General features: G+C 39.0%; 1 pseudogene; it reads left to right on the top strand.

Moving 5' to 3' along the window:
- The first annotated feature begins 19,562 nt into the window (after nt 1-19,562).
- Nucleotides 19,563-51,513, top strand: LOC102406562 (annotated as a pseudogene).
- The last annotated feature ends 20,576 nt before the right edge of the window (nt 51,514-72,089 follow it).

Raw genomic sequence — 72,089 nt, 5'->3', positions numbered from 1 at the left:
GGAAAAGAAGAAGTAAAGCTATCACTGTTTGCAGATGACATGATCCTCTACATAGAAAACCCTAAAGAATCCACCAGAAAATTACTAGAACTAATCAATGACTATAGTAAAGTTGCAGGATATAAAATGAACACCCAGAAATCCCTTGCATTCCTATACACTAATAATGAGAAAACAGAAAGAGAAATTAAGGAAACAATTCCATTCACCATTGCAATGGAAAGAATAAAATACTTAGCAATATATCTACCTAAAGAAATTAAAGACCTATATATAGAAAACTATAAAACACTGGTGAAAGAAATCAAAGAGGACACTAACAGATGGAGAAATATACCATGTTCATGGATTTGAAGAATCAATATAGTGAAAATGAGTATACTACCCAAAGCAATCTATAGATTCAATGCAATCCCTATCAAGCTACCAACAGCATTCTTCACAGAGCTAGAACAAATAATTTCACAATTTGTATGGAAATACAAAAAACCTCGAATAGCCAAAGCTATCTTGAGAAAGAAGAATGGAACTGGAGGAATCAACCTGCCTGACTTCAGGCTCTACTACAAAGCCACAGTTATCAAGGCAGTATGGTACTGGCACAAAGACAGAAATATAGATCAATGGAACAAAATAGAAAGCCCAGAGATAAATCCACGCACATATGGACACCTTATCTTTGACAAAGGAGGCAAGAATATACAATGGATTAAAGACAATCTCTTTAACAAGTGGTGCTGGGAAAACTGGTCATCCACTTGTAAAAGAATGAAACTAGAACACTTTCTAACACCATACACAAAAATAAACTCAAAATGGATTAAAGATCTAAACGTAAGACCAGAAACTATAAAACTCCTAGAGGAGAACATAGGCAAAACACTCTCTGACATACATCACAGCAGGATCCTCTATGACCCACCTCCCAGAATATTGGAAATAAAAGCAAAAATAAACAAATGGGACCTAATTAACCTTAAAAGCTTCTGCACATCAAAGGAAACTATTAGCAAGGTGAAAAGACAGCCTTCAGAATGGGAGAAGATAATAGCAAATGAAGCAACTGACAAACAACTAATCTCGAGAATATACAAGCAACTCCTACAGCTCAACTCCAGAAAAATAAATGACCCAATCAAAAATGGGCCAAAGAACTAAATAGACATTTCTCCAAAGAAGACATACAGATGGCTCACAAACACATGAAGAGATGCTCAACATCACTCATTATCAGAGAAATGCAAATCAAAACCACTATGAGGTACCATTTCACACCAGTCAGAATGGCTGCGATCCAAAAGTCTACAAGTCATAAATGCTGGAGAGGGTGTGGAGAAAAGGGAACCCTCTTACACTGTTGGTAGGAATGCAAACTAGTACAGCCACTATGGAGAACAGTGTGGAGATTCCTTCAAAAACTGGAAATAGACCTGCCTTATGATCCAGCAATCCCACTGCTGGGCATACACACTGAGGAAACCAGAAGGGAAAGAGACACATGTACCCCAATGTTCATCGCAGCACTGTTTATAATAGCCAGGACATGGAAGCAACCTAGATGTCCATCGGCAGATGAATGGATAAGAAAGCTGTGGTACATATACACAATGGAGTATTACTCAGCCATTAAAAAGTATACATTTGAATCAGTTCTAATGAGGTGGATGAAACTGGAGCCTATTATACAGAGTGAAGTAAGCCAGAAAGAAAAACACCAATACAGTATACTAACGCATATATATGGAATTTAGAAAGATGGTAACAATAACCCTGTGTACGAGACAGCAAAAGAGACACTGATGTATAGAACAGTCTTATGGACTCTGAGAGAGAGGTAGAGGGTGGGAAGATTTGGGAGAATGGCATTGAAACATGTAAAATATTATGTATGAAACGAGTTGCCAGTCCAGGTTTGATGCACGATACTGGATGCTTGGGGCTGGTGCACTGGGACGACCCAGAGGGATGGAATGGGAAGGGAGGAGGGAGGAGGGTTCAGGATGGGGAACACATGTATACCTGTGGTGGATTCATCTTGATATTTGGCAAAACTAATACAATTATGTAAAGTTTAAAAATAAAATAAAATTAAAAAAAAATAGTTCAAGGAGAAACTAAAAAAAAAAAAAAGAAAGAAAACATGTCCATAAGAAAAACACATTGATTAGCCCAAGGTCTGAGAAAAGTTTAGGCTGAACCAGGCTTCCTCAACACAGAACTAAAAGAAGCAAGCCTCTTTTAATTTTGTGTAGAAAAGGAACAACAAAATCTGACACTTGCAATTTATTTCCTCTTGCAACCTGGGGACCTCTGGCCTTCCTACCTGTTAACCCTCTCAACTGCAGCCACAAAATTAAAAGACACTTCCTCCTTGGAAGTAAAGCTATAACAAACCTAGACAGCATATTAAAAAGCAGAGACATCATTTTGCCCACAAAGTCCATACAGTCAAAGCTATGGTTTATCCAGTAGTTGTGCATGGATGTGAGAGTTGGCCCATAAAGAAGGCTGAGTAGAACAGAAATAATGCTTTTGAATTGTGGTGTTGCAGAAGACTCTTGTGAGTCCCTTGGACTTCCTAGAGATCACACCAGTCAATCCAAAAGGAAATCAACTCTGAGTATAAATTGGAATGACTGATGCTGAAGCTGAAGCTCTAATACTTTGTCTACCTAATGCCAAAAGCCAACTCACTGGAAAAGACCTTGATGCTGGGAAAGATTAAGGGAAAGAGAAGAGTGCAGCAGAGGATGGTATGGTTAGATTAGCATCACTGACTCAATGGACATGAGTTTGAGCAAACTCCTGGAGATAGTGAAGGACAGGGAAGCCTGGTGTGCTGCAGTACATGGTGTAGCAAAGAGTCAGACATGACTTAGTGACTGAATAACAGCAACACAGTCAGTCCTCAGTATTTGCAGTTTATAGTAAATTTCAGTTTTAAGGGAAAATTAAATCATTCTTTAGAAACAGCAATGAATATATGAATTATGTGGATTCATCTAAAATATTTGGCTTCTTAATCCAGCTTTTAACTATAGTGACTTTTTCTACAGAGACAGCGATTCTATTTGGGAGATGATTTGAGAAATGAGAAACTCATTTCATTTTCTTTCTTTATTTTCATCTATATCAGTGATTCAGATTCTCATCAGGGTTTGATTTTGCCTCTCCCCCACCTCAGGTGACATTTGACAATGTCTGAATACATTTTTATTTGTTGCAATTCAAGGGATGGAGAGGGGATTGCTTGTGTTCTCTAGTGCGTAAAGGCAGAGAATGCTGATAAACTTCCTGGAATACATGGGACATCCCCCACAAAGAAGTATGACCTAGCCCCAAATATCAATAGTGCTTAGGCTGAAAAACCCTATTCATAAAGGAAGCTATAATTTTCCCAGTCATCTAGCTAAATTTGATAATTCTTATTTTAAAACATAAAGTACAGAAAGAAAAACACCAATACAGTATACTAACACATATATATGGAATTTAGAAAGATGGTAATGACAACCCTGTATGAGAGACAGCAAAAGAGACACAGATGTATAGAACAGTCTTTTGGACTCTGTGGGAGAGGTGGGGGGGATGATTTGGGAGAACGGCATTGAAACATGTATAATATCATATAAATAACGAATCGCCAGTCCAGGTTTGATGCAGGATACAGGAAGCTTGGGGCTGGTGCACTGGGATGACCCAGAGGGATGGTATGGGGAGGAAAGTGGGAGGGGGATTCAGGATTGGGAACACGTGTACACCCGTGGCGGATTCATGTTGATGTATGGCAAAACCAATACAATATTGTAAAGTAATTAGCCTCTAATTAAAATAAACACATTTAAATTAAAAAAACATAAAATATATGATACATTGAAACTACCGAGATTTCATTCACATATACTTATTTTGTTAGCAATTCTAGGTACATCTGTTGTTGCAAAAAATACTCAATGTAACAAAGCCATTCCTCTTATTATCTATAAATGTAAGGTGTTAAAATCCTGAAGTTACTGAGAGATGAACAAGATTAAATTTATGGTTTAGCTTTGGTAAATAATCAAAAATAATTCTTATTTTCTGATAATAATATAATCAAACCAAAAATCAGCCCTTTAAACTATATAGTATATGTTTATTTTTCTAAAAAAAAAAAAAAAAAACCTATGTATTTTATTATACAGAGTGAAGTAAGCCAGAAAGAAAAACACCAATACAGTATACTAACCATATATATGGAATTTAGAAAGATGGTAACGACAACCCTGTATGCGAGACAGCAAAAGAGACACAGATATATAGAACAGTCTTTTGGATTCTGTGTGTGTGTGTGGGGGGGTGATTTGGGAGAATGGCACTAAAACATGTATAATATCATATAAGAAACGAATCGCCAGTCCAGGTTCGATGCAGGATACAGGAATCTTGGATCTGGTGCACTGCCCCAACCCAGAGGGATGGTATGGGGAGGGAGGTGGGAGGGGGGTTCATGATTGGGAACATGTGTACACCCGTGGTGGATGCATGTTGATGTATGGCAAAACCAATACAATATTGTAAAGTAAAAATAATAATAATAATAATAAAATTAAAATAAAAAAAACAAAAAAATTAAAAAATAATTTTATTTATTTTTGGCTTTTCTGAATCTTCATTGATACATAGGCTTTTCTCAAGTTATAGTGAGTGGAGTCTATTCTCTAGTTGCAGTGCATGGACTTCTCTTTGCAGTGACTTCTCTTAGTGTGTGGCACTGGCACTAGGGCATGAGGCTCTCAGTGGCTGTGCCTTTCAGGCTCTAGAGCACAGGCTCAATAGTCACACCTCACAAACTTAGTTGCTCCTTGGTATGTGGGATGTCTCTGGACCAGGAATTGTACCCATGTCTCCTGCACTGGCGGGTGGATTCTTTACCACTGAGACACTAAGGAAGCCCCCACTCTCCCACCCACTGCAAACACACACAAACACACCCTTTTTTAAAATATATATATATATATATATATATATATAAATTTAAAATCGAGGGTCTTTTTCTTACAGTATATTTTACCTTTTACTAAAGGGTAAAACACAAGAGATGGAGAAGGAAATGGCAACCTACTCCAGTGCTCTTGCCTGGAGAATCCCATGGACGGAGGAGGCTGGTGGGCTGCAGTGCATGGGGTCGCAAAGAGTCGGACACGACTGAACGACTTCCCTTTCACTTTTCACTTTAATGCATTGGAGAAGGAAATGGCAACCAACTCCAGTGTTCTTGCCTGGAGAATCCCAGGGACGGGGGAGCCTGGTGGGCTGCTGTCTCTGGGGTTGCACAGAGTCGGACACGACTGAAGCGACTTAGCAGCAGCAGCAGCAGAACACAAGAGAAAACTCTACACATGGACATCACCAGATGGTCAATACTGAAATCAGATTGATGATATTCTTTGCAGCTGAAAATGGAGAAGCTCTATACAATCAACAAAAACAAGACCTGGAGCTGATTGTGGCTAATATCATGAACTCCTTATTGCAAAATTCAGGCTTAAATTGAAGAAAGTAGAGAAAACCACTAGACCATTCAGATATGACCTAAATCAAATCCCTTACGATTATACAGTGGAAGTGACAAATACATTCAAGAGATTAGACCTGATAGACAGAGTGCCTGAAGAACTATGGGTGGAGGTTCATGACAGGAGGCAGTGATCAAAAGCATCCCCAAGAAAAATATATACAAAAAGGTAAAATGGTTGTCTGAGGAAGGTTTAGGTCTTTAGCTAAGAAAAGAAGAGAAGCTAAAGGCAAAGGAGAAAGGAAAAATATACCCACTTGAATGCAGAATTCCAAAGGACAGCAAGGAAAGATAAGAAAGCCTTCCCAAGTGAATAATGCAAAGAAATAGAGGAAAACAATAGAATGGGAAAGACTAGAGACCTCTTCAAGAAAATTAGAGATACCAAGGGAACATTCCATGCAAAGATGGGCATGATAAAGGACAGAAACAGTATGGACCTAACAGAAACAGAGGCTATTAAGAAGAGGTAGCAAGAATAAACACAAAAGAACTATACAAAAAAGATCTTAATGACCCAGATAACCATGATGGTGTGATCACTCACGTAGATCCAGACATCTTGGAGTGGGACGTCAAGTGGATCTTAGGAAGCATCACTACGAACAATGCTAGTGGAGGTGATGGAATTCCAGCTGAGCTATTTCAAATCCTAAAATATGATGGTATTAAAGAGTTGCACTCAATATGCCAGCAAATTTGAAAAAACTCAGCAGTGGTCACAGAACTGGAAAAGGTCACTTTTCATTCCAATCCCAAAGAAGGGCACTGCCAAAAAATATTCAAACTATTTCACAATTGCACTCATTTCACATGCTAGAAAAGTGATGCTCAAAATTCTCCAAGCCAGGCTTAAACACTAAGTGAACCCAGAACTTCCAGATGTTCAGGCTGGATTTAGAAAAGGCAGAGGAAGCAGAGATCAAACTGCCGAATCCGTTTTATCATAGAAAAAGCAAGGGAAATTCAGAAAAAAAACATCTATTGCTTCACTGAATACAATAAAGCCTTTGACTGTGTGAATCACAACGAAGTACGGAAAATTCTTAAAGAGATAGGAATACCAGACTACCTTACCTGCCCCATGAGGAACCTGTATGCAGGTCAAGAAGCAATAGTTAGAATTGAACATTGAACAACGGGCTGGCTCCAAATTGGGAAAGGAGTACATCAAGGCCATATATTGTCATACTGCTTATTTTTTAACTAATTAATTTATTTTAGTTGAAGGCTAATTACTTTACAATATTGTGGTAGTTTATTGCCGTACATTCAGAGAAGGCAATGGCGCCCAACTCTAGTACTCTTGCCTGGAAAATCCCCTGGACAAAGGAGCCTGATAGGCTGCGGTCCATGGGGTCTCTAGGAGTCGGACACGACTGAGTGACTTCACTTTCAATTTTCACTTTCATGCATCGGAGAAGGAAATGGCAACCCACTCCAGTGTTCTTGCCAGGAGAATCCCAGGGATGGGGAAGCCTGGTGGGCTGCCGTCTATGGGGTCGCACAGAGTCGGACACGACTGAAGCGACTTAGCAGCAGCAGCATTGCTGTATATTAACAAGAATCAGCCAAAGGTGCTTATTTAACTTGTATGCAGAGTACATAGTGTCAAATACCAGGGTGGATGAAGCATAAGCTGGAATCAAGATCACTTGGAGAAATATCAGTAACCTTAGACATGCAGATGATGACACCATAATTGCAGAAAGCATAGAGTAAAGAAAGAGCCTCTTGATGAAGATGAAAGAGGAGAGTGAAAAAGCTGGCTTAAAACTCAACATTCAGAAAACTAAGATCATGGCATCTGATCCTATCACTTCATGTCAAATAGATGCAGAAACAATGGAAACCATGACGGACTGTTTTCTTGGGCTCCAAAATCACTGCAGATGTTGACTGCAGCTATAAAAGTAAAAGACGTTTGCTCCTTGGAAGAAAAGCTAGGACAAACCTAGACAGCATATTAAAAAGCACTGCTATTCCAAGAAAGGTCTGTGTAAACTAAATTATGGTTTTCCAGTAGTCATGTATGGATATGAAAATTGCACTATCAATTCAGTTCGGTTCAATCGCTTAGTTATGCCTGACTCTTTGCCACCCCATGGACTGCAGCATTCCAGGCCTCCCTGTTCATCACCAACTCCTGTGTTTACTCAAACTCATTTCCATTGAGTCGCTGATGGCATCCAACCATCTCATCCTCTGTTGTCCCCTTCTTCTCCTGCCTTCATTCTTTCTCAGCATCAGGGTCTTTTCCAATGAGTCAGCTCTTCGCATCCAGTGGCTAAAGTATTGGAGTTTCAGCTTCAACATCAGTCCTTCCAGTGCATATTCAGGAGTGACTTCCTTTAGGATGGACTGGTTGGATCTCCTTGCAGTCCAAGGGACTCTCAAGAGTCTTCTCCAACACCACACTTCAAAAGCATCAGTTCTTTGCCACTCAGCTTTCTTTATAGTCCAGCTCTCACATCCATACGTGACTACAGGGAAAACCATGGCCTTGACTAGACTGACTTTTGTTGACAAAATAATGTCTCTGCTTTTTAACATGCTGTCTAGATTGGTCATAAAATTTCTTCCTAGGAGTAAGCGTCTTTTAATTCATGACTGCAGTCACCATGTGCATCGATTTTGGAGTGCAAAAAAATAAAGTCTGCCACTGTTTCCACTGTTTCTTGATCTATTTACCATGAAGTGCTGGGACCGGATGTCTTGATCTTTGTTTTCTGAATGTTGAGCTTTAAGCCAACTTTTTCGCTCTCTTCTTTCACTTTCATCAAGAGGCTCTTTAGTTCTTCAATTTCTGCCATAAGGGTGGTGTTATCTGCATATCTGAGGTTATTGATATTTCTCCTGGCAATCTTGATTCCAGCTTGTGTTTCATCCAGCACAGTGTTTCTCATGATGTACTCTGCATATAAGTTAAATAAGCAGGGTGACAATATACAGCCTTGAGGTACTCATTTTCCTATTTGGAACCAGTCTGTTGTTCCATATACAGTTCTAACTGTTGATTCCTGACCTGCTTACAGGTTTCTCAAGAGGCAGGTCAAGTGGTCTGATATTCCCATCTCTTTAAGAATGTTCCACAGTTTGCTGTTATCCACAGAGTCAAAACCTTTATCATAGTCAATAAAGCAGAAATAGATGTTTTGTTTTTGCTTTTCTGGAACTCTCTTGCTTTTTTGATGATTCACTGGATGTTGGCGATTTGATCTCCAGTTCCTCTGCTTTTTCTAAAATCAGCTTGAACTTCTGGAAGTTCACAGTTCACGTGCTGTTGAAGCCTGGCTTGGAGAAATTTGAGAATTACTTTACTATCATGTGAGATGAGTGCAATTGTGAGGTAGTTTGAACATTTTTGTCACTATCTTTCTTTGGGACTGGAATTAAAACCAACATTTTCCAGTCCCGTGACCACTACTGAGTTTTCCAAATTTGCTGGCATATTGAGTGCAGCACTTTCACAGCATCATCTTTTAAAATTTGAAATAGCTCAACTGGAATTCCATCACCTCCACTACTTTTGTTCATAGTGGTGCTTCCTAATTTCCACTTGACTTTGAATCCCAGGATGTCTGGCTCTAGGTGAGTGATCACACTATCATGATTATCTGGGTCATGAAAATCATTTTTGTACACTTTTTCTGTGTATTCTTGCCACCTGTTCTTAATGTCTTCTGCTTCTGTTAGGTCCCTACCATCTCTGCCCTTTATTGAACCCATCTTTGCATGAAATGTTCCCTTGGTATCTCTAATTTTCTTGAAGAGATCTCTAGTCTTTCCCATTCTATTGTTTTCCTCTATTTCTTTGCATTGATCACTGAGGAATGCTTTCTTATCTCTCCTTGCTATTCTTTGGAACTCTGCATTCAAATGGATATATCTTTCCTTTTTTCCTTTGCTTTTTCATTTCCCTTCTTTTCACAGCTATTTGTAAGGTCTCCCCAAACAGCCATTTTGCTTTTTTGCATTTGTTTTTCTTGGGGATGGTCCTGATCCCTGTCTCCTGTACAATGTCATAAACCTCCATCCATAGTTCATCAGGCACTCTGTCTATCAGATCTAGTCCCTTAAATCTGTTTCTCACTTCCACTGTATAATCATAAGGGATTTGATTTAGGTCATACCTGAATGGTCTAGTGGTTTTCCTACTTTCTTCAATTTCAGTCTGAATTTGGCAATAAGGAGTTCATGATCTGAGCCACAGTCAGCTCCTGGTCTTGTTTTTGTTGACTGTATAGAGCTTCTCCATCTTTGGCTGCAAAGAATATAATCAATCTGATTTCGGTTTTGACCATCTGGTGATGTCCATGTGTAGAGTCTTCTCTTGTGTCGTTGGAAAAGTGTGTTTGCTATGACCAGTGTGTTCTTTTGGCAGAACTCTATTAGTCTTTGTCCTGCTTCATTCCATATTTCAAGGCCAAATTTTGCTGTTACTCCAGGTGTTTCTTGACTTCCTACTTGCATTCAAGTCCCCTATAGTGAAAGGACATGTTTTTTGGGTGTTCATTCTAGAAGGTTTTCTAGGTCTTCATAGACTTGTTCAACTTCAGCTTCTTCAGCATTACTAGTTGGCATAGACTTGGATTACTGTGATATTGAATGGTCTGCCTTGGAAACGAACAGAGATCTTTTTGTCATTTTTAAGATTGCATCCAAATACTGTATTTCAGACTCCTTTGTTGAATATGATGGCTACTCCATTTCTTCTAAGGGATTCCTGTCCACAGTAGTAGATATAATGGTCATTTTAGTTAAATTCACCCATTCCAGTCCATTTTAGTTCACTGATTCCTAGAATGTCGTTGTTCACTCTTATCATCTCCTGTTTGACCACTTCCAATTTGTCTTGATTCATGGACCTAACATTCCAGGTTCCTATGCAATATTGCTCTTTACAGCACAAACCCTGCTTCCATCACCAATCCCATTCACAACTGGGTGTTGTTTTTGCGTTGTCTCCACCCCTTCATTCTTTCTGGCATTGTTTCTCCACTGATCTCCAGTAGCATATTGGGCACCTACAGACTTGGGGAGTTCATCTTTCAGTGTCCTATCACTGCCTTTTCATTATTCACTCTTAAAAAGTAAGAACATTCTGCAATTTGCAGCAACATGGATGGATCTTGAGCATCTTCTAGGTGAAATAAATCACACAGAGATAGGCAAATGACATGCAATCTAAATTATGTGAAATCTTAAAAAAAATCATGGAAAAAGAAGATAGATTTGTAGTTGCCAGAGGAAGAGGGTTGGGGTGTGAAATGGAGGAAGATGGCCGAAAGGAACAAACTTTCAGTTATGAAATGAGGCCTGGGGATATAATGCACAGAATTGTGACTATAGTTAATACTGTATTGCGTATTTGAAAGTGGCACTGCCCTGGTGGCTCAAACGGTAAAGCATTTGCCTACAATGTGGGAGACCTGGGTTCAATCCCTGGGTCAGGAAGATCTTCTGGAGAAGGAAATGGCAACCCACTCCAGTATTCTTGCCTGGAGAATCCCACTGATGGAGGAACCTGGTAGGCTACAGTCCATGGGGTTGCAAAGAGTCGAACAGGACTAAGGAACTTCACTTTCACTTTTAAGAGTTAGATCTTAAAAGTTCTCATCACAGGAAAAAAATTTGTAACTGTGTGGTTATGGATGTTATCTAGAAAAAACCTTGGAAAGTGAGCTTGAATGTACTAATATATTGATCACATTGCTGTTTATATTATTGAAGAACTGGAAACAAACTGCATACCCATCAATCAGGGATCTTAATTGATTCATGTTCTCTAATTTCAGTCACTTATGTACCCTTTGATTCTGGTATATTTAATATTTTTCTTTAAATTGATTTTTAACTTTACCTCTGGTCATAGCTATTTCAGTGTAGTAAGAAGCATATGTCTGTACTAGTTACATCCATTTCAATATAAAATTAAATAAATACATACTTAAAATGAATATGCTTATGTCTGTGTAATATCTATAATAATTTTATGTACTATACCATTAGTTTTACCACACAATAAAAGCCCTGGTTAATGGTATATCCTTATAAGACAGCTGCTAGAAATGATGATGTTGTCATATACTTATTGACTTAAAAAGTTTTTAATTAGGTGAGAAAACAGTATGCTCTTATGCATGTACTTTTGTAATTTATAGGTTTATGTACTTGGAATACTTTACACTAAAATATTAATAAGTGGTAGTGGCTGAGATATTATCAGAAAAATTAAAACATTTGAACTTTATCTTCTAATTTCTTAAAATGTTAACAAGCATATAACTTTTAATCATAAATAAAAATAAAGAACTATAAATTCTCCTATTTTAGGCAAAATTAAGTATATATATAGTCTTTTTAAAATTTAAATTTATTACTTTAATTGGAGGCTAATTACTTTACAATATTGTGGTGGTTTTTGCCATATATTAACATGAATCAGCCATGGATGCACATATGTTCCCCAATCCTGAACCCCCTTCTCACCTCTGTCCCCACCCCATCCCTCTGGGTTGTCCCAGAACACCAGCTTTGAATGCTCTGTTTCATGCATCAAACTTGCACTGGTCATCTATTTTACAAATGGTAATATACATGTTTCAATGTTATTCTCTCAAATCATCCCAACCTCACCTGCTCCCATATAGTCCAAAAATCTTTTTTTACATATGTGCCTCTTTTGCTGTCTTGGATATAGGATCACTGTTACCATTTTTCTAAATTCCATGTATATGTGTTAATATACTATATTGGTGTTTCTCTTTCTGATTTACTACACTGTATATAATAGGCTCCAATTTTATTCACCTTATTGGGCTTCCCTTGTGGCTCATCTGGTAAAGAATCCACCTGCAGTGCGGGAGACCTGGGTTCGATCCCTGGGTTGGGAAGATACCCTGGAGAAGGGAAAGGCTACCCACTCTAGTATTCTGGCCTAGAGAATACCATGGGCTGTATAGTCCATAGGGTCACAAAGAGTCAGACACGACTGAGCAACTTTCATTTCACTTCACTTCACTTCACTTCACTCACCTCATTAGAAATGACTAAATGAGTTATTTTCTATAGCTGAGTAATATTCCATTGTGTATATGTACCACAACTTCCTGATCCATTCGTCTGACAATGGACGTCTAAGTTGCTTCTGTGTCCTCACTACTGTAAACAGTGTTGAAATGAACATTGGGGTACATGTGTCTCTTTCAATTCTGGTTTCCTCGGTGTGTATGCCCAGCAGTGAGATTGATGGGTTGTATGGCAGTTCTATTTCCAGTTTTATAAGGAATCTCCACAAAGTTCTCCATAGTGGCTATACTAGTTTTAATGCCCACCAACAGTGTAAGAGGGTTCCCTTTTCTCCACATCCTCTCCAGCATTTACTTGTGGATTTTTTCAGTTCACTTCAGTTCAGTTGAGTTGCTCAGTGGTATCCAACTCTTTGTGACCCCATGGATTGCAGCACGCCAGGCCTTCCTGTCCATCACCAACTCCTGGAGTTTACTCAAACCATGTCCATTGAGTCGGTGATGCCATCTAACCATCTCATCCTCTGTTATCCCCTTCTGCTCCCACCTTCAATCTTTCCCAGCATCAGGGTCTTTTCAAATGAGTCATTTCGTCGCATCAGGTGGCCAAAATATGGGAGTTTCAGCTTCAGTGTCAGTCCTTCCAGTGAATACTCAGGACTGATTTCCTTTAGGATGGAATGGTTGGATCTCCTTGTAGTTCAAAGGACTCTCATAAGTCTTTTGCAACACCACAGTTCAAAGGCATCAATTCTTCGGTACTCAGCTTGATGGCAGCCATTCTGACTGCTGTGAGATGGTACCTCGTTGTGGTTTTGATTTGCATTTCTCTGATGTTAAGCATCTTTTTGTGTGTTTATTAGCCACCTGTATGTCTTCTTTGGGGAACTGTCTGTTTAGTTCTTCAGCCCACTTTTTGATCAGGCCGTTAGTTTTTCTGGTATTGAACTTCATGAGTTACTTTTATATTTTGTAGATTAATTCATTGTCAGTTGTTACATTTGCTACTATTTTCTCCCATTCTGAAGGCTGCCTTTTCACCTTGTTTAGCATTTCCTTCATTGTGCAGAAGCTTTTAAGTTTAATTAGGTCTCATGTGTTTATTTTTGTTTTTATTTCCATTACTCAGGGAGGTGGGTCAGAGAGGATCTTGCTGTGATTTATGTCAGAGAATGCTCTGCCTATGTTTTCCTCTAAGACGTTTATAGTTTCTGGTCTTACATTTAGATCTTTAATCCATTTTGGGTTTATTTTTGTGTATGGTGTTAGAAAGTGTTCTAGTGTCACTCTTTTACAGGTGGTTGATCAGTTTTCCCAGCACCACTTGTTAAAGAGATTGTCTTTTATCCATTGTATATTCTTGCCTCCTTTGTCAAAGATAAATTGTCCATAGGTGCGTGGATTTATCTCTGGGCTTTCTATTTGTTCCATTGATCTATATTTCTCTCTTCATACCAGTACTATGCTGTCTTGATGACTGTAGATTTGTAGTATATTCTGAAGTTAGGCAGGTTGATTTCTCCAGTTCCATTCTTCTTTCTGAAGATTGTTATGTCTATTTGAGGTTTTTTATGTTTCCATATGAATTGTGAAATTATTTGTTCTAGTTCTGTGAAAAATATGTTTGGTTTGTTCATGATTGAGTTGAATCTATAGATTGCTTTGGGTTGTATACTCATTTTCACTATGTTGATCCTTCCAATCCATAAACATGGTATATTCCTCCATCTATTTGTGTCATCTTTGATTTCTTTCATCAGTGTTTTATAGTTTTCTATATATAGGTCTTTTGTTTCTTTAGGTGAATTTATTCCTAACTACTGTATTCTTTGTGTTGCACTGATGAATGGGATTGTTTCCTTAATTTCTCTTTCTGTTTTTCATTGTTAGTATAGGAATACAAGGGATTTCTGTGCATTAATTTTGATATCCTTAAAGTTTGCTATGTTCATTGATTTGCTCTAGTAATTTTATGGTGGTATCTTTGGGGTTTTCTATGTAGAGGATAATGTTATCTACAAACAGTGAGAGTTTTACTGTTTCTTTTTTAATCTGAATTCCTTTTATTTCTTTTTATTCTCTGCTGTGGCTAGGACTTCCACAACTATGTTGAATATTAGTGGTAAGAGTGGGCATCATTGTCTTATTCCTGACTTTAGAGTAAATGCTTTCAATTTCTCACCACTGAGGATAATGTTTGCTGTGGGTTTGTCATATATGGCTTTTATTATGTTGAGCTATGTTCCTTCTATGCCTGCTTTCTGGAGAGTTTTGAAGATAATGAGTGTTGAATTTTGTTGAAGGCTTTCTTTTCATCTATTGAGATAATAATATGGTTTTTATCTTTCAGTTTGTTAATATGGTATATCATATTTATTGTTTTGTAAATATTGGAAGAATCCTTGCATCCCTGGGATAAAGCCCACTTGATCAGATGAATAATCCTTTAATATGTACTTGAATTGTTTTTGTTAGAATTTTGTTGAGGATTTTTGCATCTATGTTCATCAGTGATATTGGTCTGTAGTCTTTTTTTTTTTTTTTTTTTGTAGCAACTTTTTGTTTGGTGCTTGACTGATGGTGGACTCATAGAATGAGTTTGGGAGTTTACTTTCCTCTGCAGATTTCAGAAAGAATTTGAGTAGGATAGTTTTTAGCTCTTCTCTAAATTTGTGGTAGATTTCACCTGTGAAGCCAACTGGTCCTGGAATTTTGTTGGAAGGCATTTTATTAAAGTTTTGATTTCTGTTCTTGTGATGGATCTGTTAAGATTTTCTATTTCTTCCTGATTCAATTTTGGAAGGTTATAACACAACAGGCTGTTTCCAAATAGGAAAAGGAGTATGTCAAGGCTGTATATTGTCACCCTGCTTATTTAACTTCTATGCAGAGTACATCATGAGAAACGCTGGGCTGGAAGAAACACAAGCTGGAATCAATATTGCTGGGAGAAATATCAATAACCTCAGATATACAGATGACACCACCCTTATGGTAGAAAGTGAAGAGGAACTAAAAAGCCTCCTGATGAAAGTGAAAGAGGATAGTGAAAAAGTTGGCTTAAACCTCAACATTCAGAAAACTAAGATCACAGCCTCTGGTCCCATCACTTCATGGCAAATAGATGGGGAAACAGTGGCTGAATTTGTGGGGGGGGGGGGCTCCAAAATCACTGCAGATGGTGATTGCAGCCATGAAATTAAAAGACACTTACTCTTTGGAAGAAAAGTATGACCAACCTAAATAGCATATTCAAAAACAGAGACATTACGTTGCCAACAAAGGTCCGTCTAGTCAAGGCTATGGTTTTTCCTGTGGTCATGTATGGATGTGAGAGTTGGACTGTGAAGAGGGCTGAGCACCGAAGAATTGATGCTTTTGAACTGTGGTGTTGGAGAAGACTCTTGAGAGTCCCTTGGACTGCAAGGAGATCCAACCAGTCCATCCTAAAGGAGATCAGTCCTGGGATTTCTTTGGAAGGAATGATGCTAAAGCTGAAACTCCAATACTTTTGCCACCTCATGCGAAGAGTTGACTCCTTGGAGAAGACTCTGATGCTGGGAGGGATTGGGGGCAGGAGGAGAAGGGGATGACAGAGGATGAGATTGTTGGATGGCATCACCAACTCAATGTACGTGAGTTTGTGTGAACTCCGAGAGTTGGTGATGGACAGGGAGGCCTGGTGTGCTGCAATTCATGGGGTCGCAAAGAGTTGGACACGACTGAGCAACTGAAGTGAACTGAACTGAACTGATACGTTTCTAAGAATTTGTCCTTTTCTTCCTAGCTGTCCATTTTATTGGTATATAATTGCACATAGTAGTCTCATGATATTTTTTTTTATTTCTGTGTTGTCTGTTGTGATTTCTTCACTTTCATTTCTAATTTTTTATTGATTTGATTACTCTCCCTTTTTTTCTTCATGAGTCTGGCTAATGCTTTGTCTATTTTATCTTTTCAAACAATGAGCTTTTAGTTTTGTTGATATGTGCTATACTCTCCTTCATTTTTTCCAATTATTTCTGCTCTGATATTTATAATTTCTTTACTTCTACTAACTATGGGGTTAATCATTTCTGCTTTTTCTAGTTGCTTTAGGTGTGAAGTTAGGTTGTTTATTTGATGTTTCTCTTGTTTCTTGAGATAGACTTGTATTGCTATGAACTTCCCTTTTAGCACAGCTTTTACTGAGTTTCATAGGTTTTTGATTGTCATGTTTTCATTTTCAGTTGTTTCTATGTATATTTTGACTTACTTTTTGATTTTTGCCGTGATCTGTTGGTTATTCAGAAGAATGTATTTTAGCTTCTGTATGTTTGTGTTTTTAACAGTTTTTTTTTTTTTTTTCCTGTAGTTAACATCTAATTTTACTTCATTGTGATCGGAAAAGATGCTTAAAAGTATTTCAGTTTTTTTTTTTTTTTTTTAATTTACCATTGCTAGATTTATGGCCCAGAATGTGATCTATCCTGGAGAATGTTCCATGTGCACACGAGAAAAAGTTGAAATTCATTGTTTTGGATGAAATACCATGTAGATATTAGTTAGGTCTTACTGGGCCATTGTATCATTTAGAGTTTGTGTTTCCTTGCTAATTTTCTTTTGGTTAATCTATTCCTTAGGTGTAGGTGGGGTATTAAAGTCCCCCAGTATTATTGTGTTACTCTTAATTTCCCCTTTTATACTTGTTAGCTTTTACCTTATATATTGAGGTGTGCCTATATTGGACACATATATATTTATTATTTTTACATCTTCTTGGATTGATTCTTTGATCATTATGTAGTGTCCTTCATTTTCTCTTCTCACAACTTGATTTCAGTCTATTTTATCTGAGTATTGCTACTCTGCTTTCTTTTAGTCTCCATTTACATGAAATATTGTTTTCCAACCTCTCACTTTCAGTCTGCATGTGCCCTAGGTTTGTTGTGCGTCTATTGTAGACAGCTTATGTATGGGTCTTGTTTTGTATCCGTTCAGCCAGTCTTTGTCTTTTGGTCGGAGCATTTAACCCATTTATATTTAAGGTAATTATTGATAAGTATGTTTCCATTACCATTTACATTGTTGTTTTGAGCTCTATTTTTATAAACTTTTTCTGTGTTTCCTGTCTAGATAACATCCCTTAGCATTTATTGAAGAGCTGTTGTGGTGGTGTTGAATTCTCTCAGCTTTTGCTTGTCTGTAAAGCTTTTGGTTTCTCCTTCATATCTGAATGAGATACTTGCTCAGCAGAGTAATGTTGGTTGAGGTTTCTCTCTTTCATCACTTTAAGTATGTCCTGCCATTCCCTTCTGGTCTGAAGAGTTTCTATTAAAAGATCAGCTGTTATCCATATGGGGATCCCCTTGTCTATTATTTGTTGCTTTTCCCTTGCTGCTTTTAATATTTGCTCTTTGTGTTTAATTTTTGTTATTTTGATTAAAATGTGTCTTGCAGTGTTTTGCCTTGCATTTATCCTATTTGGGACTCTCTGGGTTTCTTGGACTTGGATGACTATTTCCTTCCCCATTTTAGGGACTTTATGATTATTATCTCCTCAAGTATTTTCTCATGCCCTTTATTTTTGTCTCCTTCTTATGGGACACCTATCACTCGAATGTTGGTGTGCTTAACATTGTCCCAGAGGTCTCTGAGGTTGTCCTCATTTCTTTTAATTCTTTTTTCCTCTCAGCTTCATTTATTTCCACAATTCTATCTTTCAACTCACTTATCCTCTCTTCTGCCTGAGTTGTTCCATGGTTGGTTCCCTCCAGAGTGCTTTTAATCTCAGTTATTGCATTGTTCATTATTGATTGACCCTCCTTTATTTCTTCTGTGTGTTAGTCGCACAGTCGTGTCTGACTCTTCGTGACCCCATGGACTGTATCCCACCAGGTTCCTCTGTCCATGGGACTCTCCAGGCAAAAATACTGGAGTGGGTTTCCCATTTATTCTAGGTCCTTGTTAAACATTTCTTGCATCTTCTCAATCCTTGTCTCTAGTCTATGTATCTGTAACTCCATTTTGTTTTCAAGTTTTGGATCATCTTTACTATCATTATTCTGAATTTTTTTTCAGGTAGACTCCCTATCTCTTCCTCTTTGTTTTGGTTTGGTGGGTTTTTATCATGTTCCTTCACCTGCTGAATATTTCTATGCCTTGTCAGTTTTTTTTTTTTTTTTTAAGGTTTCTGTGTTTGGGGTGCCCTTTCTGCAGGCTGGAAGATCATGGTTCCTCTTAATTGTAGAGTGTGCTCTATGTGGGTGCAGTTGGACTAGTGCCTTGTCAAGGATTCCTGTTTGGGGAAGCTTTCATCTGTGTTCTGGTGGGTAGAACTGGATCTATTCTTTCTGGAGTGCAATGTAGTGACTTTTGAGGTGTCCATGGGTTTGGCATGGCTTTGGGCAGCCTGTCTTTTAATGTTCAGTGTTGTGCTCCAGTTTTTCTGGAGAATAAGCATGGTGTGTCTTACACTGGAATTTGCTGGCTCTTGGGTGAAGCTTGGTTTCAGTGTAGGTATGGAGAATTTGGGGTGAGCTCTTATCTATTAATGTTCCCTGCCATCAGGTGTTCTCTGATGTTCTAAAGTTCTGGAGCTAAGTTTCCTGCCTCTTGCTTTTGGTCCATCTATTACAGTAGCCTCAAGACTTCTCAACCATACAGCACAGAAGATAAAACCCATAGGTTAATGGTGAAACAATTTTCTACAACCAGGGACATCCAGAGATTCATAGAGTTATATAGAGAAGAGAGGAGGGAGGAGGGAGACAGAGGTACCAGGAGGAGAAAAGTTAGAATCAAAAGGGGGAAGGAACAATCAAGTCAGTAATCAAATCCCTAAGTGCTCTCCATAGGCCATAACACCCAGAGAGTTTCACAGAGTTATGTAGAGAAGAGAAGAGGGAGGAAGGAGATAGAGGTGACCTGGAGGAGAAAGGGGAGAATAAAAGGGGAGTAAGCAATCAAGCCAGTAATCAAATCTCTAAGTGAAAATGGATACTGAAAATGGATACTTCAATCAGGTACAAAACTGATTAAAAAATATGGGGAAGCAAAGATTAAGAACCTAGACTAGAGGTTAGACTCTTAAAAATACAATATAAAAATACAAAATAAAATCGATCACAAAAATTAAAAAATATATATATATATGGAATTTGTTTTTTAAAATAGGGGTTTTTTTAAAGGTAATAGTAGGTTATAAAATGAAAGTTAAAGGCATAATAAAGAACTAATGTTTTAAAAACGTTAAGAAGTGATAATAATAAAAATATATCTAGGAAATTCTGTGGAGCATTTGAGACAGTGTTGGGTCAATTCAGTGTCAGATAGCCCCTTGTTCTAGCTTATACTTGTTCTCAAGGTCTCCAGTTGCTCCTTACATGCACAGTCTCAGCATTAACTGCAGGGTCTTAGTCTGTTGCACCTATTACTTCCAGAGCAGTTCCCCCTTGTTTGTTTATTTTGGCTTTTTCTGTTTGCAAGTCTCTTCAGTATCTAATTTCCACCTTGACACAAGGGGTGAATGTGGCCACTTATCTAGACTCAGCTGTTCAGTTGTGCAGAGAAAGCAATGGCAATCCACTCCAGTACTCTTGCCTGGAAAATCCCATGGACGGAGGAGCCTGGAAGGCTGCAGTCCATGGGTCACTAAGAGTCGGGCATGACTGAGCGACTTCACTTTCACTTTTCACTTTCATGCATTGGGGAAGTAAATGGCAACCCACTCCAGTGTTCTTGCCTAAAGAATCCCAGGGACGTGGGAGCCTGGTGGGTTGCCATCTATGGGGTCGTACAGAGTCGGACATGACTGAAGCTACTTAGCAGCAGCAGTTCAGTTGTGCTGTGGGGAAGAAGGGACATTGCACACAAATACCACTGTCATGTGTGAGGAGTGCTTACAGTGGATGGACCACACTGGTTTTGACACAGCCCAAGCTGGTGTGTACTTCCAAGGTCCACACTGCTCAGGCTTCAGGTTGCTCTGCAGTGGCACTGTCCCAAGTGTGCCCTGCATTTTGTGCCCTTCCCTGGTCTAAGCTGCTCAGGTGCTTTGGTACTCTGCAAGGGCACAGACCCCAATGGGCTGTTCATTTTTTGCCCTTCCCAGGTCCAAGCAACTCAGGTGACCAGGTACTTGGCAAGTGCACTGACTCAGATGGGCTATGTGTGTTATGCACTTACCCAGTCCCAGCCACTTGGTTTCCCTGCTGTGCCCAGAGGGCAGTCTCAGGTGTGTTGTGTGTCTCCTCTGGGAAGCTGATCTCAGGCTGTGACACTCCTGGCAGATGTGAAGCATCCAGGATCCCAGGAAGATGTGGTTAGAAACTGGCATCCTGCTCATAGTTGGGAGGAAGATGCAGTATCTGGGGCCAAGATGGCAGCAGCCCCTTGCCTTCCGACTCTGGCTGTCATACATCTCCCTCTCTGCCTCTGGAGAGGGAGGACCGTATATGGCATCTGGGTTGCTCTCTTTTGGTATTCGTTCAATACTTTGTTCTGTGAGAGCACCAGGGGTCACTGTGAGGAGTTAGGGCCTTTTGTCTCTAGTGATCCAACAGCTTGTGTTACTATCTCACATTAGCTCCCTCAGATTGTCCTCAGGGCATTTAGGCCCAGTCCTTACCCTAAGGACCAACTATGCAGCCTGTGCCTCCCTACCCAGCCCTCACTCGCTGCTGTACCACCTCTCTGCTAGTACTTGCAGTTTGGCATGTATTCTGTGGGTTTTTTTTTCCTCCAATTTATTTTGCCCTCTGAGATTCCAAAGCTTCCCACAGACATGCCTGTGAGATGGTTTCCTACTGTGTGGAAATGTCTCCTCCTTCATGACACCCTCTCCAGGACAGTCTCCATCCCTAAATCTTTTGTCTCTGTTTCCATCTTTTATATTTTATCTTACCTCCTTTCAAAGAGATTAGGCTGCCTTTCTGGGTACCTGGTGTCCTCTGCCAGCATTCAAAAATTTTTTTGTGAAAGTTCACAACATTCAAATTATCTTTTGATGAATTTTTTGTGGAGAAATTGGTCTCCCCATTCTATTCTTCCACCATCTCTGGATGGCTCCCAAATTCTATTTTTATTTGCTAAAAAAACTAATTGTAAAAGCTCTTAAATATTTAAAAAAAATTGGTTAGTTGAGCATTGTTTTCCCATTTCTAAAATATCTGTACTTTCACTCCCAGTATTTCTTTTTGGTGTTTTACATCACTATTTACATTTTCTCTGTTAAAAACAGGCTATTGAGAAGGGAAATACAGAAGTTGCATGAATACACACCGAAAATGCAATCTGTCAGAAGAAGCAAGCAATTAAGTTCTTGAGAATGAGTGCTAGGGTTGATGATGTGGCAGCTCGAGTTGAAACTGCAGTAACAATGGGCAAAGTAAACCTTAGTAATTTGATTTAAGTTGTTGAAGATATTAAGAATTGTCAGAAGTCTAAAGTTACCTTGTTGCAAGGTGCTACAAGGGTACTTACTGGTAAAGTCCTTCATGGGAAGGAGAGATATAGTCAAAATGCTTAGTGAGGAAAATGATTTTTGTAGTGGCTTTTCAACTAAGGTCTAATTAGTTGTCTTGAAATGAATGAAGATAAAAGATAGTCAGTGCCTAGACCAGAAATACATACTGCACTTTTACTGTTAATAAAGTGGTAGATAATTTTGTAAGATGATCTACAAGTAAAATAAGAAACTATAAAAATTTTGAGATTGTTTATATTACAGGATTCTAAGTCATTTTTAAATACTCTCTATAGGTAACCAAGTCCATGGCAGGTGTATTTAAGACTATGGATGCTAAACTGAGAAGTATGAACCTTGAAAAGGTAAAAGTAAATAAATAAATAAATAAATTGATATTCCGATTGTATTTTTTCAGAGTAAGTTTTTCCTTATGACCATATGAATTTTTGCCAGATTTCTGCCCTGAAGAGGATCAATTTGATACTGCAGTTTGAAGCACTGAATGTTCAAACACAACAAATGGAAGACACTATGAGCAGTACTACAACCTTAACAACTCCACAAGTAAGAATACTTTCTCTACTTAGACTAACTTTTTAAAAAATTTATTTATTTTAATTGGAGGCTAATTACTTTACAATAATGTATTAGTTTTGCCATACATCAACATGAATCCACCACAGGTGCACATGTCTTTCCCATCCTGAACCCCCCTCCCACCTCACTCCCCATACCATCCCTCTGGGTCATGTTATCCAATTTCAAAATACAATGGCTTTGTGAAGCTAACTCTTCTCTAGAATGTGAAGTAAACTTGCTATATCCCCAAAATGCAAGTAGGAAGTTATGCTCTGACTTTGGATTCCTGGGAACATATTAGAAGACATTTCCTATCTTATTTTGAAGTTCTGAGAATTATTACAGGTCACAAGTCTAGGAAGTCTGGAACTTGGTTCTCCCTTGGTGCCAGTGGTCCTTACTGAGCACTAGAGGCTCACAGAGACCAGTGGGTATTAGGTATTATCCTAACCCCAGTTAATTCATCTCATTGCATGAATTTTGCTTCCTCCCTACTCTGTAAGTATGTTATTTATAGACAAATAATTAATAAACAATAAATTAAAATATCAATTATTTTTCAGAAAAGTAAGGTGATGTTTTTGAATCTGCAATTTAGAGAGAGATGTGCTACAGATAAAATTAAATTTGAAACTAGTTTGGATGTCACATGAGCCAGAAATAAAAATTTTGTTAACTTGAATACTAAGATACAAAATGTATTTCATTATCACTCTTTTTGTTCCTAGAACCAATCACATGGTTAATCCAATTTACAAAAATGTGTCATCACCTCTTCAGATGATAATATGCAAAGCATATAATTTACAAAATAGGTTAAGAGAAAATTCAATAACCATCCATCAAAATTTGCTGCAGGTGATGACTTTCACTGAGAGGTAACTAATAAGAAAACAGGCTTATACTTAAGTTTTACATTTAAGAATAAAGAAGGTATTCATGTGTATGTCTTATAGAGAGGATATATGTAGCTATTTTTTTAACTTATTTATTTTAATTGGAGGCTAATTACTTTACAATACTGTAGTGTTTTTGCCATACATTGACATGAACCAGGCATGGTGTATATGTCTTCCCCATCCTGAACTCCCCTCCCACCTCCCTCCCCATCCTATCCCTCTGGGTCATCCCAGTGCACCAGCCCCGAGCAACCTGTCTCATGCATCAAACCTGGACTGGCAATCTGTTTCACATATGATAATATACATGTTTCAATGCCATTCTCCCAAATCATCCCACCCTCGCCTTCTCCAAAAGAGTTCAAAAGACTGGTCTATAATCTGTGTCTCTTTTGCTGTCTCACATACAGGGTTATTGTTACCATCTTTCTAAATTCCATGTTTATGCATTAGTATACTCTATTGGTGTTTTTCTTTCTGGCTTACTTCACGCTGTATAATAGGCTCCAGTTTCATCCACCTCATTAGAACTGATTCAAATGTATTCTTTTTAATGGCTGAGTAATATTCCATTTTGTGTATGCACCATAGCTTTTGTATCCATTCACCTGCTGATGGACATCTAGGTTGCTTCCGTGTCCTGTCTATTATAAACTGTGCTGTGATGAACATTGGGGTACATATGTCTCTTTCAATTCTGGTTTCCTTGATGTGTATGCCCAGCAGTGGGATTGTTGGGTCATATGGAAGTTCTATTTCCAGTTTTTTTAAGATATCTCCACACTATTCTCCATAGTGGCTGTACTAGTTTGAATTCCTACCAACAGTGTAAGAGGGTTCCCTTTTCTCCACATCCTCTCCAGCATTTATTGTTTGTAGACTTTTGGATAGCAGCCATTCTGACTGGCATGAAATAGTACCTCATAGTGGTTTTGATTTGCATTTCTCTGATAATGAGTGATGTTGAGCATCTTTTAATGTGTTTGTTAGCCATCTTTATGTTTTCTTTGGAGAAATGTCTCTTTAGTTATTTGGCCCATTTTTGACTGGGTTGTTTATTTTTCTGGAGTTGAGCTGTAGGAGTTGCTTGTATATTTTTGAGATTAATTCTTTGTCAGTTGCTTCGTTTGCTATTATTTTCTCCCATTCTGAAGGCTCCCTTTTCACCCTGCTTATAGTGTCCTTCGTTGTGCAAAAGCTTTTAAGTTTAATTAGGTCCCATTTGCTTATTTTTGCTTTTATTTCCATTACTCTGGGAAGTAGGTCAGAGATGATCCTGCTGTGATTTACGTCGGACAGTGTTTTGCCTATGTTTTTCTCTAGAAGTTTTATAGTTTCTGGTCTTACATTTAGATCTTTAATCCATTCTGAGTTTATTTTTGTGTATGGTGTTAGAAAGTGTTGTAGTTTCATTCTTTTACCGGTGGTTGACAAGTTTTCCCAGCACCACTTGTTAAAGAAATTGTCTTTTCTCCATTGTATATTCTTGCCTTCTTTGTCAAATATAAGGTGTCCATAGGTGTGTGGATTTGTCTCTGGGCTTTCCATTTTGTTCCATTGATCTATATTTCTGTCTTTGTGCCAGTACCATACTGTCTTCATGACTATAGCTTTGTAGTATACCCTGAAGTCAGGCAGATTGATTCCTCCAGTTCAATTCTTCTTTCTCAAGACTGCTTTGGCTATTAGAGGATTTTTGTATTTACATACAAATTGTGAAATTATTTGTTCTAGTTCTGTGAAAAATACCATTGGTAGCTTGATAGGGATTGCATTGAAATCTATAGATTGCTTTGGGAGGTATTCTCATTTTCACTTTATTGATTATTGCGATCCATGAACACGGTATATTTCTCCATCTATTTGTCTCCTCTTTGATTTATTTCATCAGTGTTTTATACTTTTCTATGGCATCACTATGAACAAAGCTAGTGGAGGTGATGGAATTCCAGTTGAGCTATTCCAAATCCTGAAAGATGATGCTGTGAAAGTGCTGCACTCAATATGCCAGCAAATTTGGAAAACTCAGCAGTGGCCACAGGACTGGAAAAGGTCAGTTTTCATTCCAATCCCAAAGAAAGGCAATGCCAAAGAATGCTCAACCTACTGCACAATTGCCGTCATCTCACATGCTAGTAAAGTAATGCTCAAAATTCTCCAAGCCAGGCTTCAGCAATATGTGAACTGTGAACTTCCTGATGTTCAAGCTGGTTTTAGAAAAGGCAGAGGAACCAGAGATCAAATTGTCAACATCCGCTGGATCATAGAAAAAGCAAGAGAGTTCCAGAAAAATATCTATTTCTGTTTTATTGACTATGCCAAAGCCTTTGACTGTGTGGATCACAATAAACTGTGGAAAATTCTTCAAGAGATGGGGATACCAGACCACCTGATCTGCCTCTTGAGAAATTTGTATGCAGGTCATGAAGCAACAGATAGAACTGGACATGGAACATCAGACTGGTTCCAAATAGGAAAAGGAGTTTGTCAAGGCTGTATATTGTCACCTTGTTTATTTAACTTATATGCAGAGTACATCATGAGAAACGCTGGACTGGAAGAAACACATCTGGAATCAAGATTGCCAGGAGAAATATCAATAACCTGAGATATACAGATGACACCACCCTTATGGTAGAAAGTGAAGAGGAACTAAAAAGCCTCTTGATGAAAGTGAAAGTGGAGAGTGAAAAATTTGGCTTAAAGCTCAACATTCAGAAAACGAAGATCATGGCATCCGGTCCCACCACTTCATGGGAAATAGATGGGGAAACAGTGGAAACAGTGTCAGACTTTATTTTTCTGGGCTCCAAAATCACTGCAGAATGTGACTGCAGCCATGAAATTAAAAGACGCTTACTCCTTGGAGGGAAAGTTATGATCAACCTAGACAGCATATTCAAAAGCAGAGACATTACTTTGCCAACAAAGGTTCGTCTAGCCAAGGCTATGGTTTTTCCTGTGGTCATGTATGTATGTGAGCGTTGGACTGTGAAGAAGGCTGAGCACCGAAGAATTAATGCTTTTGAACTGTGGTGTTGGAGCAGACTCTTGAGAGTCCTTTGGACTGCAAGGAAATCCAACCAGTCCATTCTGATGGAGATCAGCCCTGGGATTTCTTTGGAAGGAATGATGCTAAAGCTGAAACTCCAGTACTTTGGCCACCTCATGAGAAGAGTTGACTCATTGGAAAAGACTCTGATGCTGGGAGGGATTGGGGGCAGGAGGAGAAGGGGACAACAGAGGATGACATGGCTGGATGGCATCACTGACTCGATGGACGTGAGTCTGAGTGAACTCCGGTAGTTGGTGATGGACAGGGAGGCCTGGTGTGCTGCGATTCATGGCGTCACAAATAGTCAGACACGACTGAGCGACTGATCTGATCTGATCTGATATACAGGTATTTTGTTTCTTTTGATAGATATATTCCTAAGTATTTTATTCTTTTCATTGCAATGCTGAATGGAATTGTTTCCTTAATTTCTCTTTCCGTTTTCTCATTGTTAGTGTGTAGGAATGCAAGCGATTTCTTTTTGTTGATTTTATATCCTGCAAATTTACTGTATTTACTGATTAGCTGTAGTAATTTTCAGGTGGAGTCTTTAGGGTTTTCTGTGTAGAGCATCATGTCATCTGCAATCAGTGATTGTTTTACTTCTTCTTTTCCAATCTGGATTCCTTTTATTTCTTTTTCTGCTCTGATTGCTGTGGCCAAAACTTCCAAACTATGTTGAATAGTAATGGTGAGAGTGGGCATCCTTGTCTTGTTCCTGACTTTAGGGGTAATGCTTTCAATTTTTCACCATTGAAGATAGCGTTTGCTGTGGGTTTGTCACATATGGCTTTTATTATGTTGAGGTCCTCTATGGGGTCGCACAGAATCGGACACAACTGAAGCGACTTAGCAGCAGCAGCAGCAGCAGCAGCATGTTCCTTCTATGCCTGTTTTCTGGAGTGTTTTTTATCATAAATGGATGTTGAATTTTGTCAAAGGCTTTCTCTGTATCTATTGAGATAATCATATGGTTTTTATCTTTCAATTTGTTAATGTAGTGTATTGCATTGATTGATTTATGGATAATGAAGAATCCTTGCATCCCTGGGATAAAGCCCACTTTGTCATGATATATGATCTTTTTAATATGTTGTTGGATTCTGTTTACTAGAATTTTGTTAAGGATTTTTGCATCTATGTTCATCAGTGATATTAGCCTGTAGTTTTCTTTTTTGTGTGGCATCTTTGTCTTGTTTTGGTATTAGGATTATGGTGTCCTCAGAGAATGAGTTTGGAAGTTTACCTCCCTCTGCAATTTTCTGGAAGAGTTTGAGTAGGATAGGTGTTAGCTCTTCTCTAAATTTTTGGTACAGTTCAGGTGTGAAGCCGTCTGGTCCTGGGCTTTTGTTTTGGGTTGTTGCGTTTTCAATTTCATTCATTTCTATGCATATTTTTATTTCTTTTTTTTAATTTTTTTCTGTGATTTCTTGGTTATTCAGCAGCGTGTTGCTCAGCTTCCATATGTTGGAATTTTTTAAATAGTTTTTCTCCTATAATTGACATCTACTCTTACTGCATTGTGGTCAGAAAAGATGCTTGGAATTATTTCAATTTTTCTGAATTTACCAAGCATAGGTTTATGGCCCAGGATGTGATCTACCCTGGAGAAGGTTCCATGTGCACTTGAGAAAAAGGTGAAATTCATCGTTTTGGGGTGAAATATCTTATAGATATTAGTTAGGTCTAATTGGTCCATTGTATAATTTAAAGTCTGTGTTTCCTTGTTAATTTTCTGTTTAGTTGATCTATCCATAGGTGCAAATGGGGTATTAAAGTCTCCCAGTATTATTGTGTTATTGTTAATGTCCCCTTTCATACTTGTTATCATTTGTCTTACATATTGTGTTGCTCCTATGTTGGGTGGATATCTATGTATAATTGTTAAATCTTCTTCTTGGATTGATCCTTTGATCATTATGTAGTGTCCCTATTTGTCTCTTTTCACAGCCTTTATTTTAAAGTCTATTTTATCTGATATGATTATTGCTACTCCTGCTTTCTTTTGGTCTCTATTTGCATGGAATATTTTTTCCAGCTCTTCACGTTCAGTCTGTATGTGTCCCTTGTTTTGAGATGGGTCTCTTGTAGACAACATATATAGGGGTATTGTTTTTGTATCCATTCAGCCAGTCTTTGTCTTTTGTTTGGGGCATTCAACCCATTTACATTTAAGGTAATTATTGATAAGTACGATCCCATTGCCATTTACTTTGTTGTTTTGGGTTCAAGTTTATACACCCTTTCTGTTTTTCCTGTCTAGAGAAGATCCTTTAGCATTTGCTAAAAGCTTGTTTTGTGATGCTGAATTCTCTCAGTTTTTGCTTGTGTATAATGTAGCTATTACTTTTATACATCTTCTACTTTTATACATCTTCCATAGCCTTGCTCCCTAAAGTATTGTGAAAAACTCAGGAATATCTGTATCATCCGGGAGCTCATTAAGACTGCAGACATTCAGACACTAGCCACAGATATATTGAATCTGAATCATTTTAATAAGGTTTACAGGTGATATTTAGGCACTGATTTTGAGAAGTACTGTCTCAGAGTTTCTGATTCTTATTCAGGCATGTGAGGTGATTTCCAGGTGATTTTATGGTCAAGTTTAGGAAAACACATAGGGACTGGAAAATTGACTCAAAGTCAGGACACTTGGATGTCTAATCTCCACTCTGGCAAAATTAAATTTGGGACCTTAAGATACTCACTACCTTGGGTCTCAGTATCTTACAGCTGTGAATATAAGGTTGGATTTGATGATATCTGAATGTCTTTTGGCTCTGAAAAGTCTTGAGATTCATTCGTGTATCATCAGCAATTCCCCGTTTCAGGAATTGTGCTAGGTGCTGCTGATATTCAGGTATATGCACAACATTCTTGATAAAGAGTCAACCAAATCTTATAACAGAAATGGAGAGGGATCTGTTGAACATGCTTAGATGCCCAAATCCTCATGCCCTGCTAATGAGTAATTAGAATTTAAATTGGCGTATTCACTTTGGAAAAGCAACGTGGTAATATCTAAAATCCACTCTTAATGTAGTAACCAGAGAAGTCCTATTAAAACAAGTCAGGTAAAATCATTCTTCTGCTAAGAATCCTTAAATGGCTCCAGATCTCACTCAAAATAAAATCTAAATTATTTATAGTGGCCTCTAGGGTCTTCCTCATTTGTCTTCTCTGACCTTATCTCCGGTTATTGTCCATCACTCTACTAGGATATTGGTCTCCTTTTTATTTCTCAAACATACAGCCTACATTTCTTCCTCAAAGACATTACACTTGCAGGTTCCTCTCCCTGAATCTCTTCCTTCTACCTTGCATGCATCCTCATTTTACATTCCCCCATCTCCTTCATTTCTTTGTTCAAATGGCATTTTCTCAGTGAGGTCTTTTATGACCATGCTACTTAGAAGTATATCAGTAACACACTTACCATGTGCTATACTCCTTATCTTCCATCCCTGTTTTATTTTTCTCCATTGTAAAATCATCTTCATAATTAAAAAAATTATATACTCCCCTTGAACATTATTATCTGCACATAATAGAATTTAAGCTTAATGATATACCCATCTGAATGCAGAGTTCCAAAGAATAGCAAGGAGAGATAAGAAAGCCTTGGTAAGTGAACAAAACAAAGAAGTAGATGAAAACAATAGAATGGGAGAGATCTCTTCAAGAAAATTGGAGATACCAAGGGAATATTTCATGCAAAGATGGACACAATAAAGACAGAAACTGTTTAGACCCAAGAGAAGCAGAAGATATTAAGAAGAGATGACAAGAATACACAGAAGAACTGTACAAAAAAGGTCTTAATGACCTGAATAAACATGATGGTGTGATCACTCACCTACAGACAAACATCCTGGAGTATGAAGTCAAGTGGGTCTTAGGAAGCATTACTATGAATGAAGCTAGTGGAGGTGAGGGGATTCTAGCTGAGCTACTTCAAATCCTAAAAGATGATGCTGTTACAAAGTTGTGCTCAATACACCAGCAAATTTGTAAAGCTCAGCAGTAGCCACAGGACTGGAAAAGGTCAGTTTTCATTCCAATTCAAAAATGGGCAATGACAATGAGTGCTCAAACCACTGAACAACTGTGATCATTTCACCTGCTAGCAAGGTAATGCTCAAAATCCTTCAAGCTGAACTTCAATAGTACATGAACTGAGAACTTCCAGATGTACAAGCTGAATTTAGCAAAGACAGAGGAACCAGAGATCAAATTGCCAACATCCATTGGATCACAGAAAAAGCTAGAAAAGTCAACAAATGTACCTACTTCTGCTTCATTAACTGTGCTTAAGCATTTTACTGTGTGGATCACAACAAACTGTGGAAAATTCTTAAAGATATTGGAATACCTGAGAAACCTGTATGCAGGTCAAGAAGCAACAGTTAGAACTGGACATGGAAAAAAACGGACTGTTTCAAACTTGGGAAAGGAGTGCATCAAGGCTATATATTGTCACCCTGCTTTTTAAGCCTATGTTGTTTTGGTTTTTTTAAAATTTTATTTTATTTTTAAATTTTACATAATTGTTAGCCTATGTTTAGCCATAATGCAAAAGGCCAGGCTGGATGAAGCACAAAATTAAATCAAGATGGCTAGGAAGAATATCAATAACATCAGATATGCAGATGATACCATCCAAATGGCATAAAGTGAAGAGAAATCAAACAGCCTGTTGAAGTTGAAAGAGGAGAGTGAAAAAGCTGGCTTAAAACTCAACATTCAAAAAAACCAAGATCACGGCATCTGGTCCCATTGCTTCATGGCAAATAGATGGGGAAAAAATGGAAAGTGATAGGTTTTGTTTTCTTGGGCTCCAAAATCACTAGGGACAATGACTGCAGCCATGACATTAAAAGATGCTTGCTCCTTTGGAGAAAAGCTATGACAAACCTAGACAACATATTAAACACAGAGACATCACTTTGACAACAAATGTCCATCTATACAAAGCTATGGTTTCTCCATGTATGGATGTGAGAGTTGACCCATAAAAGAGGCTGAGCACTGAAGAATTGATGCTTTTGAACTGTGGTGCTTGAGAAGACTCTTGAGGATCCCTTGGACAGCAAGGACATCAGACAAATCAATCCTAAAGGACATCAGCCCTGAATATTCATTGGAAGGAATGATGCTGAAGCTCCAATACTTTGGCCACCTGATGCAAGCAGCTGACTCATTGGAAAAGACCCTGATGCTGGGAAAGATTGAGGGCAGGAGGAGATGGGGGACACTGAGGATGAGATGCTTGGATGCCATCACCAGCTCAATGGACAGGAGTTTAAGCAAACTATGGGAGAAGGTGAAGGATAGGGAAGGATGACATTCTTCAGTCCATGGGGTTGAAAGAATTTGGACACAACTGAGCAACTTAACAACAATGACAAGCTCTATGAAAACAGAAGTTTGTTTGTTTTTAATAATTTTATTTATTGTTCTGTCCCTAGCATTTAAAATGGTATCTGACATAAAGTCGATGTTCAGTTAATATTTTTGAGGTGATCAGAGTATATGAAAATGCATATAACTTATGAGCTAGCTAATACCTCTACTTTTAAATTTACACCAAAAAAAAAAAAATCCCTGCATGTATGTACAAATATTACTGTTAGTCACTCAGTCATGTCTGACTCTTTGTGACCCCTTGTACTGTAGCCTGCCAGTCTCCTCTGTCCATGGAATTCTCCAGGCAAGAATACTGGAGTGGGTTGCCATTCCCTTCTCCAGGGGATGTTCCTGATACTGGGATTGAGCCTGGGTCTCCTGCACTGCAGGCAGATTCTTTACTGTCTGAGCCACCCATCAAATCATATGTACAAATAGACTCTTCCCGACTCAGTGACTGAACTGAGGTCTCATGTCTCCTGCACTGGCAGGCAGGTTCTTCACCACTGAGCAACCTGGGAAGCCCTTATACAACGTATACTATATACTGTTCTGCAACTGGCTTTTTTCATTCAACCTTATAAGATCTAGTTGTATTGCGATCTACAATTCTAGTTCTTCAAATTTCACTACTGTATAATAGTGCAGTATTGAAATGCTCTAGATTTTATTCATTTTGATTCTAGACATTTTCCCCTAATTCCTCCTGATTATAAATAGTAGTACATTTTATTTTAATAAAAAAATTAAAAAAATAACAGTAGTACAATGAACATTTTTATGTAGAAGTATTGAACATTTTTTGTGGATATACAAATATACTTCTACATAAAAATGTTCATTGTATCAGTTTATAATCAGGAGAGATTAGGGGAAAATGTGTAAATGTCCAGAATCAAAATGAATAAAATCTAGAGTATTTCTATACTGCACAATTATACAGGATTGAAAGTTAATTAACTAGATTTGTAGATCTCGATACAATTAGATCTTATAAGGTTGAATGAAAAAAGCAAGTTGCAGAATAGTATACATTGTATAAGGGCTTCCCAGGTGGCTCAGTGGTAAAAAACCTGCCTGCCAGTGCAGGAGACATAAACGACTTCGGTTAAATACCTGGGTCAGGAAGAATCCCTAGAGGAGGGCATGGAAACCCACTCCAGTATGCTTTCCTGGAAAATCCCATGGGCAGAGGACCTGGTGGACTACAATCTATGGGGTCACAAAAAGTTGGATGTGACTGAGTGATTTAGCATGCACACATACATAGTATGATACCATTTAAGTAAATTTTAAAACTACAAATAATGCTATTTTAGAAGAGAGTTCCAGAAAAACATCTATTTCTGCTTTATTGACTATACCAAAACCTTTGATTGTGTGGATCACAATAAACTGCAGAAAATTCTGAAAGAGATGGGAGTACCAGACCACCTGACCTGCTTCTTGAGAAACCTGTATGCAGGTCAGGAAGCAACAGTTAAAACTGGACATGGAACAACAGACTGGTTCCAAATAGGAAAAGGAGTACGTCAAGGCTTTATATTGTCAGCCTGTTTATTTAACTTATATGCAGAGTACATCATGAGAAACGCTGGACTGGAAGAAACACATCTGGAATCAAGATTGCCGGGAGAAATATCAATAACCTCAGATATGCAGATGACACCACCCTTATGGCAGAAAGTGAAGAGGAACTAAAAAGCCTCTTGATGAAAGTGAAAGTGAAGAGTGAAAAAATTGGCTTAAAGCTCAACATTCAGAAAACGAAGATCATGGCATCCAGTCCCATCACTTCATGGGATATAGATGGGGAAACAGTGGAAACAGTGTCAGACTTTATTTCTTTGGGCTCCAAAATCAGTGCAGAATGTGACTGCAGCCATGAAATTAAAAGACGCTTACTCCTTGGAAGGAAAGTTATGACCAACCTAGATAGCATATTCAAAAGCAGAGACATTACTTTACCAACAAAGGTCCGTCTAGTCAAGGCTATGGTTTTTCCAGTGATCATGTATGGATGTGAGAGTTGGACTGTGAAGAAGGCTGAGTGCCGAAGAATTGATGCTTTTGAACTGTGGTGTTGGAGAAGACTCTTGAGAGTCCCTTGGACTGCAAGGAGATCCAACCAGTCCATTCTGAAAGAGATCAGCCCTGGGATTTCTTTGGAAGGAATGATGCTAAAGCTGAAAGTCCAGTACTTTGGCCACCTCATGCGAAGAGTTGACTCATTGGAAAAGACTCTGATGCTGGCAGGGATTGGGGGCAGGAGGATAAGGGGACGACAGAAGATGAGATGGCTGGATGGCATCACTGACTCTATGGACGTGAGTCTGAGTGAACTCCAGGAGTTGGTGATGGACAGGGAGGCCTGGCGTGCTGCGATTCACAGGGTCACAAAGAGTCGGACACAACTGAGCAACTGAACTGAACTGAAACACAATGCCATCTAAATTTACATTAATATTTGATATATTATTTTCTGAATTCTGTATATTTTGAAGATAAATGGAAGACAAGGGAGATTAAATCCCAATGGCTTTATTAGAGATTTGCTTAAAATAATGTATCTTGTTAGTGGTAGCTTCTACTGCTGCTGCTAAGTCGCTTCAGTTGTGTCTAACTCTGTGTGACCCCAGAGACAGCAGCCCACCAGGCTCCCTTGTCCCTGGGATTCTCCAAGCAAGAACACTGGAGTGGGTTGCCATTTCCTTCTCCATAGTGGTAGAGCTATAACTATATCTTAGCATTCCCATCTGTATGCTCAAAATATTTTAACTGAGTTAAAAATTTTTTTTAATTAATTGTACTCTATTCCTTGAGATCTCCCTTACTGTTGTAACTATCTAGGTATTTATATTTTATTCATCTTTAGATATTTTTAAAAGAGTAATCTTTAATATCAAATTTGCATCAACTAGCAGAAAGGACAGTTATAATTAACTTATAATTTAAATGTATTGCATTTTAAATACAAGCAAAGTGAGTAATAACAGAGCTTTATAAATTGGTTCATTCTGAATATATATATTATATTCAAATTTTATATGAATATAACTGCAAATATTTTTCACATAACCTCATAGTTTAAGGCTATGTAATTTCACATTATTCAGAAATAAATCATTTTATAATTCAGCTCCCCATGGTGGAAAAAATTTTTTAATTTCTTTTAAAAATTGTTGATCAGTTTTCCTTTTTTAAAGCTAGATCAGAAAAAAAAAAAAAAAACTATTCAAAACCCAAATAAAATTTAAATATAAATTCTCATTAAAAAAAAAATTCTGGAATCAAGTGGATATGCTGCTTCAAGAAATGACAGATGAAGCTGGGTAAGAATTCATTCAGACCTTTTGGATAATCTTGATTTAATATCGATAAGTCCTACAATTATGTAATGCAAATGAAAATATTTGTCTTTACCACCACAATTAGGGTTTTGATCCTAGAATTTAATGCTTCAAGCACCTTTAGAACATCCAGCTCTGTCATGCTCATACAAATGTGAATATGTTCAAATCATTCTAGTATTTTCTTAAAAACCTTTGTAGATAGATTCAGCTAGTTTGTGATAAGAAAGAAAGGAAATGGAAATCAAAACCACAATCAGGTACCATTTCACGCCAGTCAGAATGGCTGCTATCTAAAAGTCTACAAGCAATAAATCCTGGAGAGGGTGTGGAGAAAAGGGAACACTCTTACACTGTTGGTGGGAATACAAACTAGTACAGCCACTATGGAGAACAGTGTGGAGATTCCTTAAAAAAAACTGTAAATAAAACTGCCATATGACCCAGCAATCCCACTGCTGGGCATACACACCAAGTAAACCAGAATTGAAAGAGACACGTGTACTCCAGTGTTCATTGTAGCACTGTTTATAATAGCCACTGTTTATAATGTCCATCAGCAGATGAATGGATAAGAAAGCTGTGGTACGTATACACAATGAAACATTACCCAGCCATTAAAAAGAATACATTTGAATCAGTTCTAATGAGGTGGATGAAACTGGAGCCTATTATACAGAGTGAAGTAAGCCAGAAAGAAAAACACCAATACAGTGTACTAACACATATATATATATATATATATATATATATATATATGAAATTTAGAAAGATAGTAATAATAACCCTATATGTGAGCCAGCAAAAGAGACACAGATGTATAGAACAGTCCTTTGGACTCTGTGGGAGAGGGCGAGGGTGGGATGATTTGGGAGAATGGCATTGAAACATGTATAATATCATATGTGAAACGGATCGCCAGTCTAGGTTTGATGAATGAGACAGGTTGCTCAGGACTGGTGCACTGGGATGACCCAGAGGGATAAGGTGGGGAGGGAGGTGGGAGGGGAGGTTCAGGATGGGGAACATATGTATACCCATGGCGGATTCATGTCAATGTATGGCAAAACCACTACAATATTGTAAAGTAATTAACCTCCAATTAAAATAAATACATTTATATTAAAAACAACAACAACAACAACAAAAGAAATGAAGGAAAGTGATTGAGAAAGGCAGGAGTATTTTAAAAATTTCCTCAATACCGTTTGTGTTCAGTGTATATCAAATCTTTCATTTTTAATAGGACCTTCCAAAAGAATTCTACAATGATAAGGCCATTAAGTATTAAGCCCAGTTTGAGTCCTGCAAATGGAGCAATATGTGCAAAATGTCCAAGGAGTTCACAACATGGCAACATTTTATAATTTCAGATGGTTATTTTTTTTTTTAAGTTCCCTTTGTGGTACAGCTGTTAGACAATCTTTTAATGGGCTACTTATTTTAGGCCCTTAATGTCTGAAGGGGATGACTTGACCATAATATTATCTTTGATACAGCAAATGAAAGTCTTTCAGTTGTATCCAACTCTTTGTGACCCCATGGATTATACAGTCCATGGAATTCTCCAGGCCAGAATACTGAAATGGGTAGCCATTCCCTTCTCCAGTGATACAGAAGTTATATCAATATTCTCTCATATATTGCCTATTTCAAGAGAACGTTGTAGTAAACAATAAAAATATTTTTTGAAAGGTAAAGGTTACAACTGGGCAATACTGAAATTTTATGTTTTATCTTCAAAGGTAAAGTAAAAGATTGAAAGAGAGTTCTTGAAGACACCTGGAAAATAGAATTGATGAATATTATTCTAGTGTCGAAGAATGAACTTAAAGCTTATCAGCTCTTTAAATTCACTGATGCAGCTCTCATTAGTGAATTAAAACCTAGGTTAATAAATCAGGTTTGCAATATTTGAGAACAGGGCTGGAGAATAGGTAGTATACTATTTGGCTTTGCTACTATTCTAATATGGCCCATATACCAACAGGGAGTTTTTAAGAAGGGTGATTTTTAAGTATTCTAGAAGAGACCAAGCTATAAATAAAAAGACTACTTGAATAATATGAAGCTAAGAATTTGTTTCTATTTACACCAAAAGTGGAATAAAATTGGGCTTGAAAACATACCAGGGGAGGTCTTGAAAAACAAATACTGCCATATTATAGCCTTACTGACTCTCAGTGGAAATGGAGTTCAGTAGATAATTTTTTAAATTTGATATTAGAGTAGGATTTCTCAACCTTAACAACATTGATATTTTGGCTTAATAATCCTATTGTATATAAATATACAATATATACATATATACACAACTATATATATATATATGTATGTATATACAGTATATAATGGCAATAATATATAAATAATAATATATATATATACTATATATATAATCCACAATAATCCTGTTTTGTGTGTATGTATGTGTATATATATGTGTGTGTGTGTGTGTGTGTGTGTGTATATATATATATATATATATATATATATATATATATATGAAGTTAAGTAGGCTTCCCTGGTAGCTCAACTGGTAAAGAATCCAGCTGCAATGCAGGAGACCTAAATTCAATTCTTGGGTCAGGAAGATACCCTGGAGAAGGGATAGGCCACCCATTCCAGTATTCTTGGGTTTCCCTGAAGGCTCAGACATTAAAGAATCTGCCTGCAATGTGTGAGAACCCGTTCGATCCCTGGGTTGGAAAGATCCCCTGGAGGAGGGCATGGCAACCAACTTCAGTATTCATGCCTGGAGAATCACCATGGACAGAGGAGCAAAACAGGCTGCAGTCCATGGGGTCTCAAAGAGTCTGAAATGACTGAGCAACTAAGCACAGCACAGCACACAGGAAGCTTAGTAGCATCTCTGGTGTATACCCAAAAGTAATATCAGCTTTCCCCCCAAGGTGTGACACCCAAAAATGCTTACAGACACTGCCAATTGTTCCTTGGGAGTAGGGAGCCAAAATCGAGAGATTATTACTTCTGTCAATAATGGATGGTGATTTGTCATTCAGTTTGACTGTTTGCAACCCCATGGACTGCAGCATGCCAGGATTCCCTATCCTTCACCTTCTCCCAGAGTTTGCTGAAATGCATGTCCATTGAGTCGGTGATGCCATCCAACCATCTCATCCTCTGTTGCCCCCTTCTCCTCCTGCCCTCAATCCATCCCAGCATCAGCGTCTTTTCCAATGAGTTGGCTCTTTGAATCAGGTGGCCAAAGAATTGGAGCTTCAGCTTCAGTATCAGTCCTTCCAATGAATATTCAGGGCTTATTTCTTTAGGATAACTTATTTGAACTCCTTGCTGTCTAAGGGACTCTCAAGAGTATTCTTCAGCACCACAGAAAGCATCATTTCTTCAGTGCTCAGCATTCTTTATGGTCCAACTGTCACATTTCTGGAGAAGGCAGTGGCACCCCCACTCCAGTACTGTTGCCTTGAAAATTCCATGGATGGAGGAGCCTGGTAGGCTGCAGTCCATGGGGTTGCTCAGAGTCAGACACGACTGAGCGACTTGACTTTCACTTTCCACTTTCATGCATTGGAGGAGGAAATGGCAACTCACTCCAGTGTTCTTGCCTGGAGAATCCCATGGATGGAGAAGCCTGGTAGGCTGCAGTCCATGGGGTCACACAGAGTCAGACACGACTGAAGCGACTTAGCAGCAGCAGCAGTCACATTTCTATGGGACTACTGGAAAAACCATAGCTTTGCTTAGATGGACCTTTGTCGGCAAAATGATGTCTCTGTGTTTAATACACTGTCTAGTTTTGTCATGGCTTTTCTTTCATGGAGGTAGTGTCTTTTAATTTCATGACTGCAGTCATTGTCCCCACTGATTGTGGAGCACAAGAAAGTAAAATCTGTCACTGTTCACAGTCTTTCACCATTTATTTGCCATGAAGTGATGGGGCTGGATGCCATGATCTTCATCTTTTGAATGTTGAATTTTAAGCCAGCTTTTTCACTCTCCTCTTTTATTTTCTTTAAGAGGCTCTTCAGTTCCTCTTTGCTTCCTGCCATTAGGATGGTTTCATCTGCATATCTGATGTTATTGATATTTCTCCCAGAAATCTTGATTCCAGCTTGTGCTTCATCCAGCCTGTCATTTTGCATGATGTACTCAGCATACAGGTTAAATAAGCTGGGTGACAATATACAGCCTTGAGACACTCCTTTCCCAAGATTAAATCAGTCTGTTGTTTTATGTTAGCTTCTGAATGTTGCTTTCTGACCTTCATACATGTTTCTCAGGAGGCAGGCAAGGTGTTCTGGTATTCCAATTTCTTTAAGAATTTTCCACAGTTGTGATCCACACAGTCACGGGGTTTAGGGTAGTCAATGAAGCAGAGGTACATATTTTTCTAGAATTTTCTTGCTTTTTCTATGATCCAATGGATGTTGGCAATTTGAACTCTGGTTCCTCTGCCTTTTCTAAAACCAGCTTGCACATCTGGAATTTCTTGGTTAGCATACTGCTGAAGTGTAGATTGAAGGATTTTAAGCCTTTTGTTGCTAACATTTGAAATGAGCACAACTGTGCATTAATTTGAACATTTTTTGCATTACCCTCCTTTGCGATTGGAATGAAAACTGACCTTTTCCAGTCCTGTGGCCACTGCTGAGTTTTCCAAATCTGCTGCCATATTGAGTGCAGCTCTTTAACAGCACCATCTTTTAGGATTTTAAATAGCTGAGCTAGAATTCCATAAGTTCCACTAGCTTTGTTCATAGTAATCTTTCCTAAGGCCCATTTGAGTTCACACTCCAGGATGTCTGCCTTTAGGTGTGTGATCACACCACCGTGCTTATTCAGATCATTAACACCTTTTTTTTGTACAATTCTTCTCTGTATTATTGTCAGCCCCTCTTAGTATCTTCTGCTTCTGTTAGGTCCATACCATTTCTGTCCTTTATTGTGCCCATCTTTGCATGAAATGTTCCCTTGGTATCTCAAATTTTCTTGAAGAGATCTTTAGTATTTCCTATTGTACTGTTTTCCTCTGTTTCTTTTCATTGATCACTTAGGAAGGCTTTCTTATCTCTCCTTGCTATTCTTTAGAACTCTGTGTTCAAATGGGTATATTTTTCCTTTCCTCCTTTACCTTTCAATTCTCTTCTTTTCTCATCCATTAGTAAGGCATCCTCAGACAATCATTTTGCCTTTTTGCATTTCTATTTCTTGGGGATGGCTTTGGTCACCACCTCCCATACAATGTTACCAACCTCCATCCATAGTTCTTCAGGCCCTCAGTCTATCAGATCTAACCCCTCAAATCTATTTGTCCCTTTCACTGTATAATCATAAGGGATTTGATTTGGGTCATACCTGAATGGTCTAGTTGTTTTCCCTACTTTCTTCAATTTTAGTATGAATTTTTCAATAAGGAGTTCATGATCTGAGCCACAGTCAGTTCCAAGTGTTTTGTGTGTGTGTGTGTGTGTGTGTGTGTGTGTGTGTGTGTGTGTTTTTGGTGCCTGTATACAGCTTCTCCATTTTCAGCTGCAAAGAATATGATCAATCTGATTTCAATATTGAGCATCTGGTGACATCCATATGTAGTCTCATCTCTTGTGTTGTTGGAAGAGTGTTTGCTATGACCAGTGCATTCTCTTGGCAAAACTCTGTTAGCCTACTCTGTTGGCCTTTGCCCTGCTTTATTTTGTACTCCAAGGCCAAACTTACCTGTTTCTCCAGGTATCTCTTGACTTCCTAATCCAACATCCTATGATGAAAAGGACATCTTTTTTGGTGTTAGTTCTACAAGGTCATGTAGGTCTTTATTGAACCATTCAACTTCATTTTTTTCCACATCAGTGATTGTGCATAGATTGAATTACTGTGATATTGAATGATTTGCCTTAGAAGCAAGCAGAGGTCATTCTGTCATTTTTGAGATTGAACCAAGTACTGCATTTCAGACTTTTGTTGACTATCAGGGCTACTCCATTTCTTCTAAGGGATTCTTGCTCACAGTAGAAGATATAATGGTCACCTGAATTAAATTTACCCATTCCTGATCATTTTAGTTCACTTATTCCTAAAATGTCAATGTTCACTCTTGCCATCTCCTATTTGACCACTTCCAATTTACCTTGATTCATGGACCTAACATTCCAGGTTCCTATGTAATATTGTCCTTTACAGCATCAGACTTTACTTTCACCATCAGACACATCCAGAACTGGTCATTGTTTGCACTTTGCCTCACCCTCTTTATTCTCTCTGGATCTATTTCTCCACTCTTCTCTAGTAGCATGCTGGATACTTACTGACCTGGGGAGTTCATCATTCAGTGTCATAACATTTTGCCTTTTCATGCTGTTCTCCAGGCAAGTATGCTGAGGTGGTTTGCCATTCCCTTCTCCACTGGGCTGCATTTTGTCACTGAACAGTAGAAATAGGTAGCAGCACTGATGTAAAAATTCCCATTCTTAAAGGTGTTTAATATAATAAAATTCTGTTTTAGCATAGTAAAAAATTTGTATTGCATATATTTTTTGACTTATAAATAACAAATCTGTATATAGACTCTCCTAATGACAAAATTACTTATTTACTCTAGTGCTTTCAAACTGGAGTTGTCATACGCTCATCCAGAGACAGGCAGAAAAACTGGTTTGTATTCTAGAGGAATATTTATGATGGAGATTTAAATTGTGGCTTTAGAGGGAGACAGACCTGGATTGAACTCTGTCACTAGAATGTCCTTGGGCAAATGTACTTATTTTTTTCTAAACTTCAGTTATATGGGTAGATGCAAGTAATTATTTCTACCAAGGGTAAATCACGAGCTAGCCACTGAACCTGAAGTTAGCTCAAATCTTAGATATGGATATTGATCCTGAGGCTACTTATATCTAGCCTTTTTTTTTTTTTTTTTTGCACATTAATTTTATTTGCAGTAGGTGTCATATAGTAATCTTTAGGAAATTCAGTACGTTGGATAACCATTGTTTAGGTCTTTTGTTTTTGTTCAGATGACCAGAGCATTTCCTATATTTTATTCACGTTTCTACCATAAGATTATCATCCACATGTGCCACCACTAGGTCTCAACAAAAACTCTTTAAAATTAGTAAGTCACTTATCCTAAGGTGGACATTCAGAAGATGTTTAAGTTTTATTTACATTTTTAAAACTAAATCAGTATTATTTTTATTTAAATTACAATAAATGCTATGTAGAATATTCAAACCTGCAATTAGTTCAGTTCAGTCGCTCAGTCGTGTCCAACTCTTTGCGACCCCATGGACTGCAGCATGACAGGCTTCCCTGAAATTTGCAATAAGCATATTTTGTTGGTTATTATAAATAGATAAGGAGAAAATGCCTATATTAACATTCATTTATGTAATTATTTTAAAACTGTAGCCTTGATCTCAATATGGAGCTTCCAAAAGGTCAGACAGGTACTGTTGGCACAAGTGTTACATCCACGAAACAGGTAAAAGTTAGTTTTTATCTTGATTTGTATGAACTTGATGAATGAATTAAAAATATGTATATGTATATACAAGTAAATATTTTCTCCTTTTATCTTTTATGTTCTCCTTTTATCTTTTACAGTCTCCTTTTTTTCTTTAATGATATGACATTATCATAAATTAGCAAGATATGATTAGCCTTTAACTCCTTGTGTGTTTGTATACTCAGTTGTGTCCAACTCTTTGCAACCCCATGGACTGTAGCTCATCAGGCTCTTCTGTCCATGGAATTTTCCAGGCAAGAATACTGGAGTGGGTTGCCATTTCTTGCTCCAGGGGATCTTCCTGACCCAGGGATCGAACCCATGTCTCCTGTGTCACCTGTATTGGCAGGCAGATTCTTTACCACTGTGCCACCAGGGAAGCCCCTTAAACCCCATAATGATTGCTGTTTTTCTATTTGCATGCATATTTAATTTAGAAATTGAATTCATTCTCCTTCATAGCCTTCTGCTCTATTAAGTTCTCCATTTTTTTTTATGAAAAGTTTAGAACAGTAAATTCTTAGTGTGTTTTTTAGTGAATTCTTGAGACAGTATTTTAAATATTACTTAAATATGAGCTATTTAAAATATTAGTGATTTATGCTTTTCACAGCCCTGTGACTTTTAATATTTGCTTTTTTCAGGATGAATTATCACAGACTTGCTCATCTATGTGATCAAGTGTAATATAAATAAATGGTGCTTTTTATTTATTTCACTTGCTTATGAAATATTTTGCATATACATATGGAAAAGGCAATAGCACCCCACTCCAGTACTCTTGCCTGGAAAATCCCATGGACGGAGGAGCCTGGTGGGCTGCTGTCTATGGGGTCACACAGAGTCGGACACGACTGAGGGACTTCACTTTCACTTTTCACTTTCATGCATTGGAGGAGGAAATGGCAACCCACTCCAGTGTTCTTGCCTGGAGAATCCCAGGGACGGGGGAGCCTGGTGGGCTGCCTTCTATGGGGTTGCACAGAGTCGGACATGACTGAAGTGACTTAGCAGCACATTATTTATATATATATATATATATATATATATATATATATAGAGAGAGAGAGAGAGAGAGAGAGAGAGAGAGAGAGAGAGATAAGTTTCACTCCAATTACACTACGAATGCCATCTATTACATTACAGAACACTTAATCACTATTTGTGTATAATGCTTTCTTTTGCCTTATACTTTCCAGTACTTTAAGAAAGCCCAAGAGTGTTTCCCCATTGACAGGCTCTACAGTTTTGAGTATGTTGAAAAGCATGATACATTTTTTTTGTATGTATTTTTGAGTGAGCTAGCATTAATTTGTCATACTGGGTAGGCCAAAAACTTCATTTGGGTTTTTTCACAAGATGTTATAGAAACTTTCTGGCCAATCCAGTATATGAAACATCTGTTTCAAAATTTACATTTAATAAATCTAGCACCAAAGTACTACAGAATAAAGTACTTTATACAGAATAAAACAGTCTTATGGACTCTGTGAGAGAGGGAGAGGGTGGGAAGATTTGGGAGAATGGCATTGAAACATGTAAAATATCATGTATGAAACGAGTTGCCAGTCCAGGTTCAATGCACGATACTGGATGCTTGGGGCTAGTGCACTGGGATGATCCAGAGGGATGGAATGGGGAGGGAGGAGGGAGGAGGGTTCAGGATGGGGAACACATGTATACCTGTGGCGGATTCATTTTGATATTTGGCAAAACTAATACAATTATGTAAAGTTTAAAAATAAAATAAAATTAAAAAAAAAGAATAAAAGTTTTGGTTTCTTTTTAATTCAAAGTAGTTTTAAATCTGTCTCCACTCACATGTGATACATAAAAGCAAAACAGGGAAAACATGCTTACATAATATGTTTACATAACCAAAAACACTTCATTTAGTGTTATAAAAAGCACAGTGCTATATTTTTGTGTTTTATGTTTGTGTTTGTTTTTGCTATTCAAGCAGAAATTCAGTTGACTTCTAATCTGTGTTCATCATTTTTAAATTTAGATTACTATACGAATTTTTACCTAATAATTTAATGACTATTAATTGAATTCCTTAAAACAAAGAACTGTTCATTGATTAAAAAAAAAAAAAAACCTGCAAAATTAATCGAAGAAATTAAAAGTTGTTCTAAAATTTTTGATTTTGGTAAATATTAAATTCACACTTTCTTGCTTCCAAGTGAAACTGAAACACATTTTTAATGATTCTACAGTTTGCAATCAACCTTTGGTTGTATTTTTAAAACAGATTAATTCACATGGCCTTAGTATCATTTACATTTCTCACAGAATTGTTGATTGGTGTTTTAAATTCTTGGTCTCTGCTTTTAAATCTACTGAAAACAACAACAACAAAAAAAGAAAATAGCAAAAAATATTGAACAAACTCAAGTTACAACTCTAGCTGATCTTTGAACAACACAGAAGTTTTGGGTTTCAAGCCTTCTATGCAACTGAAAATCCACATGTAACTTTATGGGTTCAGTTCAGTTCAGTTGCTCAGTCATGTCCGACTCTTTGTGACCCCATGAACCACAGCACGCCAGGCCTCCCTGTCCATCACCAACTCCCAGACTTCACCCAAACCCATGTCCATTGAGTCGGTGATGTGATCCAACCATCTCATCCTCTCTCGTCCCGTTCTCTATCTGCCCTCAATCTTTCCCAGAATCAGGGTCTTTTCAAATGAGTCAGCTCTTCTCATCAGGTGGCCAAAGTACTGGAGTTTCAACTTCAATATCAGTCCTTCCAAAGAACACCCAGGACTGATCTCCTTTAGGATTAACTGGTTGGATCTCCTTGCAGTCCAAGGGACTCTCAAGAGACTTCTCCAACACCACAGTTCAAAAGAAATCAATTTTTCGGTGCTCAGCTTTCTTTATAGTTAACTCTCACATCCATACATGACCACTCTAAAAACCATAGCCTTGACTAGATGGACCTTTGTTGACAAAGTAATGTCTCTGCTTTTCAATATGCTGTCTAGATTGGTCATAACTTTCTTTCAAGGAGTAAGCATCTTTTAATTTAATGACTGCAATCACCATCTGCAGTGATTTTGGATCCCAGAAAAATAAAGTCAGCCACTGTTTCCTCTGTTTCCCCATTAATTCGCCATGAAGTGATGGGACCGGATGCCATGATTTTCATTTTCTGAATGTTGAGCATTAAGCCAAAATTTTCACTCTCCTCTTTCACTTTCATCAAGAGGCTTTTTAGTTCTTCTTCACTTTCTGCCATAAGTGTGGTGTCATCTGCATATCTGAGGTTATTAATATTTCTCCCAGCAACTTGATTCCAGCCTGTACTTCCTCCAGCCCAGCGTTTCTCATGATGTACTCTGCATAGAAGTTAAATAAGCAGGGTGACAATATACAGCCTTGACGTACTCCTTTTCCTATTTGGAACCAGTCTGTTCTTCCCATGTCCAGGTCTAACTGTTGCTTCCTGACCTGCATACAGGTTTTTCCAAAAGGCAGGTCAGGTGGTCTGGTATTCCCATCTCTTTCAGAAGTTTCCACAGTTTATTGTGATCTACACAGTCAAAGGCTTTGACATAATCAATAAAGCAGAAATAGATGTTTTTCTGGAACTCTCTTGCTTTTTCCATGATCCAGTGGATGTTGGAAATTTGATCTGGTTCCTCTGCCTTTTCTAAAACCAGCTTGAACATCTGGAAGTTAATGGTTCATGTATTGCTGAAGACTGGCTTGCAGAATTTTAAGCATCGCTTTACTAGCGTGTGAGATGAGTGCAATTGTGTGGTAGTTTGAGCAATCTTTGGCACTGCCTTTCTTCAGTATTGGAATGAAAACTGACCTTTTCCAGTCCTGTGGCCACTGCTGAGTATTCCAAATTTGCTGACATATTAAGTGCAGCACTTTCACAGCATCATCTTTCAGGATTTGAAATAGCTCCACTGGAATTCCATCATCTCCACTAGCTTTGTTCGTAGTGATGTTTCCTAAGGCCCACTTGACTTCACATTCCAGGATGTCTGGTTCTAAGTGAGTGATCACACCATCGTGATTATCTGGGTTATGAAGCTCTTTTTTGTACAGTTCTTCTGTGTATTCTTGCCATCTCTTCTTAATATCTTCTGCTTCTGTTAGGTCCCTACAATTTCTGTCCTTTATTGATCCCATTTTTGCATGAAATGTTCCCTTGGTATCTCTAATTTCCTTGAAGAGATCTCTAGTATTTCCCATTCTATTGTTTTCCTCTATTTCTTTACATTGATTGCTGAGGAAGGCTTTCTTATCTTTCCTTGCTATTCTTTGGAACTCTGCATTCAAATGGGCATGTATTTCCTTTTCTCCTTTGCTTTTCATGTCCCTTCTTTTCACGTCTGTTTGTAAAGCCTCCTCAGACAGCCATTTTGCTTTTTTGCATTTCTTTTTCTTGGGGATGGTCTTGATTCCTGTCAATGTCAATGTCACGAACCTCCATCCATAGTTCATCATGCACTCTATCAGATCTAGTCCCTTAAATCTATGTCTCACTTCCACTGTATAATATAAAGCATTTGATGGTGGCAGCACAGAAGCATGGCAGCTGCAATGGCGGCACAGAAGCGCAGCCAAGAAGAGTTACCCCACGTCCAAAGTTAGGGGCGGTGGCTGAGAGGAGCTACCATACATCCAAGGTAAGGAGCAGTGGCTGTGCTTTGCTGGAGTAGCCCTGAAGACATACCCCATATCCAAGATAAGATAAACCCAAGTACGACTGCAGACAGTGAGACAGTGCATCAGAGGAAAGACAGACTGAAACCACAATCACAGACAACTAGCCAGTCTAATCACATGGGCCACAGCCTTGTCTAACTCAATGAAACTAAGCCATGCCATTTGGGGCCACCCAAGATGGACGGGTCATGGTGGAGAGGTCTGACAGAATGTGGTCCACTGGAGAAGGGAATGGCAAACCACTTCAGTATTCTTGCCTTGAGAACCCCATGAACAACATGAAAAGGCAAAATGATAGGACACTGAAAGATGAACTCCCCAGGTCGGTAGGTGCCCAATATGTTACTGGAGATCAGTGGAGAAATAATTCCAGAAAGAATGAAGATATGGAGCCAAAGCAAAAACAACACCCAGTTGTGGATGGGACTGGTGATAGAAGCAAGGTTTGATGCTGTAAAGAGCAATATTGCATAGGAACCTGGAATGTTAGGTCTATGAATCAAGGCAAATTGGAAGTGGTCAAACAGGAGATGACAAGAGTGAACATCGACATTCTAGGAATCAGCAAACTAAGATGGACTGGAATGGGTGAATTTAACTCAGATGACCATTATATCTACTACTGTGGGCAGGAATCCCTTAGAAGAAATGGAGTAGCCATCAAAGTCAACAAAAGAGTTCAAAATGCAGTACTTGGATGCAATCTCAAAAATGACAGAATGATCTCTGTTCATTTCCAAGGCAAACCATTCAATATCACAGTAATCCAAGTCTATGCCCCAACCAGTAACACTGAAGAAGCGGAAGTTGAACGGTTCTATGAAGACCTACAAGACCTTTTAGAACTAAAACCCAAAAAAGATGTCCTTTGCATTATAGGGGACTGGAATGCAAAAGTAGAAAGTCAAGAAACACCTGGAGTAACAGGCAAATTTGGCCTTGGAGTACAGAATGAAGCAGGGCAAAGGCTAATAGAGTTCTGGCAAAAGAATGCACTGATTATAGCAAACACCCTCTTCGAACAACACAAGAGAAGACTCTACACATGGACATCACCAGATGGTCGACACCAAAATCAGATTGATTATATTCTTTGCAGCCAAAGATGGAGAAGCTTTACACAGTAAACAAAAACAAGACCAGGAGCTGACTATGGCTTGGGTCATGAACTCCGTATTCCCAAATTCAGACTGGAATTGAAGAAAGTAGGGAAAACCACTAGACCATTCAGGTATGACCTAAATAAAATACCAGCATCAGGGTCTTTTCAAATCAGTCAGTTCTTTTCATCAGGTGGCCACATTGGATCTTTAGCTTTGGTATCAGTCCTTCCAACGAATATTCAGGACTAATTTTCTTTAGGATTGACTGGTTGGATCTCTTTGCAGTCCAAGTTACTCTCAAGAGTCTTCTCCAACACCACAGTTCAAACTTTATGGGTGACCCTCTGTATTTGCAGTTCCACATTCACATATTCAACCAAATGGATTGTATATTACTGCAATATTTATTGAAAAATATCTCTATAATTGTACCCACACAGTTCAAAACTGTGTTGTTCAGAGGTCAACAGTACTGTAAGTCTTGGTTGAATGTGTTCATTGTTTTGTCTTAAACAACTCGTGTAACTGGAAGAAATGAAGTGGAAAATAAACACATTAGAATAAAATGTTTTGCCCAGCCATGCAAATAACTTTTAGCCCAGTGGAGTTTAGGATCATAACATGGGGTGGGAAGACATCAGTGTCATAAGTCTGTAAAGAAGACTCCACTCTGGAAGGCCATCTGTACTACTTGTCTTGACAGTGTATTTAAAAGCAAAGATATCATTTTGCCAACAAAGGTCCGTATTGTCAAAGCTATGGTTTTTTCCAGTAGTCATGTATGGATGTGAAAGTTGGACCACAAAGAAGGCTGAGCACCAAAGAATTGATGTCTCCAATTGTGGTGCTGAAGAAGAATCTTGAGGGTCCCTTGAACAGCAAGGAGATCAAACCAGCCAATCCTAAAGGAAATCAACCCTGAATATTCATTGGAAGGATTGATGCTGAAGCTGAAGCTCCAACACTTTGACCTCCTGATGTGAACATCTAACTCATTGGAAAAGACTCTGATGCTGGGAAAGATTGAAGGCAAAAGGAGAAGAGGGTGGCAGAGGATGAGATGGATATGGATTTGAGAAAACTCTGGGAGATAGTGAAGGACAGAGAAGCCTGGTGTGCTACACTCCATGGGGTCTCAAAGAGTAAGACATGACTTAGGGACTGAACAACAACAACAGTATGTTTAACTTTTGCTTTATTAAAATAACTGAAATCATTGGGAGAAAAAGATGAACAATTTTGGAATATATTGCACAGTGATTTTTTTTTAAATTTCCATAAAAGGATTTGAGTTTGAAGTAATAATAATTATATAGAATTTTGTTAATTCTTTAGATTAAATCATTAAGCCGTCCTGAGGTTAAATGAAATATATAATGGAGGATAATTTTCCAAATAAAGAGAAGAAAAGAAAAATTTTCAATTACCAAAATCTATAGAGATTTACTAGCTCAATATGCCTTTTTGAGGCCCTCCAGGTGGAATTGCCTATTTACTGCAGAAAGAAAATTGAATTCAAAGTCAAATTTATGATTCCCATTTGTGTTACACCCTTTGTAAGCTTCATAAAGAGGAGGCATTATTAGCTCAGGTGAAGACAGCAACACCACTCCACGTGTAAAGGACTTGAAATTATCTTGCTTCTTTTTAACTGGACAAGAAGGCCTGGACCCTATGGAAAAGCCTTCCTATTGCTATAAATCTCCAAGTAGAACCATATCTGAGACACCACAATTCTTCTTTTGTGGTGTGATAGGTTAAAGATTAAGGTTCAAAATGGCAACACTCAATGAAATAGGAAAATTTCACAGCAAATAACTTTTTTTCAGCACTGACTCTGCAAAAGGGTCAAACCTGTCCTCACTTATACTGCACAGACAGATGTTTGATGATGCAAAATATTTAGAGATTTTGTTTTTGAGGGGAGGGAGATGATAACCAATATATATTAATTTCCAGGTATATAACTATTATCATTTTACTGTTACTTCTTTTAATCCCCTAAACATCCTCATGAGGTGAATGTAATCCAATTTTACAGATAAGAAAACAAATTTAGTTCTTATCCGAAGTAATGAGATAGTAATTACTATATTTTGAACATTTGCTATTATAAATGTTTGTGTGACAAGTTTTAATCGTCACTTCCATTTTATGGATGAAGAAATTAGTAAGTGGCAGATCTGGAATTGATACCAAAATATTTAAAGTCTTTTAGTTTGCAAGGAACTGATAGCTTATGGTAAACAGTGCCGGATTCGTGATCTCTGAAGAAGAGAATTTAGCTTCTGGAACAGAGATGAGACTTCAGACACTCGGAGCTTCCTGTGGCGAAGTTTTATTACAGTGAAAAAGGGATAGAGAAAGCTTCTGAAATAGACATCAGAAGAGGGTAGAGAGTGCCCCTCTCACTAGTCTTATCAAGTCCTTATATGCTTTTACAATTGGTTGCTAACAATAGAAAGGTCTTATCAGACCCACTCCTACAACATACATCTTACAATAACAAGATTAGTCAGAAGGTTCCTATTAAGAAGGAGAAACATGTCCTCAAACAAGATACATTGTATTTATATAATAATTTGTACAGAGCTTAAGAAAAATACCCTGGAGCAAGATGACTTATTTTGTTGTGTAATCATTAGTCCTGGTCTTGAAAAAGTTTAGTCTTAAGCAAAATAGATTGTTACTACAACAACTCAGAGTTTAAGAAAAAAAAAAATGTGGTATGTAACTAAGGCAAAGAAATGTCGGAAAAAAAAAAAAAAAAAAAAAAACAACTCAAAACGTTGTCCCTTTATCTTCCTCAAGGGCCTCAGACCCATTTCTCTTCCTCAAAGACCTCAGACTCCTTATAAACCTACCTAAGAATGAACTCTCTCAGAATCTAGATGAGCTTAGATCATGACTGCTAAAGAGGATTTATTTTAAAAATATGTAGAGAGATAGAGGTCAGTACATGATTTTAATGACCATGAACCAGGCCTCATAGATAACTGGACATAGATAACATCTTATCTTGAATATAACATAGATAACATCTTCAAGATAGCTCTAGCAATTTAACAAGAAAGATGGATTATCAATGCCTCTAATAAAAGTTCCCCTCAGAACTGTTTTGTTTCTCCTCCCCCTAATGATGATCACCATTATCAGCTTACTCAGTGTGTTTCTACTGCTTCAGTCACCATCCATTATTGCCATAACCAACCTTCTTTATATTTTCCATGTCCCTAATCCTCCTCCTAGACTTCCATGGTGGCTCAGGGGTAAACAATTAGCCTGCTAATTCAGGAGATGCCATTTGATCATGGGGTTGAAAGATCCCCTGGAAAAGGAAATAGCAACCACCTCCAGTATTCTTGCCTGGGAAATTGCATGGACAGAGGAGCCAGCTACAGTCCTTGGGGTCACAAAGAGTCGGACACGACTTAGTGACTAGAAAACAACAAATCCTCCTCCATCACTACCAAATTTAAGAGAAGATATGATGGACTCAGACAGTTATCATTTCACTAGGCACCCTAACAAATGAAGTTCTCATGCAAATTAAGAATCCCTTTATATGCTGCTGAATGGAATGGTCACCAAAGGATAAGGAAGTCCTGAGAAACATACAGTGAGAATTTTGTTATTCAGTTGCTCAGTAGTGTCCGACTCTTTGTCACCCCATGGACAGCAGTATGACAGGCTTCCCTGTCCTTCACCATCTCCCAGAGCTTGCTCAAAATCATGTCCATTGAGTTGGTGATGTCATCCAACCATATCAAGCTCTGTCACCCCTTTTCCACCAGCATGCAAAATTTCCCAGCATCAGGGTCTTTGCTAATGAGTTGGCTCTTCACATCAGTTGGCCAAATATTGGAGCTTCAGCCTCAGCATCTGTCCCTCCATTGAATATTCAGGATTGATTTCCTTTAGGGTTTACTGGCTTGATCTGCAGTCCAAGGAACACTCACAAGTCTTCTACAGTACCACAGTTCAAAGTATCAACTCTTCGGTGCTCAGCCTTCTTATGGTCCAACTCTCACATCCATAAATGACTACTGGAAAAATCATAGTTTTGACTATATGGACATTTGTTGGCAAAGTAATGACTATGTTTTTTAATATGCTGCCTAGTTTTGCCATATTTTTTTCATCCAAGGAGCAAGTGTCTTTTAATTTCATGGCTGCAGTCACCATCTTCAGTGATTTTGGAGCCCAAGAAAATAAAATTTGTCACTGTTTCCATTGTTTCCCCATCTATGTGCCATAAAGTGATGTAACCAGATGCCATGATCTTAGTTTTTTGAATGTTGAATTTTAAGGCAGCTTTTTCACTCTCCTCTTTCACCTTCATCAAGAGTCTCTTTAATTCCCCTTACTTTCTGTCATAAGGGTGGTATCACCTGCATATTTGACGTTATTGATATTTCTCACAGCAATCTTGATTTCAGTTTGTGCTTCATCCAGGTGGGCATTTCTCATGATGTATTTTGCATATAAATTAAATAAGCGAGGAGACAATATACAGCCTTGATGTACTCCTTTCCCAATTTTAAACCAGTCCTTTGTTCCATATTAGGTTCTAACTGTTGCTTCTTGATTTGCATACAGGTTTCTCAGGAGGCTGGTCAGGTGGTCTGGTATTCCCATCTCTTTAAGAATTTTTGACAGTTTGTTGTGATCCACACAGTCAAAGGCTTTGCATAGTCAATGAAGCAGAAGTAGATGTATTTCTGGAATTCTCTTGCTTTTTCTATGAGAGAACAGATATTGGCAATTTGATCTCTGGTTCTCTGCCTTTTCTAAATTCAGCTTGAATATCTATAAGTTCTCTGTTCATGCACTGTTAAGGCCTGGCTTGGAGAACTTTGAGCATTGCTTTGCTAGCATGTGAGATAAGTGCAATTATGCAGTAGTTTGAATATTCTTTTCATTGCCTTCCTTTGGGATTTGAATGAAAACTGACTTTTTCCAGTCCTGTGGTCACTGCTGAGTTTTCCAAGTCTGCTGGCATATCAAATGCAGCACTTTCACATCTACATCTTTTAGGATTTGAAATAGCTCAGATGGGATTCCATAACCTCCACTAGCTTTGTTTGTATTGATACATCTTAAGGCTCACTTGTCTTCATACTCTAGGATGTTTGGCTCTAGGTGAGTGATCACACCGTAGTGGTTATCTTGGTCATTAAAACCCTTTTTTGTATAGTTCTTCTGTGCATTCTTGTCACCTCTTCTTAATATCTTCTGCTTCTGTTAGGTCCACACCATTTCTGTCCTTTATTGTGCCCATCTTCCCATGAATTGTTCACTTGATATGTCTAATTTTCCTGAAGAGATCTCTAGTCTTTCACATTCTATTGTTGTCCTCTATTTCTTTACAATGATCACTTAAGAAGGCTTTTTTATCTCTCCTTGCTGTTCTTTGGAACTCTGCATTCATAGGGATATATCTTTCCTTTCCTCCTTTTCCTTCTCTTCTTTCCTCAGCTATTTGTAAGGCTTCCTCAGAGAACCATTTTGCCTTTTACATTTCTGTTTCTTGGGGATGGTTTTGATCACTGTCTCCTGTACAATGTTATAAATCTCTGTCCATAGTTGTTCAGGCCCTCAGTCTGTCAGATCTAATCCCTTGAATCTATTCATCACCTCCACTGTGTAATCATAAGGGATTTGATTCAGGTCATACCTGAATGGCCTAGTGGTTTTGCCTATTTTCTTCAATTTAAATATGAATATGGTAATAAGGAGTTCATGATCTGAGCCACAGTCAGTTTCCAGCCTTTTTTTTTTTTTTTTTTTTTTTTTGCTGACTATATAGAGCTTCTCCATATTTGTCTATAAAGAACATAAACAATCTCATTTTGGTATTAACCATTTGTTGATGTCCATGTGTAGAGTCTTTTGTTGTTGGAAGAAGGTTTTTTGCTGTGACCATTGTATTTTCTTGGCAAAACTTTTACCTTTTTCCCTGTTTAATTTTTTACTCCAAGGCCATCATTTCCTGTTATTCCAGGTATCTCTTGATTTCCTACTGTTGCATTCCAGTCCCCTATGATGAAAAGGACTATTTTTTTTTTTTTTTGGTGTTAGTTCTAGAAGGTCTTAGAGGTCTTCATAGAGCCTTTCAACTTTACCTTCTTTGGCATTATTGGTTGGGGCATAGACTTGGGTTACTTTGGTATTGAATGGTTTGCTTTGGAAATGAACAGAGATCATTCTGTTGTTTTTGAGATTGCACCCAAGTAATGCATTTTGGATTCTTTTGTTGATTATGAGTTCTACTCCATTTCTTCTAAGAGATTCTTGCCCATAGTAGTAGATATAATGATTATATGCATAAAATTTATCCATTCCGGTCCATTTTAGCTTGCTGATTTTTAAAATGTCAATATTCATTCTTGCCATCCCCTGTTTGATCACTTCCAATTTACCTTGATTCATGGACCTAACACTCTGTGTTCCTATACAGCATCTGATTTTACTTTCACCATCAGACACATCCAGAACTCGTCATTGTTTCCACTTTGGCTCATCCTCTTCAGTCCTTTTGGAGCTATTTCTCCACTCTTCTCCAGTAGCATATTTGGCACCTACCGATCTGGGAAATTCATCTTTCAGTGTCATATCTTTTTGCCTTTTCATACTGTTCATGGGGCTTTTAAGACAAGAATGATGAAATGAGAATGGGAAGCACTTTAAATGCCCTATCCTGTACAATGATCCTTAAACTCATTTATAGATATACCATGTATATCATGTAACTATCTTTTTTTATTATTATTATAGTGTACTAACATTTTTATGTCACTGTGTCCTTAAACCTTTTGCATTACCTTGATAGTAGAGTGCTAAAATCTCAGGTCAGACCCAGAAGGCATACGTTTGTCTCCAGTTTCCTGCCTTTCATTTTAACACCTATTGCCCTACTTTCAGAACACTTCCTCTCATCATGTGTCAGAGACCATTACTTTCCTGAGAAGGGATTAATATTTTAAGTACTTACTGTTTACCAGGCATGTCACACATATCTTTTGATTCTCACAACAGTCCCATAAAATGAGATGTTAATTCCCACTTTACAATAGGCTGGACCTGAGGTTCAGACAGGTAAAGTAATTTAGTAGGAGCTTCAGAGCTGGAACTAGAGAGCCCAGATTTAGCCCCATATATGAATCCAAAGTTTACACTCTACTAAATTGTCTCTGAAAAAAGGCATCAGCCAAACTCACTCATGAAGACTTTGGGAAATATCCTTCAAGAGATTTTGGATTTTAGGTAATAATAACAGCTGCCATTAAAAACAAACAAACAAATAAAAAACTTTATAAGTTCTAAGAAATGTACTAAGCACTTAAGAGTGTTATCTCTTGTGGGAGGGAGATGCAAGAGGGATGGTACATAGGTATACTTATGGCTCATTCATGTTGATATTTGGCAGAAACCAGCTGGCAACCCACTCCAGTATTCTTGCCTGGAAAATCCCATGGACGGAGGAGCCTGGTAGGCTACAGTCCATGGGGTCGTGAAGAGTCGGACACAACTGAGCGACTTCACTTTCACTTTTATGTATTGGAGAAGGAAATGGCAACCCACTCCAGCATTCTTGCCTGGAGAATCCCAGGGATGGCGGAGCCTGGTGGGCTGCCGTCTATGGGGTCGCACAGAGTCGGACACGACTGAAGCGACTTAGCAGCAGCAGCAGCAGCATAATATTGTAAGGCAATCATCCTTCAATTAAAAATAAATTAAAATTTTAAAAACAGAGTGGAAAAATAATATTATCCTTGAATCATCATAACAACCCTTCGAGGGAGGTACTATTCTTTACTCTTTCTTAAGATGAGGAAACTGAACTTTAGAGAAATTAAGCAACTTTGTAAATAGCTGAGTTCCAATTAGAAACTTAACTGTTAATCACTGCTTTCCATTTTAAGACTTGCTAAGTTGCCTCAGTCATGTCTGACTCTTTGTGACCCTATGGACTGTAGCCTGCCAGGCTCCTCTGTCCATGCGATCTTCCAGGCAAGAACACTTGAGTGGCTTGCCATTTCCTTCTCCTTTACAGACTTAGGAAGAGGGAAATGCTTAACACAAGTACTGCCAATTGAATTTGTGGTATGATTTCAAGGCTAACAAGAAGATATTTTTAAGTGGGAGACATAATCAATCTATTTTTAAAGGTATCACTGTCTGAATTATCCCTCCTCTTACTTAGGTGGAGATAAACATTTTAGAAACAGGTTCTCTGTTACAGGCTTCCCAGGTGGCTCAGTGGTAAAATAATATGTCTGCCAATACAGAAGATGCTAGTTCAATCCCTGGGTGGAGAAGATCCCCTAGAGGAGGAAACAGCAACCCACTCCAGTATTCTTGCCTTGAGAATCCTAGGGACTGAGGAGCCTGGTAGGCTACAGTCCATGGGATCGCAGAGAATCAGGAGTGACTGAGCACACATGCACTTGTTCTCTGTTACTCACTTGCCCAGTCTCATTCCCTAAATTAGCCTCTGTTTCAACAGTGGAACTACTCTTGATGCCCACCTTATGCAGATATGATCATCTATTCTTTGCAGCACTTTGTTTTTTTCACCTGGAGCAATTTGTGCTAAATAACCATGGAAACTGACCAGCTAGGAGTCACTGCTTTTCTGACGATGGTAGGCTATAAGGGCCTTTGAGGTTGAACACAGAGTTTTGTTTTCTTATGTTTTGTATAAACAGTCTTTACTCAGTTAATTCAGTACTAGGACATGGAGGATGAGGGCTGTAGATACCAGGGCAATACAGCAGGGCTCTCCTATAAATGAGCTGCTTCTTTTACCCAGTGGATGATTCAAAGAGAAGTGATTCTGGATCATTTCAACTCCAAGAATAACAGCAAATTAATTTGCTGTTAATTGAGAAATCATTTCATACTTACTGCCTGGAGTTGTGAACCAGTGTGGGCCATTGTTTCACTGCCCTGGAATGTCTTTAGAACTTGTGAGTCTTCCACTGAAAGCAGCTCACTGGGAGAAGGCAACAGTGAGCCACCCAGGGTTCTCCATATGGCCTCTCTCCAGAGTACAGGCCCCTACAAAGGGTCACTATTTCCTCTATGGCCCTCAGGCTATCCTTTCTGGACAGGAAGGGAGGCTGTGTTGGCAGCCTTCTTCACCTAAGGTTTCTTTCCTCCCTATGAATACCCAGAAAACTGTGCTATCTATGAATGTCTGGACCTCTTACCCCTTCAAGGAACAGATGGGGACTTTGAGGCCCAGAGGACATGCTTGGTAAATGTTCTGTAAAGTAATTATCAAGTCAGTGGGCATACTTGGGTAATTTTTAAAAGCTCTAAATGATTTCAAAGTCAGATTCTCTGGGAAATCCAAGTATCTTCGCCAGATCCCCAGGTTGGGGAGTCTGATGTGGGGCCTAGAAACTTCACAACTGTGTGAGAACTTCTTTGGTATTATTGTTCTCCAGTTTGTAGGTCATGCACCTGGCAGTATGGGATATGATTTTAATGTGATTGCACCCCTCCTACCATCTCATCATGACTTTTCCTTTGTCCTTGAATGTGGGTTGTTCAGCAGCTAGTTATGATTTTGGTGTTCTTGCAGAAGAAGATGAGCACACGTCTTTCTTCTCTGCTATCTTGGAATCACTGAATCTGACTTTGAAGGTCAGCAGGATTTGATTACAGAACTCCCAAGGACTGAGGGAAACAGAAGCTCTTGGAGGGCACAAACAAAACCTTGTGTGCAACAGGATCCAGGAGGAAGGAGCAGAGACCCCACAGGAGACAGAGCCAGACCTGCTTGTGAGTGTTTGAGTGTCTCCTGTGGAGGCATGGGATGACAGTGGCCCATCTCAGGGACAGGGGCACTGGCAGAAGCAGTCCTGGGAGGCATGTGTTGCCATAAATCCTTTTGGAGGTCACCTTTAGCCCTACCATAGAGCCTGCAGACTCCAGGACTGGGCTGCCTCAGGCCAAACTACAGGAAGGGAGAAGGGACCCACTCATCAGCAGACAACTGGATTGAGGATTAATGAGAATGACACTGCCCACCAACAAGACACAGGTTTCCAGAGTCAGTCCCTCCCATCAGAAAGCTTGAACAAGCTTCTTATCCTCACTCATCAGGGTACAGAAAGAAAAAGCAAGATCTAAAATCCTACAGCCTCCAGAATGAAAGTCATAATACAGAAAGCTAACCAAGGTGATAACATGGGTCATAGATGACAGCCTTGTATAACTCAGTGAAACTATGAACCATGCCATGCAAGGCCACTCAAGATGGATGGGTCATAGTGGAGAGTTCTGAGAAAACATGGTCCACTGGAGAATGGAATGGCAAGCCATTTTAGCATTCTTGCCTTGAGAACCCCATGAATAGTATGAAAAGACAAAAAGATATGACACTGGAAGATGGGACCACAGGTCGATATGCTCCAATATGCTACTGGAGAAGAGTGGAAAAATAGCTCCAGAAAGAATGAAGAGGCTGAGCCAAAGCAAAAACAATGCTCAGTTGTGGATGTGTCTGGTGGTGAAAGTAAAGTCCGATACTGTAAAGAACAGTATTGCATAGGAACCTGGAATATTAGGTCCATGAATCAGGGTGAACTGGACGTGGTCAAGTAGGACATGGCAAGAGTGAATATCAACATTTTAGAAATCAGTGAACTAAAATGGATGGGACTGGGTGAATTTAATTCAGATGACCATTATATCTACTTCTGTGGGCAATAATCTTTTGGAGTAACCCTCACAATCAACAAAAGAGTCTGAAATGCAGCACTTGGGTGCAAACTCAAAAATGACAGAATGGGAACCCTCTTGCACTCTTGGTGGGAATGTAAACTAATACAGACACTATGGAGAACAGTATGGAGATTACTTTGAAAACTAGGAATGAAACCACATATGACCCAGAAATCCCACTACTAGGCATATACCCTGAGAAAACCAAAATTGAAAAAGACACTTGTACCCCAATGTTCACTGCAACTCTATTTACAATAACTAGGACATGGAAGCAACCTAGATGTCCATCAGCAGATGAATGGATAAAGAAACTGTGGTACATATGTACAATGGAATATTATTCAGCCATAAAAGTGAACTCATTTGAATCAGTCCTGAGGTAGATGAACATACAGCCTATTATACAGAATGAAGTAAGTAAGAAAGAGAGAAACAAATACTGCATACTAATGCATATATATGAAATCTAGAAAGATAGTACTGATGAACTTATTTGCAGAGCAGCAATGGAGACACAGACATTGAGAACAGACTTATGGACACAGCTGGTATGGGCAGGAAGGAGAGGGTGGGATGTATGGAGAGAATAACATGGAGACATACATTACCATATCTAAATTAGATAGCCAATGGACATTTTCTGTATGGCTCAGGGAACTCAAACTGGGGCTTGGTAACAACCTGGAGGGGTGGGATAGGGAGGGAAGTGGGAAGGATGTTCAAGTGGGAGCAGACATAGGAAACCTATGAATGATTCATGTTGATGCTTGGTAGAAACCAACACAATACTGTAAAGCAATTATCCTTCAATTTAAAATTAATAAAATTTTTAAAAATGACAGAATAACCTTTGTTCTTTTCCAAAGCAAGCCATTCAGTATTACGGTAATCCAAGTCTATGCCCTGACCACTAATGCCAAAGAAAATGAAGTCAAAAGGTTCTATGATGACATACAAGACCTCTTAGAACTAACACCAAAAAAGATGTCCCTTTCATCATAGGGGGATTCTCTGGTGGCTCAGACTGTAAAGCTTCTGCCTGCAATGTGGGAGACCTGGGTTCAATCCCTGGGTAGGGATGATCTCCTGGAGAAGGAAATGGCAACCCACTCTAGTATTCTTTCCTGGAAAATTTTATGGACTGAGGAGCCTGGTAGGCTACAGTCCATGGGGTCGCAACTTCACAATCACTTTTCATCATAGGGGACTGGAATGCAAAAGTAGGAAGTCAAGAGATACCTGGAGTAACAGGCAAGCTTGGCCATGGAGAAGGGATAGGCTACCCACTCCTTCATTCTTGTCTTCCCTTGTGGCTCAGCTGGTAAAGAATCCACCTGTAATGTGGGAGTCTTGGGTTCGATCCCTGGGTTGGGAAGATCCCCTGGAGAAGGGAAAGGCTACCCAATCCAGTATTCTAGCCTGGAGAATTCCATGGACTGTACAGTCCATGGAGTTGCAAAGAGTCGGACACAACTGAGTGATTTTCACTTTCACTTGGGCTTAGAGTACAAAATTATGCAGGACAAAAGGTTAACAGTTTTGCTAACAGAACATACCGGTCATAGAAAACTCCCTTTTCCAACAACACAAGAGAGAACTTTACACATGGACATCATGAGATGGTCAATACTGAAATCAGATTGATTATATTCTGTGCAGCCAAAGATGGAGAAGCTCTATTAAGTCAGCCAAAACAAGACCTAGAGATGACTGTGGCTCAGATCATGAGCTCCTTACAGCAAAATTTAGGCTTAAATTGAAGAAAGTAGGGAAAACCTCTAGGCAATTCAGGTATGAGCTGAATCAAATCTCTTATGATGATGCAGTGATTAGATCTGACAGACAGAGTACCTGAAGAACTATGCACAGAGGTTCAGAACACAATGCAGGAGGCGGTGACCAAAACCATCTCAAAAACAAACAAACAAAACAAAGGCAAGTAGCAAAGTAGTTGTCTCTGGAGGCCTTACAAATAGCTGAGAAAAAAAGTGAAAGAAAAAAGAGAAAGGGAAAGATATATGCAACTGAATGCAGTGTTCCAGAGAATAGGAAGGAGAGATACAAAAACCTTTTTAAGTGAATAATGCAAAGATATAGAGGAAAAAATACAATGGGAAAGACTAGATATCTCTTCAAGAAAATTGGATATATCATGACAAAATTTCATGCAAGGATGGGCTTAATAAAGGACAGAAACTGTAATGACCTAAAGGAAGCAAAAGTAATTAAGAAGAGGTGGCAAGAATACACAGAAAAAATAACTCTACAAAAAGTTTTAATGACTGGGATAACCACTATGATGTGATCACTCACCTAGAGCCAGACATCCTGGAGTGTGAAGTCAAACGGGCCTTAGGAAGCATTACTATGAACAAAGCTAGTGGAGGTGATGGAATTCCAGCTGAGCTATTTCAAATACTAAAAGATGATGCTATGAAAGTGTTGCACTCAATATATCATCAAATATGGAAAACTCAGCAGTGGTCACTGGACTGGAAAATGTTAGTTTTCATCCCAATCCGAAAGAAAGGCAATGCCAAAGAATGTTCAAACTGCTGCACAATTGCACTCATTTCACATGCTAGCAAGGTAGTGCTCAAAATCCTTCAAATTAGACCTCAGCAGTATGTGAATCAAGAATTTCTAGATGTAGGAGCTGGATTTAGAAGCAGAGGGACAAGAGATTAAATTTCCAACATCTGCTGTATTATAGAAAAAGCTAGGGAATTCTAGAAAACATCTACTTCTGCTTCATTGACAATGCTAAGGCCATTAACTGTGTGGATCATAACAAACTGTGGAAAATTCTTAAAGAGATGGGAATACCAGACCATCTTCCTCTCTCCTGAGAAACCCATGTGCAGGTCAAGAAGCAACAATTAGAACTGGATATGAAACAATGAATTGGTTCAAAATTGGGAAAGGATTCCATCAAGGCTGTATACTGTCTTCCTGCTTTATTTAAGTTATGCAGAGTACATCATGTGAAATGCTGGACTGGATGATTCACAAGCTGGAATCAAGATTGTCTTGAGGAATAATAAGCTCAGATATGCAGATGGTACCACTCTAGTTGCACAAAGTGAAGAGGAACTAAAAACCCTCTTGAAGCGAGTGAAAAAGCTGAACTAAAACTCAGTGTTCAAAAAACTTAGATTATGGCATTCAGTCCCATCACTTCACAGCAAATGTGTTGTTATTCAGTAGCTGATTCGTGTCTGACTCTTTTCATACCCATGGACTGCTGTATGCCACATTCCCTGTCCTTACGTTCTCCCAAATTTTGCTCAAACTCATGTCCATTGAGTTGGTGATGCCAACCAACAATCTCATCCTTTGCTGCCCTATTCTCTTCCTGCCTTCAATCTCTCCCAGCATCAGGCACTATTCCAATGAATTGATTCTTCGCATCAGATGGCCAAAGTCTTTGAGCTTCAGTTTCAGCATCAGTCTTTACAGTGAATATTCAGGGTTGATTTCCTTTAGGGTTGACTGGTTTGATCTTCTTGCTGTCCAAGGGACCCTCCAGAGTCATCTCCAGCACCACAGTTTGAAAGCTTTCTTCCATGCTCAGCTTTCTTTATGGTCGAACTCTCACTTTCATATATGACTATTGGAAAAACCATAGCTTAGACTAAACAGATCTTTGTTGGTAAAGTGATGTCTCTGCTTTTTAATAGCCTGTCTAGTTTTGTCATAGCTTTTCTTACAAGAGCAAACATCTTTTACTTTCATGGCTGCACTCACCATCTGATGTGATTTTGAAGTCCAAGAAAATAATACCTGTCACTGTTTCCACTTTCTCTCCATCTATTTGCCATGAAGTGATGGGACCTGATGCCATAATCTTAGTTTGTTGATTCTTGTTTTAAGCCAGCTTTTTCACTCTCCTCTTTAACCTTCATCAGGAGGCTCTTTAGTTCCTCTTTGCTTTATGCCATTAGGGTGGTATCTTCATGGAAAAAGTGGAAACAATAAGATTTTATTTTATTTTATTGGACTTTAAAATCACTGCAGACTGTGAGGTGGGTGCAGCCATGAAATTAAAAGATGCTTGCTCCTTGGAAGAAAAGCTATGGTAAGGCTAGACAGTGTATTAAAAAGCAGAGACTTCACTTTGCTGACCACAGTCCATATAGTCAAAGCTGTAGTTTTTTCATCAGTCATGTATGGGTGTGAGAGTTGTACCATAAAGAAGGCTGAGCACTGAAGAATTGATGTTTTTGAATTGTGTTGCTGGAGAAGACTCTGAAAAGTCCCTTAGACACCAAGGAGATCAAACAAGTTAATCCTTAAGGAAATCAACCTTAAATATTCATTAGGAGGACTAATGCTGAAGCTGAAGCTCCAATATTCTGTCCACCTGATGTGAAGAGCCAACTCATTGGAAAATACCCTGATGCTAAGAAAGACTGAGGGTAAGAGGATAAAGGGTCATCAGAGGATGAGATGGTTGAATGGCATCACCAGTTTGATGGGCATGAGTTTGAGCAAACTCTGCAAGATAGTGAAATACAGGGAAGCCTAGTGTGCTGCAGCCCATGATGCAGCAGAGTCAAACAGTACTCAGCAACTGAACAACAACAGCAAGATTGTTTCAATGTGCACCCAAGACTGAACATTTGTTCTGAGCCTTGAGTGCACATTAGAATCACCTTGAAAGCTTAAAAATTGAATCTAAATTTCCCCAATTTAATGTAATGTTTAAAGAATCCCACTTAACCAATGAGGATTGAAAACCCCTGTTGTACAAACCATTTTACCACCTCCTTCAGCTTTAGAGAGTAGGGCCTATGGAAATTGGTCTTAATAGGTGTTGGAGCCTCTTGAGGAGGGACATATCAGGTGGCAACAAATAAAAGCTGTATTTAGAATTTTGCCAAGAGTCAGCTTGCCCAATACAGGTTTATAACCCACCCATCTGTTCTCTATTTCTTGGTTTCTTCTCCAATTCTTATCTCCTATTCTCAAAGGCAAGACTCCATTTGTGCTCTTATGAGAGAGACAATTACTATATGTGGTAATTGTTTAAGTGCAAGTCTTACAAATCAGACTGGCACTTGATACCAGGTGACCATGGGCAAATTATTGAAGTTTTTGGTACAACAATGTCTTTATCTGTAAAATGTGAATAATTGTATTACCTACTATAAAGGTCTTCAAAAGGTCATTGAAAGGACTAATTGAGATGATCCATATAACATGCTTAACACACTGACAAAAACCAAGTGGTCAATAAGTATTATATAGTCTCTGAGCCTCAGTTTCTTTGTCTGTCAACTGAGGGTGAACATACCCACTCTACCTATTTCAGAAGGCTGTTGCTAAGATCAAAACACATTGCAGTTAAAGAGAGCACTTTGTGAGCTGAACTAGACCATGTAGCTTGAAGACGTTGTGAGTTCTTTCACTTTCCTTAATGTAAAGTCAGAGGTGTTAAAGGAGTCCACCAAATCATTGAATATTGGGGCTAGAAAGGCCTTTAGAAACCACTAGTCCAACATTTTCATTGTTCAGGTGATATAAATATAAGGCAGAGAGGAAAAAAGACTTCTCCAGAAGTTAGTGTTAGGGTTAAGAGGAAATCCCAGGCATACTGATTCTGGCTCCTAGACTTTTTGCTACAGTTTTGCCTAGAATTTTTGCCACAATTGTTTCCCTGCCTTCCCCACCACCTCCAGGGCTCAAGCCTTGCTCTTCATGTCCTGAACCATAAGCATGGAGGCTAAGCTGCCACACACCATTAAACAGCAGGAGTGCTGCTTTTTAGAAGCCATAGAACTAATGTGATAAACTATGATTCCCCCTTATAGACTGTTTACAGCACAACCTGGGTGAGTCAGGAACTTAGGGGGTCCTTCTGAACTGAGAAGTGAAGGTGTATGCTAAATCGCTTCAGTAGTGTCTGACTTTTTACAACCCCATGGGCTGTAATCTGCCAAGCTCCTCTGTCTATGGGATTCTCTAGTCGAGAATGCTGGAGTGGGTTGCTATATCCTGCCCCAAGCCAGCATGGTAGAATACACTAAAGTTCAGCTCTGTGTAACAAGAGACCTGGGTTTTAGTTCTGACTCTACCCTGTATGACCAGGGAGCTCCTTCCCTTTTCTGGGCCCCCTCCTTGAAATGAAACAAACTTACACAGTCCTTCCTGTTCTCAAGAGCCTGGCCTTTCTGGCTATGCATCCCTATGGCAGATCTAGGGCTACAGTTCTGGACCCCCGGGCTACACTTGTGGACCACCAGAGACCACCTCTGGTGGAAGCAGCAGCCACCTCGAGGCAGGGGAAAGACTTCTCCACCGTGCAGAAGATGGTGCTGAGAAGTGTGAGGAGCTGATGTGAGAAGTGAAGGTGGCATTTGGGGAACACGTGTATACCTGTGGCGGATTCATGTTGATGTATGGCAAAACCAATACAATGCTGTAAAGAAATTAACCCCCAACTAAAATAAATAAATTTATATTTTAAAAAATTAAAAAAGAAAAAAATATAGTCTGTACTTTGGAACTTTACTCAGCTAGAACACTCTGGTCTCAGCTTCCTAAACATGCTAAATATAAAACTTGCATACTCAGAACAGGCCATCTCTCCTCTCTTATGAAGTTTACAGATGAGACATGATAGTTATTGTTTCTGGTCAGGTGAGATGATAGTTTTAAAAATTCACTGTTTGAAGTTTAGAGGTGGTTTGAAGGCAGGGTGGTGTGTCAAATCCTAAAGTTAAGGCTGGTTTTATGCCAGATAAGGCAGAAGAATTGGCTGAAAATGCAGGGTTATGTGTGGTTACTTAAAAGTCACATTTATGAGAATTTATCTTCCTGACTTTTAAGGAATAGTGCCTGGAGTCACACAGTTATCTATTATCACTATCCCACTTCATATATGAGATTGTATTTGTGAAAGCACCTAGTACCTGTGTAAGAATAATTTGATAGTAGCAAATAAAATAAAATAAATCTAGGGTGCAGTCCCAAGATGGAGGAGAAATAGGACAGGGAAACCACTTTATCCCCAACAAATTCATCAAAAGATCATCTGAATGATGAGAAACTTCCACAAAACAACTTCTGAACACTGGTGGAGGACACCAGGCACCCAGAAAGGCAGCCCATTCTTTTTGAAAGGAGGTAGGACAAAATATAAAAGACAAAAAGAGAGTCAAAAGAGTTAGGGATGGAGACCCATACTGGGGAGGGAGTCGTGAAGGAGGAGAGGTTTCCAAACAGCAGGGAACCCTCTCACTGGCAGGTCCCTGGGGAATTTTGAAATCTCAAAAGTCAACAAAACCAGGTGAAAAAAAAGAGAGAGAGAGAATACGTGCCTAACTACAACTCCCAGCAGAGAAGTAGCCCAGATGATTGCGTCCGCCACTAGCAAGCTGGGACTGGACAGGGAGACTCGGGTTGCATGCTTAGGGTAAGGACCAGATCTGAATGCCCTGAAGACAATCTGAGGGAGCTAATGTGAGATAGCAACCCAAACTGGGATAGCCAGAGAGAGAGGAAAAAAAAAAAAAAAGAGAGAGAGAGAGAGAGAACTTTCCCATAAAAATTTCTCTAACTTAATGCACAGCCTGGCCAGCTCACAGAGCAAAGGATTGAGCAAACACCAAAGGAGAGCTAGCAAGCTGCGTACAGGCCCCTCCCTCCCCACTCCCAGCCAGAAGCAGAGAGGTAGGAGTGCGACAACCACAGCCGGAAGGCAAGGTGCAATCTCAGTCCCAGAAACCAGCAACTTCCACCAAACTGTGAGCAGGCTCCCAATTACTAACCAAGTCTTCCTGGGATCCTGAACAATAGACATCTGCCAAGAGGGTTGCAGCCTGAGATCAGCTCCCCAGAGGAGACACATAGCACACCTGAGACAGTGCTCTTGCAGCATACACAGGAAAGTGAGTGGCCAGGACCAGGGAGGTGATTAAGACACACTGATCACCTGGGACAATGTGCTTGCCAAGCAACTGGTCTCCTGGCTGCTCAGAACTGGGAAGGGCAAAAAACGTATGCCCAACTGATTCTGCCCTTGCAGAGTACCCATGAACCTGAACCTGAGCAGCTTAGACCTGGGAAGTTCATGAAACACAGGGACTGCTTTGGACAGCACCCCTGTGAGGAACCCTGGAGCCTAAACGTGTAGACCTGGAAAGCACACACTGTCATGAGCTGGGGCAAACCCAGTGTGGTCCATACATGTGAGGACTCTTCAAACACGCCACTGATATTCCTTTGCAGTGTTCTTCCTTCCTCACTACACGACTGAACAAGTGAGCCTAAATAAGTGACCACCTTCACCCCCTTGTGTCAGGTAGAAATGAGACACTGAAGAAACTTGCAAACAGAAAAAGCCAAAATAAACAAAGAAGAGGGAACTGATCTGGAAGTGACAGATGCAACAGATTAAAACCCTGTAGTTAGAATTGACTGAGCTTTGGGCCTAGAGGAGCTATCCCACGTGGAAGGTCAAGGAAGGGTGGCAGTGAAGAGATACCCCTCGTCCAAGGTAAGGAGCAATGGCTGAGCTTTGCTGGAGCAGCCGTGAAGAGATACCCTATGCCCAAGGTAAGAGAAACTGAAGTAAGACAGTAGGTGTTGCAAGAGGGCATCAGAGGGCAAAAACACTGAAACTATACTCATAGAAAACTAGTCAATCTAATCACACTAGGACCACAGCCTTGTCTAACTCAATGAAACTAAGCCATGCCTGTGGGGCAACCCAAGACAGGTGGGTCATGGTGGAGATATCTGACAGAATGTGGTCCACTGGAGAAGGGAATGGAAAACCATTTCAGTATTCTTGCCTTGAGAACCCCATGAACAGTATGAAAAGGCAAAATGATAGGATACTGAAAGAGAAACTCCCCAGGTCAGTAGGTGCCCAATATGCTACTGGAGATCAGTGGAGAAATAACTCCAGAAAGAATGAAGGGATGGAGCCAAAGCAAAAAGAATACCCAGCTGTGGATGTGACTGGTGATAGAAGCAAGGTCCGATGCTGTAAAGAGCAATGTTGCATAGGAACTTGGAATGTCAGGTCCATGAATCAACGCAAATTGGAAGTGGTCAAACAAGAGATGGCAAGAGTGAATGTCGACATTCTAGGAATCAGCGAACTGAAATGGACTGGAATGGGTGAATTTAACTCAGATGACCATTATATCTACTACTGCGGGCAGGAATACCTCAGAAGAAATGGAATAGCCATCATGGTCAACAAGAGAGTCCAAAATGCAGTACTTGGATGCAATTTCAAAAACGACAGAATGATCTCTGCTCGTTTCCAAGGCAAACCATTCAATATCACAGTAATGCAAGTCTATGCCCGAAGCAGTAACGCTGAAGAAGCTGATGTTGGACGGTTCTATGCAGACCTACAAGACCTTTTGGAACTAACACCCAAAAAAGATGTCCTTTTCATTATAGGGGACTGGAATGCAAAAGTAGGAAGTCAAGAAACACCTGGAGTAACAGGCAAATTTGGCCTTGGAATACGGAATGAAGCAGGGCAAAGACTAATAGAGTTTTTCAAAGAAAATGCACTGGTCATAACAAACACCCTCTTCCAACAACACAAGAGAAGACTCTATACATGGACATCACCAGATGGTCAACACTGAAATCAGATTGATTATATTCTTTGCAGCCAAAGATGGAGAAGCTCTATACAGTCAGCAAAAACAAGACCAGGAGCTGACTGTGGCTCAGACCATGAACTCCTTATTGCCAAATTCAGACTTAAATTGAAAAAAGTAGGGAAAATCACTATACCATTCAGGTATGACCTAAATCAAAGCCCTTATGATTATACAGTGGAAGTGAGAAATAGATTTAAGGGCCTAGATCTGATAGATAGAGTGCCTGATGAACTATGGAATGAGGTTCGTGACATTGTACAGGAGACAGGGATCAAGACCATCCCCATGGAAAAGAAATGCAGAAAAGCAAAATGGCTGTTTGGGGAGGACTTACAAATAGCTGTGAAAAGAAAAGTGAAAAGCAAAGGAGAAAAGGAAAGATATAAGCATCTGAATGCAGAGTTACAAAGAATAGCAAGAAGAGATAAGAAAGGCTTCTTCAGTGATCGATGCAAAGAAATAGAGGAAAACAACAGAATGGGAAATACTAGGGATCTCTTCAAGAAAATTAGAGATAGCAAAGAAACATTTCATGCAAAGGTGGGCTCGATAAAGGACAGAAATGGTATGGACCTAACAGAAGCAGAAGATATCAAGAAGAGGTGGCAAGAATACACAGAAGAACTGTACAAATAAAATCTTCATGACCCAGATAATCACAATGGTGTGATCACTTACCTAGAGCCAGACATCCTGGAATGTGAAGTCAAGTGGGCCTTAGAAAGCATCACTATGAACAAAGGAAGTGGAGGTGATGGAATTCCAGTTGAGCTATTCCAAATCCTGAAAGATGATGCTGTGAAAGTGCTGCACTCAATATGCCAGCAAATGTGGATAACTCAGCAGTGGCCACAGGACTGGAAAAGGTCAGTTTTCATTCCAATCCCAAAGAAAGGCAATGCCAAAGAATGCTCAACCTACTGCACAATTGCCGTCATCTCACACGCTAGTAAAGTAATGCTCAAAATTCTCCAAGCCAGGCTTCAGCAATATGTGAACCGTGAACTTCCTGATGTTCAAGCTGGTTTTAGAAAAGGCAGAGGAACCAGAGATCAAATTGCCAACATCCTCTGGATCATGGAAAAAGCAAGAGAGTTCCAGAAAAGCATCTATTTCTGCTTTATTGACTATGCCAAAGCCTTTGACTGTGTGGATCACAAGAAACTGTGGAAAATTTTGAAAGAGATGAGAATACCAGACCACCTGATCTGCCTCTTGAGAAATCTGTATGCAGGTCAGGAATCAACAGCTAGAACTGGACATGGAACAACAGACTGGCTCCAAATAGGAAAAGGAGTCTGTCAAGGCTGTATATTGTCACCCTGCTTATTTAACTTATATGCAGAGTACATCATGAGAAATGCTGGACTGGAAGAAACACAAGCTGGAATCAAGATTGCCAGGAAAAATATCAATAACCTCAGATATGCAGATGACACCACCCTTATGGCAGAAAGTGAAGAGGAACTAAAAAGCCTCTTGATGAAAGTGAAAGAGGAGAGTGAAAAAGTTGGCTTAAAGCTCAACATTCAGAAAACGAAGATCATGGCATCCGGTCCCACCACTTCCTAGGAAATAGATAGGGAAACAGTGGAAACAGTGTCAGACTTTATTTTTCTGGGCTCCAAAATCACTACAGATGGTGACTGCAGCCATGAAATTAAAAGATATTTATTCCTTGGAAGGAAAGTTATGACCAACCTAGATAGCATATTCAAAAGCAGAGACATTACTTTGCCAACAAAGTTTCGTCTAGTCAAGGCTATGGTTTTCCCTGTGGTCATGTATGGATGTGAGAGTTGGACAGTGAAGAAGGCTGAATGCCGAAGAATTGATGCTTTTGAACTGTGGTGTTGGAGAAGACTCTTGAGAGTTCCTTGGACTGCAAGGAGATCCAACCAGTCCATTCTGATGGAGATCAGCCCTGGGATTTCTTTGGAAGGACTGATGCCAAAGCTGAAACTCCAGTACTTTGGCCACCTCATGCGAAGAGTTGACTCACTTGAAAAGACTCTGATGCTGGGAGGGATTGGGGGCAGAAGGAGAAGGGGACGACAGAGGATGAGATGGCTGGATGGCATCACTGACTCGATGGACATGAGTCTCAGTGAACTCCGGGTGTTGGTGATGGACAGGGAGGCCTGGCGTGCTGCAATTCATGAGGTCAAAAAGAGTCGGACATGACTGAGCGACTGATCTTATCTCATCTGATCAGAGCTTTGGAAGGGGCCTACAGACCTTGAGAAGAAGTATAAGCTGGAACAAGGAACTTCCTGAAACTGAATTGACACCGCACTGCCCACAACAGCTCCAGAGAAATTCCTAGATATATTTTTACTATTATAATTTTTAATTTTTTAAACATTTTAAGTTTTTTTATTACTTCTCTAATTTTCATTTTCATAACCTACTATTACATTGCAAAAAATACCCTATTTTTAAAGCAAATTTCACATATATAATTTTTATACTTTTTGTGATTGTGTTTTGTATTTTTAATGTTGTAATTTTGAGAGTCTAACCTCTACTCTAGATTTTTAATCTTTGTTTTTTGGTTCAGTTCAGTTCAGTTCAGTCACTCAATCGAGTCTGACTCTTTGCGACCTCATGAATTGCAGCACGCCAGGCCTCCCTGTTCATTACCAACTCCCGGAGTTCACTCAGACTCATGTCCATTGAGTCAGTGATGCCACCCAGCCATCTTATCCTCTGTCGTCCCCTTCTCCTCCTGCCCTCAATCCCTGCCAACATCAGAGTCTTTTCCAATGAGTAAACTCTTCGCATGAGGTGGCCAAGGTACTGGAGTTTCAGCTTCAGCATCATTCCTTCCAAAGAACACCCAGGACTGATCTTTAGAATGGACGCATTGGATCTCCTTGCAGTCCAAGGGACTTTCAGAAGTCTTCTTTAACACCACAATTCAAAAGCATCAATTCTTCCTGGCTCAGCCTTCTTCACAGTCCAACTTTCACATCCATACATGACTACTGGAAAAAACATAGCCTTGACTAGATGGACCTTTGTTGGTATTTGTTTTCAAATTTGTACCTTTAAAAATCTAATCTTCAGAATCTGTTTTCACTTAGGGGTGTGATTACTGGCTTGATTGCTC

The sequence above is a fragment of the Bubalus bubalis genome, chromosome X (genome assembly GCF_019923935.1).
Source record: "Bubalus bubalis isolate 160015118507 breed Murrah chromosome X, NDDB_SH_1, whole genome shotgun sequence".
Classification (NCBI taxonomy): Eukaryota; Metazoa; Chordata; class Mammalia; order Artiodactyla; family Bovidae; genus Bubalus; species Bubalus bubalis.
This window is presented reverse-complemented; position numbering and strand designations above follow the sequence as displayed.